Source organism: Spermophilus citellus (assembly GCF_964194105.1).
Source record: "Spermophilus citellus genome assembly, chromosome: 16".
Lineage (NCBI taxonomy): Eukaryota > Metazoa > Chordata > Mammalia > Rodentia > Sciuridae > Spermophilus > Spermophilus citellus.
The window spans coordinates 75,168,647-75,240,735 of NC_138196.1; the positions used below are offsets into that span (position 1 = coordinate 75,168,647).

At 42.7% G+C, this 72,089-nt stretch overlaps 1 protein-coding gene across 9 annotated transcripts; it reads right to left on the reverse strand.

The window, feature by feature from the left end:
- Nucleotides 1-1,581: 1,581 nt before the first annotated feature.
- On the reverse strand, nt 1,582-27,476 carry ENTPD4 (ectonucleoside triphosphate diphosphohydrolase 4). Of its 9 annotated transcripts, none has more exons than XM_081269900.1 (14): nt 27,339-27,476; nt 21,693-21,765; nt 20,848-20,941; nt 19,321-19,413; nt 18,286-18,491; nt 15,408-15,558; nt 14,544-14,647; nt 12,904-12,963; nt 12,472-12,626; nt 10,775-10,941; nt 7,058-7,382; nt 5,085-5,170; nt 3,917-4,078; nt 1,582-2,584 (listed from the first exon to the last, which is right to left on the reverse strand). In XM_081269900.1, exons 3-14 carry the CDS (start codon nt 20,853-20,855, stop codon nt 2,356-2,358), a joined length of 1,746 nt encoding a protein of 581 aa, XP_081126026.1. In that variant the 5' UTR covers nt 20,856-20,941; nt 21,693-21,765; nt 27,339-27,476; the 3' UTR covers nt 1,582-2,355. The 9 variants fall into 9 exon arrangements, with proteins under 9 accessions (XP_081126026.1, XP_081126020.1, XP_081126022.1 ...); XM_081269894.1 differs by having other exon boundaries at nt 19,321-19,518; XM_081269896.1 differs by lacking the exon at nt 27,339-27,476 and adding an exon at nt 27,103-27,332 and having other exon boundaries at nt 19,321-19,518.
- Between the last annotated feature and the right edge of the window lie 44,613 nt (nt 27,477-72,089).

Sequence of the window (72,089 nt, forward strand, 5' to 3'; positions counted from 1 at the left end):
CAAAAATCATTCTTAGCTCTAGGGTCTTTTGGATTGGCAAGTTTGCCCAGCTGCTCCAAGGAGCTGTGAGAGAAGCGTGCATGCTTATCAGGTACAAGGTAGTGTGGAATGCGGAACCCTAATCTGGGGACTTCTTTTGGAGAATGAGGTAGGTTCTTGCAACGGGATCTTTTGAGCAGGCTAACATCAGAGCTCCTTTGTGTGTCTACTCTGCCCCCCAAATGCAGAGCTGGACTAAATTGACTTCCTCATTTAAAAGAGTGTTTGTTTGCTTATTTATTCATTTATCGATCCTGGATTGAACCCAGGAGACAGTCCAGCATTTTTGTTTGTTTGTTTGTTTGTTTTTTTCTGTAAGACAGTATAGAAAACAGTTGCCCAGCCTTGCCTCACACTTGGAATCCTCCTGCCTCAGCCTCCTAAATTGCTGGAATTACAGGCTTCAAGAGTGTTTATTTAAGCGAGTAAGTTTTAATGAAGGACTATTTAAATCTATTCCTGGGCTAGCTTCTCTTTGTCTTGATTTAAAGGTAAAACCACAAACTCTAAGCATTCATAGATTTTATTCTACAGGGAGGGCCCTGCTGTTCCAACTAGCTGGCAATAGAGAAGCTAAACTGTAACTGCACTTACTTTTCCTCAATGACACCACCAGGGTCCACAAGGCTCTGAACTCAAGGTGAGGCACAGCTCAGTGTGCTCCTGGGGTATGGATGGCAGCTCAACTGCACTGGATTTAAGTGGCTGGCGGCCAGCACTTCAGATGCTATAACATCTGCCTTCTCTAACTCTCCACCAATAACTTTCTTCTTTGCTAGAATATTCACTTTGAAGAGAATTAAAACATTCACATTTCTTTTACAAATCAGTAATCTTTTAAGTCATCAATAGACACTATGTCTTATAATTAGTAATCAATCAAGATAAATTTCAACTCCTTTTTCTAGCTTAAACAGGGATTCAGAATTTGAATTGTTTTTCTAATCAATGATTTTCTAATAAATAGCTAATGGGTTCTCAGAATACCAACTGCTGCCATCTACATTAATTTAACCGTTTTAGGGTCCAGAAATGTACAAACACGTACTCTCACAAAAGAACTTCTTAAAAAAACTGAGAATTTCTAAACTAAGAATAGGTGAAAGGCATATGCCAATCCAGTTGTCCTTTTTAGGTTTTTGCTTAAAGTGTCAAATTTGCTTTCTTCAAAATGTAAATTTACTTCTTGTGTTAAATTCACAGTTTTCCTTGGCCCGGATTTACTGGGGCATGCCAGCCACAGTTGCAGCTCTAAGCAGCCCTTAACATGGGGTCACGTCTAGTCTCTAAACCTGAACCAGGAAAATGAACTTTAAAAAACAAAAAAAACTTTTGCATTTAAAAAAAATTTCTTAGTAAGTAAAACTGCTAAGACAACTTTTAACAGGGGGCGGGAGGGTAGGGAGCGGGAGGGGGACGTTATACTAACTTGAAATTGGAAAAAACTGCATAACAAGCACAAATGAACTTCTAAGAAATGCTGAAGCACCTAGAAGTACACGCCTGCTCAGTTCTCATGAAGTTTAATTAAAATGAGGGAAATTTTATGAATTCCCCAATTCTTTCAAAAACAAAGTGTTCTAAGGATGCTGAAAGATGGGATAACGCATGCAGTTACCTGCAGGAAAGGAAACAGCAAGGAGCACTTCCTAGATCAAATGATGCAAAGCAGCCTGTGCAGGGTACATGTCCCTCTCTCTGGGTCCTCAGCATTTTTCACACGCTCTGGTCAACAGTTCACATCTTTCACTATCAGTTTTTAAAATAGTTTCCTCCTGGTGCTTTTTTTTAAAAAATCTATTTTGGACATACTGATTTTGAATTTTTAAATCTGCAAAGAAAACACACAGGGGCAGACCTGCACAATGAATAAAAAATAAATATCACCCTCTTTAGGTTGGAGCTTTCAAAAAAGACAGAGGGTTATAATTTGCCTTCTGGGTTCCGTACAAGTGTCAATCTTCAGTCCTATCTCCACTGACAGAAAGCATCTTTCCTACCTGCCTCCAAAATCAAAGTGCATTTGTTGAAAATTTACCATATCTTAAAGAAAAACCCACAAATCTCATTAATTTTTGGCAGACACCTTATGCAGCAAAAATCAGGTGAGTTTCCCTTTTTTCTACTCCTCAGTTAAAGCTGTATTCAAAACGGCTAAAGGCAGTACTTTCTAGACAGCAGGGCCGACATACAATGGATTTTGTTTAAAAGAACAAAAAGGGAAAGGAAAAATAAAACCATCTGAGAACACAGAGGAGAAACCCTGAGGCAAAAATGGCTTTTCCTATAAAAGTCTTGCCACAGCTGTGCCTGCGTTCACAGGGTGCCGGCCACCTTCTGGGAGGGCAGGCCTTCCTCCATCCAGAGTGCTGCGGCTGAGCTGTGGCGGGGTGAGCGTCGGTGGATGCGTCGCAGCCTTAGCAGGTAGAGGAGGATGGACAGCAGGACCACCAGGAAGCAGCCAGAGAACAGGTAGTGGTTGTAGACAAAGGAAACGCCCCGCCAGTGCGCATGACTGGCCCGGAAAACATCCTGCTGGATATCTCTGCCCAATGGAGGAAACACAACAGAAACAGGGTAAGAGGGGCTGGGTGGAAACCAGGCCTGCAGGAACTCAGCCGCAGGGCCTGGCATGGGCCGGACCCTAGACACAGCTGAGAGCTGGCCACTGACGCTCAGTTTCCCCACCTCTGAGATGGAGGAGAGTAAGGCTGCACTAGGGTACTTGGAAGTCTGTGGTAACACGTGAAGGAATGCTCTGAGTCCCTACCAATTACCAGCATTATAAACTGGGTAGCAAAAATCAGAACTATGAGGGTTTCACTAACACAAGGAAGTCAACACAATGTGAAACCACACAGTAACCCTACTCTAAACAATTTTTGCAGTTGATTCAACTAAAAGTACGATTAGAAGATGCTCAATTAAATGGGATAAAGAGTTGATATCTCATTTATAGGTTAACCAGAGGTTTTGGCTCTGGTACAAGGGATTGAACTGTGCATCTTAGGCAAGCACTCTGCCACAGACCACATGCCCAGGAAACAGGGTCCTTAACATGGGGTCGCATCTAGTCTCTAAACCTGAACCAGGAAACTAAAAAAAAAAAAAACAAAAACTTGTGCATTTAAAAAAAATTTCTTAGTTGTCAATGGACTTCATTTTATTTATTTATTTATGGTGCTGAGAATCAAACCCAGTGCCTCACATATACTAGGCAAGTGCTCTACCACTGAGCTAAAACTCCAGCCCCCAAAATGTACATCTTTATTTCAGCAATCTCAGACTGAAGTTTAATATTTAATATTTTCCTTTAATCATGAATGTAGACAACAAATTATTGTAATATTAGCAGTACCTATGATTTGGTTACTGATGAAATACCTCATTATTGTAATTGATGCCTCAAAGTACCATGGATGCTCAAAATTACACTGAAATTATAGAAATAACTAGTTCTAGGGCCAGATCTTGACATTTAATGTGCTAATAAAGAACACATACCACTTTATGACAAGTGTGTTTTCTGTAATCGTTGGATAAATGCATTTCGATGTAATAGTCTCCTGTACAACCCTCTGAATCCCTGGATCAACCCTTCTGTAGAGGTTAGAGGACAGCTGAGAATAATCAAACACGGGCAACAGCACAAAGTGCTGTGTATTGTGGGGTGAACAGGGTGGGAAGGGAGCAAAGCCTTGTGAGGAGGGGAGGAGACCAAAGTGAAGTGTCAAAGACTCTTAGTTCTGCCCTGGGCAGCTCTGAGAGCAACACACTGACATCCACAAAACACAGGTGCCACGGGCCCTGAACTGGAGAGAAGCATCTTTTGTGGTCCTCCTTACCAAGGGTCCTCCTTACCAAACCTGTTGCCTACCTCAATGGTAAGAAGCGGGTCCTGTAAAGGATGGCCCCCAGGGTCCATTGCACTTCCTTGTCATACACCTGCAAGGCCGTCTTCAGGTTTTTATAGCCAACAGGAAACGAGAAGCCCTCGTGGAACACCTCAAACATCCAGGCTGATTTGAAGCACTGATACCTACAAACACCAGGCACAGGAGTCAGAGCCACTCACATGTCAGAATGGGCCCAGCACAGAGATGAACGTGCTTTAGCAGGCAAGCCCTCTGAGCGGCCAAATCAGCTGCATATTTCCAGCCGATTACCTGGCTCTTGCCCGCTCCCCACAACACGAATAAGTTCACCTGCCAAAATTGATTAGCTTGTGAAGTTTGGTTTTGGTATAACTGAATCCATGAACATGACAAATTTTTCCCATTAGGGATTCCAATATTTACTGAAAAAACATTAAGTTCTAACTCTTTGGACCTCAGCTTATTTCAAAACGAGAAGGTGGAAGACACGAATGGCGTGAATATACTTTACATACAACCAGAGATATGAAACATAACTGTGCTCTATATGTGTAATATGAATGCATTCTGCTGTCATATATAACAAATTAGAATTAAAAAAAAAAACAAAAAAATGAGAAGGCGGGAAGGTCCTTCTCTGCTCTGATATTCTGTGATCCTAAATGTCTACTAGCAGTTTATTTTTTGCAAAGCACTGTGCTACGCATGTAATAAGATGTAATGGTAAATGAGGCACAATCGCTCCATTTGAGTGGCTTATAATGAAAGGGAAGTTTAAAAAGGCAACAAACAACAACAAACCAAAGCAGAATAGGATCCATGCTTTAGAGGGGTATGATGAGTGTCGTGGAGACTCAAGAGCGGTGGAGTCAGGGTGAGTGGACAGAGGAAGCCTGGAAAGGGACAGCATCTGACATAACTCTAACAAACAGGGGGATTTCAAAATTGCCCCCCCCCCAATATACATATATATATATGTGTGTGTGTGTGTGTGTGTATGAATGTATGCTATGTCTGATATGTCCAGGAACAAATGTTTGTCCCATATGGAAGAGTCAAGGGTAGATGAAAAAGGCATAGTGATTGCAGAGAATAAGGATGTATACTGGGCCAACACTGAACTACTACTGGTCCTTAAAAGCACCTGCAGCTTGACTGTCTACTACTTACTTAAGCCGATGGAGGTCAGCATGCGAGGCATAGAGTCCACGGTCAAAGCGATCCCTCAAGATTGACCACTTTGTTGCACAATAGTCCTAAAAGCAATTTCACCCAAAATAAATCATCAGGAAAGACTTATTAAAACATTTTGAATTTAAAAACAACATCAAACTCATCTGCATAACAAGCAGACCTTCCAACCAAGAAACATGGCATCAGTGCAGTGAGGGCCAGATACGCAGCGTGCTGGCTGGTTAGCAATGCCACAGTCATTCTACCCCATCACTCTGCCTGGAATCCCTAGAGAAGCCCGCCACCTACGGGAAGCCACCTGTGAAACACATGAGGACCCTCTCTCACATGGGAGCCAGGGGCGGATAGGCCCCGCACTGGGAATCTTCTGTGGCTCTTACACAATGGGTTGCCCAATGCATGTGGCCTTTCCGTCTGTTCTGCTAGAAAGGTCCCTCTCGGTAGTATGGAGATGGCGTATCCTGCTAGGAACTGAACAGGCCACCTTAATCCTATTTTGGTGATGAACATTCTATGGAAGGCCTTTGATGTTTCCCGATATAAATAAAGCAGGCGTGGGCTCCATTTTTGCCAGAAGCTGGATTCCTCTGATCAGCTTGCCTGCCCTGCCTCTGCTTTTGAAATTACTTTCTGTGTTCTGTGGGTTTTTCAGGCTATTTTATTTCTCTTGGCTTTTATTTCTCAGCCAGCCCATTCCACCAAGGGGAACCCTGTTTCCCCCTGCACAGGATGTAGGAAACAAGCTCCTTCAAACTATCTAGTTTCCCTCCATGCCTGTCACAGACAAATGCTTCAACAAAGAGAAGGGTCATTCCTGCCTATCACATACCCAGAGTTCCGTGTCTGAGGCAGGCTCAGTGGAAGGTACTGAGGAGATGACAGTGACTGCAAAAGCAAAGAGGGACTTGGTTTTCCCAAAGTTACCCAGAATGAAATGAATCACTAATGTTTACTGAGCAGCATGTGCTGCTTCTGAATGAAAGACCTGAGCCCTCCACATGGCTTCTCTTCTGGCCTCTATTTATAGCACAATGAAGCTGAGAACAGGGTGGTGGGACAAGCAGCAAGAGAGAATGCACTCAGCCTGGGGCAAGAGGGTCATGAAGAAATGCCAGGAACCAAGCCTATGAGAGGGGGAAAGCCCAGCAACAAAAAACAAACAAGAGATAAGTCCATACTCCTACACTGGGAATGAACGGCCCATTGGTTATATCATCAACCATGGTGGCACAACAGGGACAGATGGGGAGAAACGGTGGGTTTGTCTGGAGTTGTGAAATCTAGTAGGCAACAGCGCACAAGTCAGGATTGCAGACTCTTCTTGAGGTGCACCAGAAAACCATCCACGAACTAGGTCAGTGGGCCATGAGTAGAAGTCTAGGGTCACCAAGGCTCAAAGGGGTGTGAAGGGGAAACTTCTGAAAGAGCCTGAGGAAACAATGTCAGAAAGGAAGGGAGTGCGAAAAGACAGGAGTGTTCTGGTGGCTAAAGGCATGGGAAGACCGGCAGGAGGACTGTCAGATGTGACAAAGAAGAAAAATAACAGTACATTGGAAGTTCCCAATGACCAGTGCAGTTACTGAAGTGCAGGGTAGAAGTCAGTTCTGGTGGATTATTTGCTGCCGCTTCTTCTTTTTTTAATATTTATTTTTTAGTTGTAGTTGGACACATACCTTTATTTATTTATTTTTATGTGGTGCTGAGGATCAAACCCAGGGCCTTATACATGCTAGGCGAGCGCTCTACTGCTGAGCCAGCCCCAGCCCGATTCTTTACTTCTTCTGTGACTATTTTCATCTCCCCAACCCATGGGAACAGGATTCCCTAATGCTGGACCACAACCTCCCATACTCCAGCTTCCCTTCTAAGGGTGAGGGAGACGTGAGCTGTTCCTGTCCACTCTGGTCTCTCAAAAGCATGCAGAGCACAGGGTTTCTTGGAAGGTTTACCTTTGCAGCTTTAGTGAATTTAGCAGCATTGTAGTCTCCCCCCATCCGTAACACATCTTCAGTGCAATAATAGAATTCAGAAAAGCCATAGAATTCACTGTTCTGGAAGTGAATAGGGGGCTGGTAGACCCCATTGAGGGAAGTCTGCGTCTCATTGGTTTTGTTCATGAAAGGCTGGAGCATCTCCCGACACAGGTCAAAGTCCCCTGTTCCCCGCAGGTACATCGTCTGCCCATTTTGCTGGATTTCGTCTTTAATGTCAAGGGGTAAGCAGGGGTCCAGATATGGAGCATCAGGAGTCAGACCATTCTGTTTACCCAGAAGCCTATGGCACAAAGAGCAATTCTATCATGAGACCTATGCTGTACCACATTTTGGAGAAGTGGTTGCAAAGCAGTGTTTATCCAAACACACTCTGTGGGACACAGGTCCTGTAAGACTGTGTGTATGCAAACAACAAAGGGTTCTAAGATAATTAAGCTAGGAAAACTGGCACCCAACCTCCTTTTGGAGACTCACAGTGCAGAGTCACATGCAGCAGACACAACCAAGTCCAGATAAAAAAACTTGTCTGATTACCTGACATTTTCGATTCTCTGCAACACAGCCTGATGCTACTGGCCACAGAGTGCCCAGTGACCATGTTGTTCCCTATCCCCATTTTGTCAACAGTGCTTTTATTTTAACTATATAAAGCTGAGAGGTAACTGTGAAAAGAACTAATTGGTTCTGGAAAATCAACTAAATACTTTAGAACAATATGAAAGGTAGAAGTTGTTAGAAAACTTTTTAAACCCTAGTGGGAAAGATAGAAAATAATTAGAAAAAAGTAGTAAATTCTAGGATTGCTTCACGAATGTTATTAAGTCTGGATATTCTTTAAAGAAAGCCAAAATGATATCTCAATGAGGGTGAATTAGAAGACAGCTTAATTCAGAAAAAAGATCAGCTGATAATTAAGTGAAAAAAAAAGTTTAAGATTTGATCTATTTTTATGGTATTCTGTTTCAATTTTTTTTTTTTTTTGGTACCAGGGATTGAACACAGTGGCGCTTAACCACTAAGCCACATCCCCAGCCCTATGTTGTATTTTATTTAGAGACAGGCTCTCACTGAATTGATTAGTGCCTTGCTTTTGCTGAGGCTGGCTTTGGACTCACAATCCTCCTGCCTTAGCCTCCTGAGCTGCTGGGATTACAGGTGTGCACCACCACACCAGGCCCTGTTTCAACTGATTTTTAAAAATTATTTTTATCAATTATTGGTCCCAACTGTAGCAGGTAGCAGGGATTCTGCTGTGCCCCATGCTCTGGGGGAAAGTTGACCTATTTATTGAAATGCACCAGGCTTGCCACTTCCTGTGAGATTTCTGGGAACTCGTGCCTTCAAGCAAATGAGGGATAGAAAAAAGCTCAAAAAACAGAAGTGATGTTGGTATTGGGCACCATGAACTCATGTGAGTGTGACAGGTATTCAGCTGTTAGAAGTTAGATATTCCAGAACTCAATATTCACCACTGACAGTCAACTAACAAGTATATTTCTCAGATCAGGACTACTCATGATGTGCTTGATTGCAATCAAAAAAGACTTTTGCCATGAAAATATTTACCTAATTAAAGAAAAATCAAAATTGATCACCATCTGTTATAGTGGTATGGCCCTCAAGGTTCTTGTGCAGATGGTCACGCTATTATAACAGCATTGTTTAGTGGAGGGGCCTTTGGGAAGGTGACTGGATCACGAGGGCTCTGACCTCTTCGGTGTATTGCTCTACTCATGGATTAATAATCTGATGGCATTACTGGGAGACAGTGAAAACCACAGAGGGTGGGACCTAATTGGAGGAAGTAGGTCATTGGGAACATGCCCTGGAATGATGTATCTTGTCCCCAGCCCCTTCCTCTTGTTCTCCCTGCTTCCTTGCTGCCAAGAGGTGAACAGCTCTGCTCCATACCTCTCCACCATGATGTTCTGCCTCTTCACAGGCCCACAGCAAGGGAGACAGCCGACCATAGATGGAAATCTCTGAGTGTATGAGCCCAAATAAATCTTTCTTACCCGAAGTTGTTTTTCTCAAGTATTTTGTCACAATGACAAAAGGCTAACTACAATACCATCATAAATGGCAAAGAGTATGCTTCAAGGCTCAAGTCTTCACACATGAAACACTTGTAATTATTATTAAAAACCCAAGATAGTCAAATGTATACCTCATGTTACTATTTTAGTTGTCCCACATCTAAAATAACTGTTCATTAAACAACAACAAAAAATTTTAAACTGGTAATAAAGCCAAGGAAACCCTAACCTTTTAAGAAGCTGCTCAATAAATCTGCAAAAATGATTTCAATATTCTTAAAATATAAATATTTTATAAATTATATCACAAAGATGACTGTACCTAAATATGCTGGATACCCATTTAAAAAAAAAACAAAAAAACCATAAGACTTCCAATGCTATAATTAACAGAATTCAGTTAGCTTTTAAGAAGCTGCTCAATAAATCTGCAAAAATGATTTTGATATAATTTATAGAATATTTATATTTTAAGAATATCACAAAGATGACTATACCTAAATATGCTGGATACCCATTTAAAAAAAAACATGGGACTTCTAATGCTATAATTAACAGAATTCAGTTAGCTTTGAAGAAGCTGCTCAATAAATCTGCAAAAATAATTTCAATATAATTTATAAAATATTTATATTTTAAGAATATCACAAAGATGATTGTACCTAAATATGCTGGATACCCATTAAAAAAAACAAACCATGGGACTTCCAATGCTATAAATAACAGAATTCAGTTAGCTTTGGAAATAAACACAGGACATGGTTTTTATTGCTTTTCCTATTTAAATACTTGAGTTTCTGGCAAGTGTGTCTAGCTCCAGCTTGGTATTTATTGAAGTTCAGGCCTTCACATATTTATTAAGATCAAATTGGTCAAGAAAGTATACTAGTGCTTAGCCCTGTGAATTTGAAAAATTTCCCCTTAAAATTGTTTCATCAAAATAAGCAAAGAAAAACAAGGCACAGTATCAATAGGGTATCTAATATAACCCTAAATGTAATTTTTTTAATTCATTCAATTAACTTCTGTTATTATGGATGAATCTCAAATACATAATTGTATATACTTAAACTTACAAAATAAGTTAAACCAACAGAGTATGCCTTGTTTCATATCTTTTAAATATCAGAATCTTACATAAACTCATTTTTTTAAGTGTCATTGCTAAATATTTCTGTCTTGAGTAACTCCTTTCACTATGGCTCTCATCTACTGGACAGTTGCCCAGGTTGGTATGTATAGGTTCCAGAACTCATAAGTACCAGCCTTCTCAAGGTCAGGAGTGGACAGTAGCTGCAAGCCTCCAGGACAGCACCAGTGCTGTCATCAGGAGCGGCACTCCCCAGGGCTCAACACTATTGTACAGCCTCATGGTGAAACCTCCATAAGTGAGGTGCAGGTCTTTAGAGGGAGAGACAGTACACACATGTACCTCCTTGGAGGCTGGTAGGCCAGAGGGCTGGTGGCAGGACCATGACACCCTTTCTCATTCCTTCTCCCAGCTCACTGGGAGCTGATACAAAGCTACCAGGACTGACACACTTTGCTGATGGAACTCTCCCTGCTTGGCCTGGACCTGTTTTTGATGTAAGACCCAGGTGTACAAGTAACTACCGAGTAGTGGGAGGTGCTTTACCTGTTCTTTTGAACTGTGTTAGCAAATATTCTGTCTTCATATCTCTGTCGAGCAGCATTACCACCAAAACCAAGAAATGTGGCCACATAGACACGATATACATGCTCAGTATGGTGAACGTCACATCCCAAGTTAAACTCAGCTAACAAGTTTTTAGCTACTTCCTCCTGCAGACACAGGATAATGAACTTTAATATTTTAAAGCAATTTTAACTTCTCTTAAAAAGAGGATCTAAGTAGAGTCTTGAAAGGATCTAAGAGTAGCAAACTTCTGCTTCAACATTTCCCAATGATCCTCGTAAGCATCCTTCATAATTCAAAATGATGATTCTGACTTAGGAAATTTTAGGTGTTTTGTACACTTATGGTATTGTTATAACTCTCTAAAAAGGAAGTTAGAGATACAGTTCATACTCTGACCTAGTAAATCTATGGAAATAAATATAAAAACAAAAAAGGCTATACACAGAGATGGCCTTTACAATTCTATGAGACAAAAAAAAAACTGGAAGTTGTCTTAATATACAATCTCAAGGGAAGCTTAAGTTAATTACAGTAATCAATAACAGAGGAACATGCTATACATTGCTAAACAAGAGACACAAAATTATATAAACAGTACTGTTAGGGCAAATGTATTTTTAAAAACTATAAATAGGAAAAAAAGAAATTTACCAAAATACTAATAATGATTTTTTAAATGATGAGTTCATAGAATTTTCATTTCTAATTTTCACCAAACTTCCTTTATAGTATTTGTTGCTTTATATTGTGGGGACATGATTTTTTTATGGAACATAATGATTTCTAAAGACACATTTGGAATGGGAAGTAGGAAACAAAGACACCAAAAACACTGATTAAGCACATACTTGGTGCTGGGAAGTGTATTACACATTCTGTGCATTATTTTAACTTTACATTAACCCCATCCTATAGGGGCTTTTATCACATTAAGAGAAGAACAAACTGGCTCAAAGAAGCAGTGTGACTTTCACAAGGTCACACAACTGGTGAGGAACAGGAAGATGACACCAGGAGGCCTGTCTGCCCACCCCACTTCTGGGGGATAGAGCAGGACACCAGGCTTTGGTGCTACTTCCCAGCTGGACCCACACCGAGCGATAGAGACACATAGTAATTCAGGAAAACACATGGAAGCGGCCCTGGTGTTCCTTGTACACAGCTGCCTGGCCTGCGGAAGACCACAGGCCGTGACGGAGAATACTCAAGGGTGTGGAGAAAAGACAAGCAAACCTCCAATTCAGAGATGTGGGGTAGTGGATAACAACCTCGATTCTTTCCAGAAAAGTTCAAAGTTGATTGAGCCATTAAAAAGAAAGAATCTTCCCCAATTATGACTTAAAAAATCAGAAGCTACTGTATTAAGTTTTAAATACCTTGAGAAAAGAAGAGACTGAAGTGAAAACATAAAACAAAAACTCAAGCATGCTAGTGACATATACCAAAGAAAAGTCTAAGTTCAGAAAACAAACCAGCTGGTTTCAAGGCACAAACGCTAGCGGCTGGCTGAGGCCCGCCTCCTTCCTGCAGCCTCTTTCCTCCTGGGATGAGAAGGTGGGCCCACAGCAAGCACAGTAAAGATGTGTTCAGACTCAGGAAACAAAACAAAAATGGATGGAGACATGTTAAATGAAAACCAAACCAAACAGAAGGCAATTTGTACAGATAGTAACCTGCTGTGAGGAGGCAAAGCTTACAGTTTCGGGGACTTCGTATGCTATCTGGGTCGACACGCCTCCCATGTCGAGAATGCCCGCTGTTCTTTTCCGGATGATGGCCTGGCTGTTCTCACTACCAGGAATGCTCACCTCCACAAGTGCCTCATCATCTAGAAAGAACAGGAAATGTCCACCGGAGCAGAACGAACCCAGAACACTGTGATCTTGTGGGGCATCGCCTGTGTTCTTGGAAGATTTCAAGTGCTCAGGCAAATCCAGGGTAGCCTCCCAGTGGTAGGCGAGCTTAGTCAACTGAGTTGGACGGAGCCTTCTGGCTCTGCCCCCACACACAGCACCGTCTTGAGACTTAGCTCCTCTTAAGCCTTTGGATTACACAGAAAACCTTAATTTCCAGTTAGACTCATTCATTGGAAACATGACACTTACCTTCTTCAATATGCTCAAATCGTCCAAGGACAAAATTAATGCCAATCCATGCATACACACCTACAGACATTTCACAAAATAAAAATAGGCAAAATTAAGCTTTTAAACACTTTGTATAACCCTTATCAGCACAGCCTGCACAAATATCTCATTTATTTTAATCCTCAACAACTTGTAAAAATATCACCTAACACATTTCTTTTATCTTTTCTTAGTGATTTTTCAAGGACTTTCAATTTTAATATTTATAATTTTATGTCATTTACATAAGTTGAAAATATAATTTCTCAGGTCCAAGTTTTCCTTTGAAATTAATGGTTTGTTTAAAAATACTGGAGCTTTCACTTGTTATAAAAATTTTACTTTTGGGGCCTGGGGTTGTGGCTCAGTGGTAGAGCGCTCCCCTAGCATGCATGAGGCATTGGGTTTGGTCCTCTGTACCACATGAATGTAAAATAAGATATTGTGTCCACCTAAAACTAAAAAAATAAAATATTAAAAAATTTTACTTTTGTAGGAAGCTCAATCTATAAATTCAAAGGTCTCAAAAATTTGAGTTATCTTTTACTTCGACTCTCGCGTTCACTTAGTTGCCAAGTCTGATTCTATTTTTGTGACATTTCCTACATACAATTTTTGTCCTTTTTTCACTCTCACCTTGATTTGTGTCATTACAGAGAGAGGAGGTGACAATCCATGAACTCAATCATCCTGCCTCCACCTTGCATGGCAACCCCTCTATCCTCTGCTGTTGGGCTGACACACAGAACGAAGCCCAGACTCAGGGCTCAAACTAAACCATGCTTACTTAAATAGCTGTCCAGGGCCACCCTTTCCAACAACAACTAACTCAGATCATTTCTTCTGCTTGGAATGTACTCCCTACCCCTTCTGCAGAGCCCTACCCTCCTACTGCTCTGGCATGTTCAATTTAGAAATACCCGTTGAATAGTTCTGAGGTCAATTACTCCCTGATGGTCCTGGCTGGAAAAAGAAAAAATACCTCTTGACTCATGTGATACTTTTTATCTTCCTTTTGGCACTTAAAATAACCTCCTAGTTCTGTGTACCTCACTTATCTATACCAGCTCAATGACAGCTCCCCAAATTCTGTATTTTCTATAGTGCTTTTCACATAAGTAGTATTTGTTGAAATGACAGATGATTCTGAAATAAATACTGACTTTTGAGTCTTCATTTCTAGCAAGCTATTTCCCAAATATCACTGACTTGTCATTTCATTCTAAAGTAGAATAATTTCTTTCAAAATAGAACTATCATTTTCTCAGTGTATCAAGTCAAGAACTTCCCCTTGCTAACACGTAAGTGAGAAGATTCCAAAAGCTCAACAATCACTATAATTCAGAAAGCCACATAAGTCAGGTAAGGAATACAAATTTTCCCTATCACAGTGAGTTCTAAGTATGTTCCTTAAATGTGGTAAAGACAAACTGGCTTAATGCTTTAGTAATAAAGAACAGGCATATAAGAAGCTAATTTAGTCATTTAAGAATATTTCAGGTCTGTGATTTCCCAAATTTGAAGATATTGCAAAATTTAATAAAGTATATACATGGGAAAATGGGGAGAATTGAAAGAAAAAGCATCCCAGGTTGTAAGCTGAAAGCCAATATACAAACCTTCTTGTTTCCCTGAAATGACTTCAGCATGAGAGTCAGAAAAGAGGAAGTCAAAGTGCACTGGGATGTCGGTCAGGAGGTCCTCCAGAATGGCTTTCTGCTGGCTGTAAGGCAACCCCAAATTTATACATCAAAACAGTATAACCTCAGTTTTTATATTTTGGAAAAAACAAACCAAAAAAATAAAAAGTCCTATGGCTTTGATATATCCTACACAACAGTGAATTTTAAAACCAAAGCAATTAATTGAAAAGATTATTTGGGCTGGGGATATAGCTCAGTTGATGGAGTACTTGCCTTGCATGCACAAGGTCCTGGGTTCAATCCCCAGCACCAGAAAAAAAAAAAAAGATTATTTATTGTAGAAATGACTTTTCAAAATGAACAAGTTGCATGGATTATGTGATTCCTACAGTGAAAAATAACTGCAACTGCGGGGCATGGTGGTTGCACACTGGTAATCCCGGCAGCTCAGGAGGCTGAGGCAAGAGGATCACAAGTTCAAAGCCAGCTTAGCAACAGTGAGACACTAAGCAGCTCAGTGATACCCTGTCTCTAAATAAAATACAAAATAGGGCTGGGGATATGGCGCAGTGGTTGAGTGCCCCTGAGTTGAATCCCTCCTCCCGCCACCAAAAAAAGAAAAATAACTGCAACCATTCCTTAAATAATAGATTTTTTAAATGATGTCATTCTAAAATGATAACTGTTTAATTTATTGTCATAAATAAGTAAACTAAAAGCTATTTGGTGGGTCCTGGGACGAGTCTGGATTTGAAGAAAGATGACGAATGTCTTGCTTTTGATGGTGATGGGGCGGCAGTGGAGGAGTGGGGGCTGCCTGGTCCTCTGGTGCAGGCTCACCTTTCTGGAAGGACTCTCATCCCAGCAGTGCAGAGAATGTAGAGTGGGGTCTCTTTGTGCTTTTCCCTTGGCACATGCTCTGCAGCAAACTTCAAAAGCGGTGAAATGTAATCGCTGACTTTCTCTGGAGAGGTAGCGAACTCTGAGATGCCTTGGGAAACAGGACACTCCAGTTAGCGGTGAGCATCTTAGTAAGACAAGCTTCAGTGCGGCGAAGGTGGAGAAGGTCAAGCTACATCTACACTCTCCCGGGGGGCCCTACCCCTTTCTTCCTGGCTGCCATGGCAATATCCATTCAGCCCTATTCCCTCTTCTCCATTGTCAACGAGCACAGACCTGACTGAGCATGTACTAAGTGGCCCAGGCAAGAGCTCATCCCCTTTCCTCAGGCAAGCTTGCCACTCCCAGGGCTGCTAGCACCATCAATGTGCCACGGTCTCCAAATCTTGTCCCCAGTCCTGAGAGCTCTTTCCCATCCTTCTGGTCAGTATGAACAAACTGTGCACTGCCCGTCACGGCTGCTCATCCTCTCAGCCACCCAAAGGCAACACATCCAATCCAAACTCAAATTCCACTGTGAACATGCTTGTGCCACTGTGTCCCCCCTCAGAACTCAAGCCAGGATCTTGGAGAAAATCCTTCTCCAGCCCCCAGCCAGCACAATGGTTTTCATAGACACCTCCCCTCAATTCCTCTCGTTTTACTTCACTTCTCCTGGTCTCTTTTGACACTACTACCCCCTGTGGTCTGGTGCAACACACTCCAGTCTCCACCGTCCCCCAATATTCCCTGCTGGAGGGATGCTTCCTCCTGGTTTCAAAGCCTCTGTGGTTCCATTTCCTCCACACAGCTCAACTCTAGAGAAGCACACCACCCCTAGAATGCTCACCCATCCTCACCTCTGCTCAAGTTCCTTCCCTTTGCCTTCAGCTACACTGAGTTAACGGTTCTGTAACATGCCACACTCTGGCCTTAGGCCTCTGCATTTCAGCCAGAAGAGCCTTCCCTCTCCCTGCCCTCTCACCCGGCTAACTCCTGCTTGTCCACTCAGCTCCTTTCTCCTCAGAAGTCTTGCCCACAGAACCCCAACAGAGAAAGCTCTCATAATATCTCCAGTTCACCAGTACTGCCAGTCATACACTCACTGCACCATATAGAAATTACCTACTTACTTGCCTGTCCCATTACAACTGTAAGTTTCTCAAAGTCACACGTCTGGTTCAAATTTATATTCTCAGCACCTAATGCAGAGCCTGGTAATATTCAAAATGAGGGAGACTTTTGAAGTCCAAAGATTGCTTATTTCACAGACTAAGAAACTGTGGAGTAAGAAAGATGAAGTGACTTATCAAAGGCATCAGGAGAAAATGGACTAACAGACAAGTTTTTTGACTGTACATGGAATACTACTTCAATGGACACCAAGCCCCAAACTAGCTAGGATCTATTAAGAACATTTCTAGAATCTTGCCGAATCCTTACTGTATCTGGGAGTCCATGCTTCAAGATGAGAAGTGCTCTAGAAAGGCATTCTGATTTACACCTGCAGTACTTTGCACAGAGTGAGAGAGAACCACAGTAAGCTTTATTTAAATAAGAGTCCAGGGTATATCCTGGGATGATGCAGCTGTCCCTTTATTTAGAAAAGCATGAAAGTTTTTATCTTATTCCACAAGAAGTGATGAATCACTAATGGGACCTGGTATACAAAGCTAGATAAAACGTACAGTACTTTACCCAGTTCCACGTTTTAGTCTTCTGCTGAATTTTTTATTTGATCAATATTACTTTAGCCCTGAAAATGTTTCTAGATTAGAAACAGGTACAAATTTAAGGGGAAGGAAAATAGAAAACTAAAATCTGAGTCATTCACCAAGTTATAAGGAAAATTAATCTTCACTCACAGAAATATACTGATATTACTTATATTTCTGGAATGGTGATAAGAAGCTATGGTTATTATTTATCAATGTTCTTTTTTTAAGTTTTCTACTTGATATGTAATAAACCTTCATTTTATGGGGTATAGTGTAATCATTTGATATGTATACATATGTGTAATGATCAAATCAGGGTAATTAGTATTTCCATCTTAAACATTTATCATTTCTTTCTGTTTCTCTAATATTTTAAAGATAAGTTCCTTGGATAGTTTGGATTTAATATTTTGCCATTTAATACATTGATAAGATGAAATAAAAGCCACTGTATCTCTTAAGATCTACAGTCCACCACTTAAAATCTATGTTATTAACCACCACTGTAGAAAAGTTCACCCCCAGGCGCTCCTGATTATTTCATTCTGAATGCTCCTGACAGAAGGCCGCTGCCCATGGAAATGGTGCAATGAAGAAAACAGTGAGAACCACTGATTCAAATTACCTGATGGGAAGCCAGGCCTTAAGTTTTACAAATTGCTTAGAAACAAAAGTATCTTTAGAAACTGCCCATAATTATGTTAGCTCTTTTATGTTCTAGTCATTAGAAGTGTTTGGATAATAGTTTTTAAATCACAAGTACATGCAGTATATTGTCTCACGAGTTATCTGAAATGGCCTTGTCATTAAGATGGCGGACTATGGCTACCAAACAGGGAAAACAGTCCTGCAGTGAATGCCAACCAGCAAGTATGAGGGTGGCCATGGCGAGTGAGGCACTAGGGAGTCGCCACAGGGCACAGAAGGACATGGTTTTGGGTGTTTTATCAAGGTGTTAGCCACATGTACAAACTAGAAAGGAAAGAGGAGAGTGAGCAAGGAGAGCTGTCGGGTGCTGGTGTGAGCGCAGAAGTAGGCCGAGGACAGGGTGGAAAGAAGGGGAGGATATGGAAGGCACCAGAGAAAGCAGGAGCTAAACCAGGTGGTTCTCATTCACATACCTGGTTTTATTTTCATCACCACAGGCTTTCGGTTTTTATCCCGCATCTGTCTGATGTCCAGCAGATCTCGAGGATTGCCGTTGTGCCGTGGCCAGCAATACACAAATATCCGAGACCCGCTGCTACCACAGTCCACCACGATTCCATAGTTCACATTGGGATTACTGGTGTCTGTAGCTTCAATGTCTGTAACTCGTGCCAAGTACCTTATGAGGAAGATGCACATGCTCTTAGACAGAATGTCATCCTACACCTACGTAACAGAGAAAATGTAGCACCCAAGCACCACGCCTGATTTCTAAGCTGTGCGGTTTCCGGTGGCATTCTCAGCATGGACAGCCGATGAGCCAAAAGAAGACAAAACAAGTGGTTCTGAAAAATATCTATACCAGGGCTGTGCTCTTTACTCCTCTACAGAAGCTCATACAGGTTCCAAAAAGCAAATCATTCCCAACCTACAAATGCTAATTCAGAAATCGGCTTAAGACATCATAGAGGAGAAGCTTTTGTTTAAGTAACTACTTCTCTTATAATATCAGTTGGGTGGTCAGTGGGCAGCCACTCTCAAACATTTCAATTTTTCATGCCATGTGGCAGTCAGTACAGAATCCAGGTCCTATAGCCACATTTCCCTTACATTTCAACCTAACTCAAATGCCTTGAAGCCTTAAAATGGCATGTTACAGTTAGAATGCTTGTGTCTTCGCCCAAATTCATTTGTTGAAAACTAATCACCAATGTGATACTACCCTCTGGGAGGTGATGAAATCATAAAGGAGGAGACCCCAGAGAATGCACTCTACTTTCATCTTGTAGGGACAAAGCAAGAAGGTGCCATCTACGAACTGGGAATCAGGCCCTCAACATCAAGGCTGCTGGCACCTTATCTTGTATATCTTATCCTCTAGAACTATGAAAAATAAATTTAAATTTCTGTTGTTTATGAGGTCTACATTATTCTGTTACAGTAGCCTGAACAAGGTCAGCCAGAAGGTATGGCATCCCTTCTAGAAAAAAGATGTTTTCATCTCTTACCTTTGAAGTTTCTTGTCTCTGGATAGCCGCCCATACTTATTTCGGATTATGATGACAGAAAAGTATAAAAGTGAGACAGAAGCAGCCAGGATGCTAAGGACAATAATTTGGCGTAAATTGGTATTCAGAATTCGAGGACAACCTACTGGAGAGATGCTAAAATGCCATGAAGCAGGAAAAAGGCAGGAGATGCCGATCCTGAAATTCCAAAAAACAGATTTTAAAGCAATATGCTTCAAAGAGGCCTCCCCTCCCCTGCACTGATCCTAAGGGTAGATGTCCAGCTGGAGCTCCTCCTACTTGCCTGCCTGTTGGTGTCTGTATACCAGCACATTCCATGTTGCTGTCTTACTACAGACATGTTATTAAAAAATGATATACATGAGAATTAGGCCCAGATGGTAAACGACACTGGGTGTACTGTCCCCGTCTTCTTGAGAGTATTGTGTAGATTTTAATTCTACCCTGCTCTGTTCCCCCCAAAAAACAAACTTAAGTGTTCAATCAGATAAATATATAAATTGATAATGAAGTCAGTTTAAAAATTATGAAGCCAAAGGAAAATGAGGGAATTGAAATGCCTGTCGTGAGCATGCTGTCAGCTAAGCCTGCAAATGTGAGCAGACCAATCCAGGAGACTCTCCATGATGTGTAAGTAGCTGAGGGAAGTAAGATTTCCCTCACAGGGAATTCCAAGGCAAATTTCTCCCAGAGACCTAATGACAAACAGATTCTTTAACACCTCCTCATAACAAAGTCAATAAAGGTGTTGTGACCTGTTTTTAGAAAGATTCCTTTGAAACATTTTAGTAAATAGGAAACATTTTAGTTTATGTGAGGAAGGAGAGGCTCATTCTAGAACTACTATTAGGCTTTTTGTAAAAACTCTCAATACCTGTAGGATAAATTTTATTAGTTTATATTTAATTTCTACACTGTTCACTTTGAGAGTACTTATGGATTCAACTTCCTCACTGAGGGGGAGGCAGCATGCCAACTCAATGCCTTTTCCATTTGTAGTTTCTTGACTCCACAGGGATCTGGCCACTCCATGGCAACTACCTTCCTACAGTATCACTTTCCTTCACCTACTGGGCCCTGAAAGAATAAAGGTGTCAAACTCTGAACCTCTCTTGGGATTTATATTTCTTTCTCTCTCTTGTTTTTTTCATTTAAAAAAAAATAATAATTAATTTATTTATTTTTCCTAGTGGTAGTTGGACACAATATCTTTATTTATTTTTATGCGGTGCTGAGGATGGAACCCAGGGTCTTGCACATGCTAGGCGAGAGCTCTACCACTGAACCACAGCCTCAGCCCTCTTTTTAAAAATAGTTTCTTTTTAATTGTGGATGAACACAATACTTTTTTTATTATTTATTTTTATGTGGTGCTGAGGACCAAACCCAGTGGCTCACATATGCTAGGCAAGTGCTCTACCACTGAGCTACAGCCCCAACCCTCTCCCTCTTGTTTTTTTGGCACCCAAATCTCAGTTTCAAGACGGCCATTAGCCCATCACTCACCTCCCCATGCTGAAAGGCCAGCTCCAAGGCAATGCTGTGGAGTTGGTGCTGCTCTCACAGACAGTGCTGAGGTCCTCGTCTAGTTAGCGCCCTTCTGTTTCAGAAATGAGAAAGACAGTGCCATCAAAGGAAACGTCTATGCTGTCAAGGGCACACTTCAGTCCAGCCACACAGATTCTGATATGTGATCCTTGTGCTGAAAGGGTTGCAAGTATTTATTTTGAGCAACATACTTCTAATTTCATGCTGTCAGGGATGCAGGACTTAATCAAGAGATGATTACAGTCTGGCACTTGGTAGTACTAAGGATCTCTGGAACCCCCCAAATATTGGGTTATCAAATAGGTCTTAAGACCTATTTAATGACATTTAAATGTCTTGTTGTGCTGAATGTCAGGGAGAATCTGAGGAGGTAGGAGGTATGCAGAATGATTAAGTAAATGGGAATTGGAAATAACCATTCACTTGATAGATATCTATCACACTTCCCTTTTATACAAAGTGCCACACAGACGCTCTTCCCAAGTTGGTCCTTTGACCCTTTCACCATTTTTGCTCCTCCTCCAGCTCCCACACCACACAGCACAGAGAAGCCAGTGGCATCTAGCCAGGGCCTCCTATCAGGCTGCTAAAGCTAGGGGATATTTCCAAGACTTTCTGGGGCACTGGTTTTCCCCTTCTGGCCTCCTAAGACTTCAGTCTTCTCTAGTGGGCTTTGAAGCTCCTGAATACTCCTTCGGGAGGGTGCTCTGCCACTCCTGTTTGCTTTGGCATGCCCTAGGTTCTGTCCACTCCCTTCTAACTTAATCACTGTTCCTGATCAGCCTCAATGCGGCTGCATTCACCTGATCACGTAAAGCTTCCTCCACCAGCTCTTCTGAGCTGCGATATAGATCTTCAACACCAAGACATCTCCATCTGAATGTGGCACAGACAGTGAAGCATTTCTGTAACTGAACTTCTAAACTGCCATCCCCATCCTCTCTCCTCTCCACCTGCTCCTCCCCTGCACAGCTGATCACAACTACCCCAACCTGCTCAAATCAGAAAACAGAGTTGTGACCCCGCCTCCACTTCATCTTCCAGACCCAATTTCTTATAGATTCCTTCCATTTCTTTAACTTCAGCCTTTCTAAAACCTGTTCCTTTTCTTTGTCACTTTCAACAAGGATAGATTCTTGTTTCATGTGCTGTCTCACTCACAGACTTGCCAATGTTTCCCCCCTACCCTCAGGCACAGATTCTTCCTCTGCAGCTGATAACCCACTCACTGCTCCATTCAGGACCCTGATAATATTATTCCTGTACTCAAAATCCTTTAGTGGCTCCCACCCTCTTAAAGTCAAAGGCTTTACTCTGACCTCCAAAGTCCTCCAGGCTCTGGCCCCTGCTCTACTGGCCCCCTTTCACTGCATTTCAGACACACTGTTTCCCTGATGGGCTTCAAAATGTCAGATACTCTCTGCTCTCTGACCTTGCTGCTCCCTCTTCTTGGAATTTTATGGCTCTAAGGCTCACTTTCTAACCCCCTTCAGGTCTTTACTCAAATGTCATCGTCTCAGGAAGCAATAATGACAAACATCCCCCTCCACCCAGCTCCCTTCCATGATTTGTCTCCTTAACATTTACTTCATTAAGTATCTACATAAATGCTTATTAGTGCCAGTCCCTGCTCCAAATGTTTTGCAAATATTGAGTCCTCCTAACTTAGCAGCATAGTAGGTAGGTACCCAATTGTGAAGTTTTAAAGACAAGGAAGAAAGGCTCAGTACCTTGCCTAAGGTCAGTGAGTAAAATGTGGAGCTGGGATTCAAGTGTGAGGCCCATACTCTTCTCTGTGCGTGTGCTTTCTCCTGTTCGCATGTTTTCCCCTCCAGAATGAGTGCTTTTTAAAAGGGTAGGGGGTTGGGACAGATTTAGGCCTGCTTAGTGGCCATGTTGCCACCATCACAGACTCTGGGAAAGGGCTGGCAAGATGCCAAGTTTTAGAGTTCTGGGACCCAACAGGGTCAAAAACTTCTACACCAGCATGATCTTTCCAAACTTGACAGCTATTAGAGGAACTCCCCACTCCAATTCTTCTCTTTCACTGGGGGAAAAAGGTCCTAACTCCTTAGAATGTAAAAAATGCTCCTCAAGACCTAGTCCTGAGAGGCTCAATATGGCAGCCACCTGTCATTTGTGGCTATTTAAAGTAACTAAAATAAAATAAAAAATTAAGTTCCTTACTTGCAATAGCTTCATTTCAAGAACTCAACTGTCACATGCAAAATCTGCATTAGCCAATGCAGATGTTGAACTCTGACACAATCATAGAAAGTACTCTGCACAGCACTGAGCAAGTCCAGTCTCTCCTAGTCACAAGGTCTCAAACCATCAATGAAGGAGAATGTCTACAATAAGACTTTTGGACTTCTGTATGTTTTAATAAAAATCCCTTCCAATACACATGGCTTGGGAAAAAACTGTAACACTCATAACAAAAATGAAATATGCTTCACTTATAAAACATTCTTATAAATAAGAGAAACAATGGAACAGAAAATGGGTAACTGGATATTAACAAGATAAGAAATACAAATGGTTAAAAAAATCTAACTTCATCAGCATTCAGGAAACAGACTTGACAGCTATCAGATTGGCAGAGATTTAAGTCTGATCAGACTTTGGTAAGAGGGTGATGTGGACATCAAGTACTGATGGTGAGACTCTAAATAGGTACTAACCTTCTGGGGGCATTTGAGTAACTTAAGTGAACGTTTCAAAGTGCTCACCCTCAGGCTGGGATTGTGGTTCAGTGGTAGAGCACTTGCCTAATATGTGTGAGGCCCTGGGTTCAATCCTCAGCACCACATAAAGATAAAGAAACAAAATAAAAGTATTGTGTCCATCTATAATTACAAAAAAAAATTTTTTAAAGTGCTTACCCTCTGCTCTACCTCCCATCCTTCCAGAACTTCTAGGAAATTATAGGGTTAACTAATTAAAATATGTACAGGATGTTCATCATAGTAGTAATGTATAAGAGCAAATCACCATTACTAATGTCAATTATTGAGGTTGGTAAAATTAATTGCATATTTATGCAATTGAGTACAATGTGATGATTCAAGGTGATGATCTAGCTTTATATGTATTGAAACAGGAAGATGCCACCATACATTAAATGAAAACATTCCATCATGCATAAGGGAAAAACAGAAGGAAATATATAAAAATGTTAATAGTGTTTGCTTATTTCTGAACAGTAGGATCATGTGTCATTATTTTCTGTTATTTGTCTATGTTTTTCAAAGGGCATATATTAATTTTATCATCAGAACAAATAACTAACTTCTAACAAGCTACCTTTGACTGATGATATTGCCAGTTTCCAGCATCAAATCCCCTTTGGCTATATGCAGAAAGCCTATTTTTAAAACTCAAGACAGAGTAATTCCAATGTGAACAGTTTCAAGAATCAGTGATAGAATGTGATAGCTGAACTAAGAACAAGAGAAAATAAAATTTTAGTAACACACTGTTAAAGGCAAATGGGTCCTAAGGGAAGAAAGGCCTTTAATGAGTCAATGATCAAGACTAGAAAGGTGATAGGAGAACAAACCAACTCCAGGAGCAATGAACCCAGGTCCAAGTTTCAGGAAGTTTGCAGATTGGTACAGAAATACTAATACTCAGGAAATTATCAAGAGAACTTGCAGTGGGAATTCAGAGAAGAGCAAAGGAAGGATACTGCCAACAGAAGGATACTGCCAACTGAAAGGACTCCTAGAGGCAGAAGACAGCCTTTGGTTGGGGTGAGAATGGAGAATAACCTTCAAAGATGCACCCTAAAAATGATGAAAGTTATCTTAGAACTTTTTTTTTTTAGGATATGTGAGGGTTTTGACAAGAATACATGGTATTATTTTAAGTTTAGAAATGTGTGTTTAAAGACAGAGAAAAAGGACAGTTCATAATTTGCTGAAGTGATTACTCTTAGTTAGGACAAAAGTATGGCTGATTGTTTGCTAGCAGTCAACAATATTAATTTGATATTAAAATGTAAATTCCAGTAATCCTTTCAGTTAAGAATCTTGGCACCAGAGCTTAAGAAGGCAAATTCTCAGTAATACTGCAATGTTTTTAAGAGGCCTAACATGCATTAGATCATCACCAGAGAGACACCCAAAGCCTGGTTATTTCAGTTGGTGGGTCCTCCTTAGCTCATCATCCTTTAGCAGTGTGAAGCTCATTTGGTCATGGGTCAATGTCTCTGTCAGTCTCTCTGTGACAGTCAAGACCAACAACACAAAAAACTGCAAAGTCTTCTCTGGTGATAGATGCAGGATGCAGTGAAATAGGCACTATGGAACTCCTGAAACCAGTACAAACAAAGTCACCAACAGGTAACAACTAGGAGAGGCAGGCCTTCCTGAATTAGAAGTGGCAGATGACAGGTTTCAAAAAAAGAATCATTTGAATATCAAAGGATCCCAGGAGGATCCTGAATAATTGCAAATATTTGAACAAAGTTTCTAAAAAACAGCTGTCTTTTTTTTTTTTTTTTAAGCTGCAAAAAAGTGAAGGTGTCAGTTGGCACTGTGATTTCACTAGGGTAAAAGATACACCTAAACAACTCTGATCATTCTGTTTTAAGAAAGCATGGTGGTGCCTTTATGATGTGTATTTTGTTCAATTGCATTGGTCTGTAGTCTCTCAAATATGATTTTTCCTTAAGGTCTACATTCCAAACTTATTGAAGCCCTGGCACCATAAATTCAATTAGTCCAGGTCTGTGGTCACAATTTTTTGATGCAAACAATACCACCTTCCAAATTATCCAGGTGTAAGAGAGATAACACCACTGCCAGGGTTACCTGGCTCTCAGCTTTAATTTTCTTCTATTGTGCCAACATTCTATTCATCGAGTCCTGACAGTTCTTCCTCAGACATCCCACACATCAGGGATGACAGAGCAGACATGACTATCTAAAGACTATCTTGAAGGGTCACTTCTGCTTTCATTGTGAACATCACTTTGTGTAAACACCTCTTTATAAAACTCTGCTTTCAAAATATGGCAGTCTAAGAACTTTATGTAATCCTGTGGATCAACATAAACTTCTCTGTGAGGAACCCAAGTCCCTCTATCCATCAACTGTTCCCATCTTATCTCACCAACCTGTTCTGTCCTCAGTCCAGATAACATCTCTATGCTCTGATGAGGTGGTCTCTCCCACACAGGCTGTTCTCATGCCTCCTGTGGCCTTTAATAATGCCACTTCCTCTAACATTCTGCTCTCAATATTACATTTTTTTCAAGGCCCAATGGGCAGTAATTTTCTTTGTCAAGATTTGTTTTACTTCCTAATGTTTTACCAACTCTGAGTCTTCTCTTTCTTCATGTATAGTCTATTTTAAATAAGCATCCTCAATAAATATGTACAGAATATAAATTCTTAAGTTAACTCATTTTTGTCTCTTCTTCCTAGGCTATATTCTCAAAGGGTAGACATCATACATTTCCTGTTAGGGTCAGAAGAATGTAAGTCATTGATTCAATATATAACAAATACAGGTGACAAATAAACGTCAAGGTAGAGCAATAAACTACTTATACAAATTAGTGCTACTTTTTATAATTCTGTAAAAGTGTTAAACAGAATTAAACCGAATACAAACAGAAACATGGAATATCAAAAAGCACAGAGAACGTAATCCTTTTAGGCTTTCTCCAAGGTTAGACAATTAGGTATTTTCATCTTATAAAGCAGAACATAAAACTGCGATGTAAACTTAAGCTGGGATTTGAGTCTCGTAATTCAGGATTCTTCAGTAACCTCTAGTTTACCTCCAGCTTGCAAAATTCCTGAATTTATAATCCATCTCTTTCGTTTCCTAGGGATAAGCATTCTCTGAAAATGCTCTGCACCTGTGTTCAACTCACTGGGATCTGAGGACCCCTTCATGTCCTGGGGCATACTCTAGAGAACGTGACAACGTGTCCACGCATTACTTGAGAAGCACTGCTGTGCATCATTACTTTATCACCCAATTAGCTCTATTATGCCAAGGAGAGATCTAACATGAAACTTACTAAAAGTAGAGAAGAGCAAAAATGATGGAGTACATGTAAATGTCATGATTTTGTGCCTTCTGCCTGGGCAGGTTCTGCTCACACTACCAGCCAGGGAGGGAAAACCCTGCGTGATCGCCGTGGAGGCGCGACACGAATGCGGGTTCGTGACACCGGGGCTGGGGGCGAGCACCTACCACTCGGGGTCGCAGCGCTGCCGGGGAGAACCCGGATGTGGCCGCGCGACCCGGGCAGGAGGAGTGGGGGCCGCGCGCTGGGAGGGCTCCGGAGAGAGTCCTCCGAAGTCCCGGGACGCGGGCTGCTCTGGGCCCGCTCGCCGCCCCGCCGACCCCAGCGCTCCAACCGTCCTCGCCTACACCCGTGGCTTCGGCCGCTCGCCCTCCCCTCGTCCGCGCCGGGAAGACGGCCTCACCTGCTCGGCAGGCCGGGGCTCCCGGGACGGGGGTCCGCGAGCGAGCAGCATCACGGCCGGCGGGCGAGGCGGCAGCACAGATCCGCTTCCTGGAGGCTCCGCTCCGTTCCCGGAGCCTCGCAGCGCGCGGCCCCGCCCCCACTCACGTCGGCGTCTAGTCACGGCGCGTGCCCGAAGTACGCACGGCGGCGGCGGGAGCGTGCGCGCCGGGAGGGGGCGGAGCCAGTGGTGGGCACCGAATCCTGAGGTACGCCGAGGGGTTCGCTCCGCTTCCCTCCGCTGCTCCGAGGTTAATACTCAAACCCGGGGCGCCGAGGCGGAGGCGCCCGAGGTTCCCGCCGCCTCTAGCCTTTGTGGTTGTCAGCGAGCCACGCTGTTTTGACGAGACCGCAGTTTATCTTTTCTTGGTGCTCTAAGGATTGTGGAAAATAACACTGGAAAACCTAAGAACTAGGCATTGGGCTGGGGAGGTAGCGCGATGGCAGAGGGCTTGCCTAGCAAGTGTGAGGCCCCGGGTTCAGTCCACCGCACCAGCACCGCAAGGAAAACAGGAGCTAAGCATTGCTGCTCGGTTCTGTACAGTGTTTCAGGTTTGTGAGTTTCACAGATAGGAAATCAAAGCCTATACTTTTGTAATTCTCTTCAGGACGCCAATTTGCATGTGTTAGAGCCTATTCTAAGGGAGCCGTCTGTCCCATTCCCACTCCCACACCCCAACATATGCAGTAGTTATAAGAAGAAATAATAAGATGGAAGAGCACAGTTAGTTCAAGGTCCCTAAGGAGCTCAGTGATAAACTGCCTTGAAGTTACAGAGCTTTGTACTTGACCTTAGGAAGAGACCTTGACAGTCAAGAGTTAAAAATAAGAAGTGACTGGCCACTTGAAGATGTTTTTTAAAGGAAAATCTATGCTATGGTTTAGATATGAAGTGATCCCCCAAAACTCGTGTGAGTCAATGTAAGAAAGATTGGAGGTTGTTGATTGGGTTATGAACGCTTCAATTTAGCCACTGCATTAATCCATGGGGCTTAACTGCGTGGGAATTGTAAGCAGGTAAGGTATGGCTGGAGAAGGAGGGTCATTGGGCATGCCTTTGGGGTATGTGTTTTATCCCTGGTGAGTGGAACATTCTTTCTGCTTCCTTGCTGCCTTGAGTTCCTTCTCCTCTCCTTTTCATCTTGATGTTCTGCCACACCTTGGGCACAGAGCAATGGCATTGGCTGTCTATGGACTGAGAGCTCTGAAACTGTGAGCCCCAAATAGACTTTTCTTCCTCTAATTGTTCTTTCCAGGTCTTTTGGTCACAGCAGCAAAAAAAAAAAAAAAAAAAAAAAAAAAAAAATTGACTAAAACAATCTACTGCATTCCGTTTATCAAGTAAAACATACTTGGACAGGACTGGTAATTTAAGGTGGACTCTTTGGTCAAGCACCTAGTGTCACCTGCTCCTCCTAGTAATATTGCACCTCTCAATAGAGCTTCTGTTCATGCAGGTAGGCTAGCAGTGACGGGAGCCTTGTGTTTTAGAATTAAATAACAGTTGTCCTTGGGTATCAATGAGGGATTGGTTCCAAGCCTTCCTCAGTTTATCAAAATTCATGAGATGCCCAACTCCTAATATAAAATAGTCTAATTTTTTAATATTTATTTTTTTAGTTGTAGTTGGAAACAATACCTTTTATTTTATTTATTTATTTTCATGTGGTGCTGAGGATTGAACCCAGGGCCTTGCACATGCATGTTGCAAGAGCTCTACCGCTGAGCCACAACCTCAGCCCTAAAATAGTGTAATGTTTATTTGCATATAATCTGCACATATCCTCCCTTGAAATCATCTGGATTACTTATAAAACCTAATAGAATGTAAATGCTGTGTAAGTAGTTGTTATACTTTATAATGTAGGGAATTTTGTTATAATGTAGGGAATAATGACACACTCTATATATTCAGTACAGATACCATTTTTTAATATTTATTTTTTAGTTGTAGTCGGACACAATACCTTTCTTTTTATTTATTTATATGTGGTGCTGAGGATCGAACCCAGGGCCTTGCACTTGCTAGGCCAGCACTCTACCGCTGAGGCACAACCCCATCCCAGATACCATTTTTTAAATATATTTTCTCTCTGGGGTTGGTTGAATCCACAGGAGGGGAACCCAGGGATATGAAGGGCTAAATGTACTGACTTTCAAAATATTGATCCACATTAGAATCTTGAAGCCACAGAAGGTTAGAACCAAAAGGGAACTATTTAGTCTCAGCTCTTCCTTTTACAATAAAGGAACCTAGAACTTAGAGAAATTGGAATGACAATGCAAGGTCTCTGGGAGGCAGAACGAGTAACAGGTTTAATATTTCTGATTCCAGCTTCAGTGCTTTTTCTTTCTTTTCTTCCCTCCTCCCCCTCCTCCCCCTCCTCCCCCTCCTCCCCCTCCTCCTCCTCCTCCTCCTCCTCCTCTTTTTCTTCGGCAATCTGATGGTATTTAAAACAACAACAACAACATTAGTTACAATAAAAAACATTCTGTGACATAACCCAGGTCCAGGACTGAGAAGCTGGAGTAAGGCCACTGGTGGCCACATGTGTGTTTCCTGGTAGTTCATATGTAATAATTATCTGCTGGGTTTCTGTTCATGACTAAAAGGCTCGGGGGTCACTCCACGTAAACTAGGCTGTCTGGGCTGTGCAAAATAACCACACACGAGACACAAATACCTTTTTCTTTGGGGTTGCTGTGATGGTTCTTCTGACCTTAAAGGTCTACAGGAAGAGAGAGAGAGCGCGCGCGCATACACACACACACACACACACACACACGCGCGCGCGCGCGCGCGCCCTGACCCCTTTTATTGAGGAGAAGCTATTCAAATGAGACAAGGGGTCAGGTTTCAGAGGGCTGAGTCTATCTTCATGATGTCCACTGTCAGCAGGTTGACTGACACCTGGGTAGGCCACACCCAAGGGCACAGTAAGAGAAGGGGACACACACAAGGCACTTCCATGGAACACACCATCTTAAACAGGGCAAGGGGTTATATTACAAAGGAACAGTCCATGGGACTGTAGCAAGACACGCCTGGGCAGGAAGACACAGTCACTTGAACCCTAAAAGAGCAGGGCAGTCTAGCAGCATGGGTGCCTGATGCCACATCGCCAAGCACGGGAGTTAACTCAATCATGTGCGAGGTTGGTCTCCCACAATTATCTGTCAAAAACTAAAATATATAGGAAAAGATGAAAACATTTAACATGGTGTATTAATTTCCTAGAGCTGCCATAACTAATTACCCTAAACTGGGTAGCTTAAAGCAACAGAAATGTGTAGTCTTCCAGCTAGAGAAACTGGAAGTCTGAAACCAAGGTGTCAGCAGGCTTGTGCTCTCTCTAAAGACTCCAGGAGAATATCCTTTGCCTCTTTGTAGCTTTTGGGGGTTGCCTTTGATAGACCCAACCTGATCTTTTATTAACATTGGGAGCCATCTTGCCACAAAGCCATGAAAAGATAATTTTGGCTTTACTATAAATTACTGCAAATTCTGAACCAGCTTGGAATGCCTGCCCGTGCCTTGAAATCACCCATGCCTGGCTCTCTGACCAGATAGCAGCCCTCTCTGAAACTTTAGTGACACCTCACAAATCTTGGCCTTCCCTGGCCAGACAACGACCCTCTCTGAGGCTCTAATGGTCCTCATAAATTCTGATGTTGGGGCCAGCAAAAAAAATGTAAACTACCATTAGTGTGATGCTTGTCAGAGTTCTGTTATCTGTAACCCCCCTTTGTGTAACTTTCTGGGCTATAAAGCTGGGCAGCAAGAAAGCTGCAGGGCTGTCTTGTTCCCGCCATTTTGGGAGGGAGAAGCAGCTCAGCTGGTCGAAATAATAAGCTTGCTTTAATTTGATTTTAATTGGAGTCAGTGGTCTTTTCTTGCGTCCTGGTCTAACACCTTTTCTGGCCTTCCTCAGGTTTGTAGATATGTCACTTCAATTTCAGCTTTTGTTGTCACATGTTGTTATTCTTGTGTGTCTATGTTCAAATTGCCCTCTTCCTATAAAAATACAAGTCAAATTGCATTTAGACCTCACTCCAATCCAGTACAACCTCATCTTGCCTTGAGTACATCTGCAGAGACCCTGTTTTCAAGTAAGGTTCACTCCCAGGTTCTGGATGGACATGACCTTTGAGGGAACACTAATTAGCCTAATACTTGGTCTGGGATGTCAGGGAAGTCTTCTTTGAGAAAGTGATCTTTGCAGTCACATCTTTAGGATGAATGGGAATTTACTATAACAAGGATGAAGTCTGGCTATAAGAAGAAGTGGCCTTGCAAGCAATGGAAATAGCAAAAAGGCTCTCAAGAGGCTTATTCTCACTCATGAATAAGAGAAATGAAACCCCAAGATAACAAGAAGTAACACTGAGTACTTTCCTTTGGCCAAGCACTGTTCTAAGAGCATTACAAAACATTTTAAACAGAATGATAATGAAAATACAATGCATCACAAATTTGTGCTAAATTCAGCTAAAGAAGTATCTATCAAGAAACTCATAGCTTTAAAAGCTTAATTCAGTAAAGGAAAAAACATTTGAGATAAATTACTTAAGTTTCCATGTTAAGAAGTTATAATAAGAGAAGCAAGAAGATCAAACTGAATAGAGAGAAGAAAACAAAAAATGTTAGACATTAGCAAAACCACAAGTGGTTTCTTTGAAAATATTAATCAAATTGATTAACTCCTAGTAAGATTGATCATGAAAAAAGAAAGTAAACAGCTAATACCAAGCACCAAAGAGGACATAGCCACATGTGTATAGAAATTGAAACAATAATAAGAAAACATTATGAAAAAATTGTTGAGAGCCACGATTTAGTCGGAATGACGCCTGGCATTTTGCTTGAGGGAATGGTTGAAAGGTGACCCTGCTCAGGGAATAGGGCGGCTCTGGGATTAGGGCGGATCCTGCTGCCTACTTTGGAGTTCCTGTTGAGTTCTCAGGGGAGCCCAGGTGGAGGGAGTGTATTCTTGGGAAGTGTGTGTAGAGTGCCTGTGAGAGTTCGGGAATAAAGAGTTGCTGTTTGAACCTACAAGGCTTTGTGGCGGCTCAGTTATTTGTGCCCAGCCAGACTGTGGCAAAAAATTATTCTAATCTCATTAATTTAGAAGAAATGGAAAAAAATCCTGATAAATACAACTCCCCAAAACTGGCACAAGAAGAAATATCATCTGAATATTAGATCATCTCTAATTATTAAAGATGTTGAACACTTTTTCATACATTTGTTGATCGCTTGTGAGAATATTATGCTAAGGGAAATAAGCCAATTCCATATATCTTTAAGGTCCACAAAAGCAAATTCCAGAATCAAATGATTTCATTAGTAAATTGTATCAATAATTTAAAGAAGAAATAATACTAATCTTAGAGAATGCTTTTGAAGAAACAGAAGAGGAGGAGGGAGCACTTCTTAACTCATAATAGAATATCAGAATAAACCTAGAGCCAAGAAATTAAAAGGAAAGAAAATCATACAGCAATATCCCTTCTGAACACAGATGCAAAAATTCTACCAAAATATTAGCAAATCAAAACCAGCAATATCTGAAGAAGAGAACAATAGCACAGCCAAGCAGGATTTTTTCAAAGAATGAAAGATTGGTTCAACCTTTGAGAACCAATCAATCAATTGATATAGTTTACTACAAATACAAAAAGGGAACATTTATATGTTTTGTATGATTTCAGTTGACATAAAAGCATTGACAAAAATCAACACTTATACATGATTTAAAAAATATTTTTGCCAACAAAATTGAATAAATAAAAGGAATGATCTTCCTTGGTTTGGGAGAGTATCTATATAAATGAACCATAGCCAACATGGTTGTAAGATCAAATTACCTCTGATATGTCTGGCATTTTTAAAGTATTAAATAAAATATTGAAAAAGGATGTGACACCTGGAATTGCAGAAACCATTTTGCAACCAAGAGGCGATAGTCATGCAGATAAGAAGCAAACACTAAATATGAGGGAATTGAAAGACAGAGTTGCTTGGGTTCATCATGACATCATTAGGCCATTGAACCAGTTGCTGCATCTACTTCCTGATTCCTTGTAATGAGAGAAAAATAAATCCTTTATTTGTTTAAGATGCTTTTGCCTGATTATTCTATTATTTGCTGAAAGTCTTTTTAAAAAGTTTGTCTTCTGGTTGAGTGACTTGCTCAGAGTCATGGGACTGAATGGGAGGCAGTATGATTTGATGAGAACCAAACTAGGAGGCAGGAAACCTGAATCCTGGTCCCTGCTGTGCTACCAATTCACTGTCGAGCTAGCTCAGAAAACTTACTTCATCTATTTACCTGTAAATGCCATGATTTTATATTCTCTCTCTCTCTCTCTCTCTCTCTCTCTCTCTCTCTCTCTGTCTCTCTCTCTCTCTCTTTGTTTTAGGTGGACACAATATCTTTGTTTTACACTTATGTGGTGTGGAGGATGGAATGCAGTGCCTCGTGCATGCTAGGTGAGCGCTTTACCACTGAGGCACAACCCCAGCCCCGATTTTATTCTCTTTTAATACTGAGTAATATTCCATTGTGTATCTATACCACAGTTTCTGTATCCATTCATCTATCGATGGGCATCAGTCCCACAGTTTAGCTATTGTGAATTCAGTATGCTGAATACTGATACACATGCTGATTTATGTATGTATGCTGATTTTAAGTCCTTTGGGTATAGACTGAGGAGTGGGATAGTTGGATCAAATGGTGGTTCCATTCCAAGTTTTCTGAGGAATCTTCACACCACTTTCCAAAGTGGGTTGCACCAATTTGCAGACCCACGAGCAGTATGAGTGTACCTTTTTCCCCACATCCTTTCCAAAACTTATTATTGCTTATATTCTTGATAACTGCCATTCTGACTGGAGTGAGATGAAATCTTAAAGTAGTTTTGATTTGCATTTCTTTAATTAGTAAAGATGTTGAACACTTTTTCATATATTTGTTGATCGCTTGTGAGACTATCATGCTAAGCAAAGTAAGCCAATCCCAAAATACTAAAGGTCAAATGTTTTCTCTGATTAGTGGATGCTGAACTATGATGGGGTGGGGGTAGGAGGGACAAGGGAAGAATGGAAGAACTTTGGATTGGGCAAAGGGGAGGGTGGGGAGAGGTTATGAGGGTAGGAAAGATGGTGGAATGAGATGGACATCATTACTAGGTACATGTATGATTGCACAAAAGGTATATCTCTACACCTTGTACAACCAGAGAATTGAAATTTTGCACTCCATTATTATATGATGAATTGAAATGCATGCTGCTGTAATATACAACTAAATAGAATAATAAGTAAACAAATAAAGAAAGAAAGAAAGAAAGAAAAATTACCTCAGTGGTTCTCACTGGCCATATATCAATTCTCAAAAGGGGCTAGGGTGGAAGGAGGTTGCTAGGTGACCTGAAGATCCTTTCCAAGCCTAAAATTCATGATTTCTAAGCAGCAAGAGAAGACTAAAAACAGAATCTTCTCTTTCTCTCTCATTTTCCCCTCCCTGCTGAGGTCAGGATATGACCTTCCTCATATTCATGTGTTAAAGCCTAATGGCCAGTGTGACAGTGTGACAGAGGCTGGTCTTTGGAAAGTGATGAAGTCATGAGGGCAGAGCCCTCCTGAGGGATTAGGGTCCTTGTCAAAGGGCTGAGGGAGTGGTTTCACTCTACTCTGCTCTTCTGCAGTGTGAGAATGCAGTGTTCTGTGTCCTTTTTGTCCCTCTGTCCCTTCTGCCATGTGAGGACACCTAGTGGCATCCTCTATGAGGAACAAGCCTTTACCAGACCCCAAAGCTGCTGGCACCTCCATCCTGGACTTCTCAGCTTTCAAAGCTGTGAGAAATCAATTTCTGCTCTTTAGACATTGCCTAGTCTGTGGTGTTTTGTTACAGCAGCAGAACTGGATTAGAACACTCTCCTTCCCCTCCTCCTCCTAGGGAAATCAAACATGAGGCAGAAGAGTTCTTCCTTCTTTTTGTGAACTGCAGATTTCTTTAAACCAGTGCCTGCAGGACCCTTGACAAATAGATTAGGGCAGATGAATAATCCAGTATTTAAAACCCAGTTGCAATTTCTTCTTAATTATCTTTTTGGAAAACACTCCAGTATGAATTTCTTGGAATTCTGCTGGCTTTACTCTTCAAATATTATCACCTGTCACTCCAGGTAGGCTAAATTGTCTAACCTGTTCAGCTTAGCAGCGTGTGGCATCATGGGGAGGGAACTGGGAGATGCTGGACGGCTCAGAAACAAAGGAACCATGGGGACCTTTGAATGATGAGATCCGTGCCCATCCCCAGGGCTTTCCAGCACATTCACGCACGGGCTAGTTTGGAGTGGCTTGGCTAATAATTCTATATATTTATACAGCATCTGGCTGCAAGAAGAGTATAGCCCTTTATAGACATGACCTCATTTATGAGCCTAGCATTCCTAAGGTAGGGACAGGGCCAAGAGCATTCTTATTTTATGGACTTCTGTTGTGGAGAGAGAGCACTTGAGAACTATAAGGAGAAAGTGGCTTGCTCAGAGCCACATCAGAATTCAAGGTTTCTTCCCACCTTTTCTTATTGAAGCACAGAGAGCAAGCATTATCTGGAAATAGTCCAGTGGGACATGGGACATTAAACACATGTGCAAGTGGTAGCGGGGGTGGTTGCTTCAGTTGCTCCAGACTCATCTGTGGTAAGAGTAGCTCATAGTCCCAAAGCAACACACCATCTCCCATGCAGTCCAATGGGGATGGAAATATGATGCTAGCCTGGTTAAGCAGGGTAATTTCACTCTCTTATCAGTATAATTGGTCCCTGAGTCAAGGTCATTCTGATCAGATGGAAACCATATGAAATGTGTGTTTGTGTGTGTATGTGTTTTGGTATTGAGGATTGCATCCCAGGATGCTTTACTACTGATCTACACCCAGAGCTCTTTTTATTTTTATTTTGAGACAGGATCTCACTAAATTGCTGAGTATCTCGTTAAGTTGCTGAGGCTGGCCTCAAACTTGCAAGCCTCCTGGCTCAACGTCCTGAGTCGCTTTGATTATAAACATGTGCTAACATACCTGGCCAACATTTTGGTTTCCATAGATTTTAGCTTCATTTTAAAAACCATCCAGACTTAGGCAGGAAGTAGTGGGCTCTTTTTTGGACCTCCTAAACCTCAACTCCTGCACATTCCCACATGGCTCCAGATAAACTCCTTCCTCCCAGTCCCCTTCATTAGTTCCTCCTCATCTTTATGTTGAGGTACAAGTTCCTGAGCAAATCGGCTCTGGAAATCAGTGGGTGTTGGAATGTCATTGACAGGGTGGCCTCACGCTCACCTTCTCAGCATGATACCCCAAGGCCATGACTATGTCACATTCATCTTCTAAGCCTCGTGTTCTAATACTTTCTGGTCTGGGAAGTGCTTCCTGTGTTCCAACGTGCTTAGCTACCTGCTTGCTCCCCTGTTGTGCCTAAGATAGTCCCATGCCTCTGTGTCTTTCCACATGTCTCCTTTGGAATCACTTTCCACTCTTGACTTCCTGGAAAATGCCCACTTATCCTTTGAATTGCCCCCACCCCCAGAAGCTGTGCTGCCTTCGTGCTCCCTAAACTCCCAGGTGGAAGTCTCTCTCTTCATCTTTGGCAGCATCATTGTTCTGAAGGACCACAGTAGGTCTCTGCGATTCCTCTGTGTATTCTAAGCCCAGAGCAACCATGAGTTCCATTCAACAAGTGTGTTTTGTGTGTCCATGTGTTGTCCCTCCAATTCCCTGTGGAGCTAAGAAGGCCCTGGCTTCCTTGTCTTCCACAGGCAGGAGTAGATTTACCCTCCTCCCACTGGTGAGCTTCCACTTTTGTCCTGTCTGCAAACTCCTTTCTGTTTGAAATCCATGCTGTGTTTTTAGAGTAGATGCTCGATAATGTCTACTTGAACCGAGCTGAATTGGATTTCATCTTGTTTGAGTCCGCCTGGCTGCTCCATCTGTGGAAGTCTTGGGAATTCATATTTTGTTACAATGTACTTGCTATCATTCCTAGATCTGAGTAAGAGTTATTAGCATCCACTTATCTCCACACCCTCTCCCACAGCATTCAAGCTCTTTGAAGACAGAGACTGTGTCTTCAGTTCTGTATCTTCTACAGGGCTTAGCACAAAGGCTGGCACAGAGGAGGTACTCAAAACTGTCTGCTAAGTGACTGGTGAGTGAATGAAGGAATGAATAAATCATGCTACTTTCCTTCTTGATTGGAAGGATTCTGTGATCAAGAATCACCAAGGAGCTTGGTGGAGGAGGTCACTCCTTGGCATACCACCTGTTATAGTTGGGATGTTGAAAGTTCCTTAAAGCTCCATGTGTTAAAGGCTGGTCCTCAGCTTGATACTATGGGGAGGTGGTGGAACCTCTGAGCTGGGGCATAGCAGAGGGTCCTTGGGTCACTGGGGGTGTGGACTTGAAGGGAATCATTGAACTGGGCACCTTTTCTTTTCTTTTGTTTCCTGGCCACAAGGTGAGCAATTTCCTTGGCTACAAGTTCCCTCCTGTTGCCATCTGGCACCCTCACCAGAGATCTAAAAACAATGGGCCTGTCCAGTCGGTTTTAGAATGAAACCTCTAAAACTCTGAGTCAGAATAAAACGTTTTTCTTTGTAAGGCAGTTATCTCTGGTATTTTGTTATTAATGATGGAAAGCTAACATGTCACCACTCAAAGTCACTGAAAATCAGAGACAGAGAAGAGACAGGAATTAGGGACAGAGCCAGAAATAAGCTTTGTCCTTCCTCACAATATTCTGACCACATGTGCTATGTGCCAAGCAGGAAATTCCGTGGAGCATTTGGACTGGGGCAGGGCACACTTGTACTCCGATGCTGCATATTCTCATCATTTCCATTGGAACTAGGGAGGGGGGTCCAATGCGACTTCTCCATTTGACACCTTTCTCCGTGATGTCTTTTCTAATTCCCATCTAAAATCATAAGCTGTTCCCACTCTGCCTTACAACTCTCTATGTTATACAGCTCTCTAGGTTGTAGAAATCCTATCTCTTCATCACCATCTGACAACTATATATGTCACTTATTTAATAGTTTTCTGTTTGTCTCTATCAGTCAGGAGACAGAAGCATCTAGGTTATTTGAAGAGGGACAATTTAATGTGAAAATTTGTTAACTAGTGGAAGTAAAGGTACTTCCTTATTCAGAGAAGGAGGAGAGTTTTTATTAAGGGGTCCAGAAGGAGAAGGAGCAGGAAAGCAGCTAACTCAGAGAGAAGGAGAGGGGACCTGAAGGAACTGGGGAGTGGGACAACACCCCCAACAACACCCCCAGCCCCTCCTGCCTGACCCAGGCTGAGACTCACACCTCCCCTAAGAGGGTGTCACTCGCCAGTGTACATTGAAACAACTGGTTCCCTGTGCAAAAATTATTCAGAATTTCAAGACAGTAACAACAGGGTATAAATTCAAACGTGTGGCTTTTCTAAGTGCCAGCCTGTCTATCAGTGACCTTGCAGGTCCAGCATCCTGGTCCCACAGTCTACAATTTCTGCCCATGCGACATCTTGGCTCCCCGCTCCAGCTCTCATTTCAACCCTGTGTTCCAGTCCTTCTCTCCTCCCTCACTTCACCCTATCAAGCTCCTGCATCAGAATCTGGAAGGCCCTTTGGACCTCAGATTGCTGGCCCACCCCCGAGTCCCTGATTCTTTGCTTCCAGCAAGTTTCCACATGAGATGACACCGCTAGTCTGGTGTCCTACTTTGATAATCCCTGCTCTGGGATTCTGTTCTGTTCTCCTCTGTTGCTGGCCTCAAACAAACTCCTCAATGTCTTCCTGGCTTTCCAGGTAGGCTCTCTTTATAGGGTCTTCTCTCCCTAAATCTCTGATCACAAGACAAGTGGAAGATTCCAGTCACCTGGCCCAGGAGAGGCTCCATAGCTGCAGAGTTTAGAAGCTTCACAGAGGGAAATCGAGGTCCATATGTGGCTTGTCCCACACAGACAGAGGCATACCCATGAGCAGTGCAGCACATCTGCTTTCACAGTTAACCTCTGGGTGACTGGAGAGACAAGTAGAGACAGGGGTTGCTGTCCATCAGGGCGTGCTCGGTCCAGGGAAAGTTTCCCAAACACACAGAGGATGTCAGTTCAGGCTCAAAAGTGGTCTCCCACAGCTGACCCTGTCTGGAAGTGACCTGGGTGTACATCTGGCTTCCTGCCCCCTGCTGAAGAAGAGGCCCGTCTTGTGACCTGTAAGGCTACTGTTTATTGTGTTTCTAAACAAAACATTGAGGCCTCCTTCCTTCCTGGATGAATCTGCTGCCACCCTGCTCTGCCGCATGACTTGGGGCAAGAGGTTTTTCTTCCTGCTCTGTCCCTCAATAATTATTATAACTGAAAAGCTAATATAAGAAGGGTAAGTAGAATATTTCCCCTAAAAAAACAACTAGCTTTGTTTGTTGGCACCTGCCACCCGAAAGCATCACTTTGCATGTTTATGATTATGATATACCTCAGCTCATAAGGGCAGGGAGTGTCTCTATTTTGGTACCTTTTAATTACTTGGTGCTTGGTACAACATCTGATAGGTAGCATGAAGTCAGTAAATGATTATTGAGGGTGTATATTATTTTATAATATACTATATTCATTCTGAATCATAACATTTCTTTATATTCCATGGTATAACTAACAGTATTTTTTTTCCTTTGTTGTTTTGGTTGCTTTTATTATTATAGATAATATTTTTTCATGCATATTTTATTTAGCTCCTTTAGATTCAGTTTGGTAGAATAAATTCCCAAGAACAGAATTACTATGGAAAGGAGGTATGGACAACTTCAGGGTTCAATGTGTTCCCTAAGGAACTAATACTTCTCAACAGAGACAATCTGATGTGTGCCTTCTCTAAAGAACAGACTTATGCATCTGTCTCTGGAGTTTGTTCAGGTTAAACATGAGTGACACAGAGGCCACCTCCAAATGCACAAAACTCTTTGAAGAGCCTGAAGACATTCTTTGGAGGCCAGGAGACTAGTGACCAGTCCCAGTAGGTGACACTGAGTATGTTTTTTGGAGTCTAAGCACAAAATAGATTATTAATGGAAATGTTGCCTCTTCTTCCTGCTCCTGAAAGAAAATTCCAAGACATGGCTTTCATAAGAATGCAAAGTCCAAGTGGTGACAGAGTTCTGGGCAGTTCTTAAATGGGAACTTGTGATCTCAAAGCCTAAGGAAGACTTCTTACATATTATTAGACCTGCTATTAGCCTTTATTACTTCTATAACAAACCACCACAAATTTTATGGCTTTATACAAAGCAAATTCATTTTCTTACACTTCTGCTGACATGGCTCTACACAGTCTCATTTACCACAGAACTGCTTTCTTTTCTGGAGGCTCCAGGGGGAATTGGCTTCCATTTCCTAACTTCCAGAGGCCATCCACATTCCTTGGTTTGTGCATGGTCCCCTTCCTCCATCTTCAAAGCCAGCTATGTCAAATCTCTCTCTGATCAAAGCCTGGAAAGTTTCCCTGGAGGATTAATGGGATTACATGCCTCCCCCCAAAATAATCCAATATAATCTTCCCATCTCAAAGTCTTTGACTTTAATCACATCTGCAATCTCTCTTTCCCTGTGTAAGATAACAGGTAGTGAGAAGGGTTAGTTTCCCTACCATAGACCTAAAATGGAAATGTGCTTTTTAATTAAAAAATACAAACACATAAGACTATTTATTAATTTCTATAATGAGTGACTAAATTAGGTGAGCCACATATAAAAATCAGTCCAAAATTCTCCCTATTATTTGAGGTTTTGCTTTCTGTGGTCGACTGTAGTCTGAAATTATTAAATGGAAAATTCCAGAAACAATAAGTTTTAAATTGCACATTGCTCTGAGTAGTGTGATAAAATCTTATCTCATCCTACTCTGTCTCACCCAGGATGTGAATTATTTTGTTGTCCAGAGTATCCATGCTGTGTATGCTACTCACCTGTTAGTCACTTAGAGGCCATCTTGGTTATTAGATTGCTTGTGGTGGTACTGCAGTGTTTGTGTCCAAGTAACCCTTATATCACTTAACAATGAACCCAAAGTGCAAAAGCAGTGATACTGGCAATCTTACTACAGTATATTCTTATAATTGTTCTATTATTGCTAATCCCTTACTGTGTCTAATTTATAAATTAAACTTTCTGATAGGTATGTGTGTTTAGGAGAATCCATAGAGTATTGGGTTGGTATCATCTGTGGGTTCAGATTTCCACTGGGGTTTCTTACAATGTGTCCCCTGAGAAGGGGAGACTATTGCACACCCTCAGAAAACTCTATCACCCAGTAATGTTCATAGAAGTTCTCAGGGATACCATGTAGGCTCTCCACTGCCTTTGACTCTGTGGACTGACCTGCACCTGGGGACAATCAAAAGTGCCTGTCTTCCTTTTTGGGTTCAAACTCTGCATAGCTGCCTACCACAGCTGGAAGGTGGGGCCAGGGCGGAGGTGTGACATGCTGTAACACCAGGCAGAGAGGAAAGAAGAGCTGGAGGGAGACCCTCAAGATGGCCCTGGACCTCATGAAGATGCTGAAGATGCCCATGTTTCCCAGAACCCATTTGCAGAGCCTCCTTTTACAAGGACAGCATTTTCTACCTTGGTGGTCCTGCCCCATGTACTTCCCCAGGCTGCTGAATATTGTCTGCCTTTATCTTTTATTTTAGGAAAAGTTCCCCTGGAGAGGCCTTACTAACAGATGAAGGGGTGTGTGTGTGTGTGTGTGTGTGTGTGTGTGTGTGTGTGTTGAAGTTGCAAGGCTCAATTCACTAAGATTTAAAAACATTTTTTTTCCTCTTTCATTTGTGATTAGCATCAATGGAAATGCAAAGGAGAATTAGGAGAGCAATTTAAATCACTCTCCTGAAAGCCTGGAAGGTGAGGGAGTGGGCTGAAAGGGGCCTCTGAGCTCAGGGGTATAGATGTGATGGCAACACTAGCAGGAGATAAATTCTCCTGGGGATGCTATCATGGTTTCTGGGACGAGGCTCAGAACCCACTACAGGGGACTAGATCCTGTTGACTCCGGCTCCTTTTCCAGCCTTTTAATGAGGTTTCAGAAGCGCCACTAGAGGGCTCCCGAGCTCGTGGCTCTCCTCGCTGCACTAAGAGGCAGGCCAGCTGGGGTCCAGAGCAGCCCCAGGGTCTGGTCCTAGCAAAACACAGCCACTTTGACTCTGGTGTGGCTTCATTCCACTGTGGGATCCACCTGCACTAAACCAGGAAGTTTTTGCTTTTTGCTGTGTTCTCTGGATCCAATAACAGGGAAAATATGGTCCTTTTGTTCCTGGAGACTTCCCCCAAAGAGAGTATATCTTCTCCAGTGAAAACCCATGTGTTCTGGGATTGTGTTTACTTATTTGCTTATAGGAAAAAGGGAGGCAGGTTAATATGGGTTTGAGTTTTGGCTCTTATTTTCTGGTCAAAGCCCTCTCTGCCTAAGTTTTCTTGTTTATAACAGGAAACTTGTAATTCCTGAATGATGAGGTTGTCCATTGTAAAATGATATCATGATCTAATGTGTAGCAGAGTTTCTGGCACTTAGTAAGTAACTCATAACTCACTTTTACTCTGGAGGGGTCAGAACTCTGTTTACTTATCTGTGTATCCTCCTGCCTATCATGATGACTGGTACAACTGTCCTCATATGTGTTTTGAATAAACAAACTAGCTCACAAGTGGAGCTTGTGGACTCCAATTTTAACCAGCAATTTCCTATTACAAAAATACTAAGTTCATGGAAGATTCAGAAGGTTATTTTATAAAACAAACTGCCCTTGGGTTCTAATAATCTGGAGGAGATGAGATTAATTAAAACACGGTTAAGAGTGAACACAGAAGCTAGTGCAAGAAAAGCCCTGAAGATGTATGATACCGACTCTTTACACTCAAAGCACAGCTCCATGTTTTAAATTCCGACCTTCAGGGTGTGAGTTTACATCCAGGCTTTTGTAGATAATGGAAATTGGGGAAGGAGAGGACCAACTTTGCGGCAGAGACACTGGGTCTGGAAGGCAGTCTTGGGCACCTTGTGGGTATCAGAATATCAGGCTCAGGGTGCAGGTGGGTGGGTGCCTGGAGACAGAAAGAGGGAGCCAGAAAAGGGAAACAGAGGACACTGAAGATGTTGTTTAGCTACTGCACCACTTGGCAGATGATTTCTTTCTTCTTCAGGACAGAATAAAGGCAGATAATTTAAATCTAGAGTCTAAAATTGTTTGGGCTGAATCCATGCCCAATATAGGAGTCTTTATAGAACATCTTAGGAGAGGTATCCAATCACTGCCTAAACACTTTCAGGGACAGGGAACTCACTACCTAGGAAAAGGCCCACTTCTTCGTTAGAGAGCCCTGTAAGTGAAATTATTAACCCCCAAATTGCCTCTGGTTTCCACTCATGGGTGCTTGTTCTTACATGGAGAAATGCAGACTGTTTCATCACTTTTTCTTCAAATCGCCAACACCTGTTCTCACCTCTTAACTTTTTCTACCCGATCTTCCCTCTTACCTTCAACCTATGTCAGAGGACTCCTCGCCTCTTTTTAACCACCGAGGTCGGTTCTGGAACCCAAGGAGTTTGGGGCTGTCTTGGGAGGCAGCTTCCCTGCTACACTGCGACACGGCGCTAGATGGCGCTCTGACCAAGAGTCTATAGGGTGCTCCTTGGGCTAAAAAGACAACGGCCCCTTCCCCCAAGAAGCTGGCAATGCCAGGTCCCATCATGCCACATCGCTCTGTTTTCCTCAGTGGCCGCAATGAGTACAAACCCAGTCCTTGGGGTGACTCAACCTCACTCTGCCCCTCATCTGGTCCTGCTCTGTGTACCTGCTGAGGACACCCGGTTATTCTGCCTGTCCTGTACCCTGCCCTCCTCCTGAGGACAGCAAAGCAGTTTTCCTTTGAGGGACCCCTTCTCTCCCTCCTTGCCCACATGTGGTTCTTGTGGGTTCTACCCTCCAAGGGTGATCATTTAGAGACCTATCCACAATGACCACAGTGGCTGGTTCAGGCTGGTTCAGGCTGGCAGACACTGAGGACCACATCCGCCTGGGGCTGCTGGGCACTGTCTGCGCTGAGTGGGGTGAGGCTGCTGAGAACAGAGGTCGGTGGAGCAGAGGCCAAGGAGAGCTCTGGGGACCATACCCCATCAGGACTGAAGACCGCAGAGCCCTGGACTTCCGGTTACACGAGCAAGCGGAGTCTTTCTTTTGCTTAGTCTAGTTTGGGTTGAATTTCTGACATTTGGACCTGAGAGGTCCTAATATAGCCCCCAGTGTGACCCGACCTCACTTAGCGAGAGATCAGCGCACTTTCTCCATTCTCAAGCTCTTGCCTGGATACCCCGTGCACCTCCCTCCATGGGGTGAAATCTGGCTCTCCCTGAGGGCCCCAGCTCCCCACAGCCTTCTCAGAAGACTCTCTTCTAATTCTCCAACTCACTGTGGTGGGTCCTCGGCATGAATATAGAGGCTTCTTAGCATTCGCTCTAGTGTTGTGTATAACAGTGGAAAACTGGGCAAGAAATCCCCAAAACAACCAATAAGAGAGACATAACGATCTACACACAGTGGGATGTTTTGGAGTAATTACAAATTGTGTTTAAAAAGAATTCTTAAAGGTGTGGAAAAAATAAGTTAAAATAAGCAAGAAATTCAAATTTTACATACTAAACATATGTATTCCATATCTGTGGATTCAATCAAACCTTGAATGGAAAATGTTTAGGGGGAAAAATCGCATCTGTAATGAACATGTGGACTTTTTCTTATCATTATTCCTTAAATAATACAGTATAACAACTGTTTACATAGTTTTACCTCATATTACATATTATACGAAGTATAGTTGTATGATTTGAGTACACAGGAAAATGTTCCTAGATTATATTTTATAGAAGGGACTTGAGTATCTGTAGATTTGGGGATCTGCAGGGAAGAAAGAGTGTCCTGGAACCAAATTCCCTGGAAACCAAGGGATGATTTTATATGAAAGGGTCAAAATGGTTATTGTGGGGGTAGGATTATTAATCATTTTTTCCATTCTTTGTATTGTCTCTGTTTTAACATTTTTTTACAATGAAAATGAATTACAAATAATGTGGGAAGGAAACTGGAAAATATTTTGAGATGTCTGAAATGGTATTAAAAATTATTTGCCTTATAAATATTTATACCCTTTATAGGAATTCCATCTTGGGGATTGACTCTAAGGAAATACTTGAAGTCACAGAATGCTGTAATACAAAGATGTTCATGTGACATCATTTATAATAATATGAAATTGGAAACATTTTTAAAATATAGGACTTATTAAAGAACACATCACCTAGTTAAAATCAAAGGGAGACTTTTAAAAATGAGTATATAAAAGCTTTTACAATAAAGAAAGCTTGTGAAGTGTTATTAGGCGAGAATAATATTATACTCTGACTGCAACTATGTTATTTTAAACACATAAAAAATAATACATGAAAAATCTGGAATGCAGAAGGGTTGTTCCAAGTGGTGAGACTTAGGGCAATTGTAAAATGTTCTTTTTACTTTTCTATCCTTTCAAATATACTCATTTATTATTTATTTAAAAAACAAGAAAAATGTACAATTAATTGAAAACGCAAACTAGTTGCTCTCTGTGAGGGAGATAATGAGTTGAGCTTATCTCTCTCTGGAAAGCCCCCTGGAGTTGGGTGGAGACAGAACTGATAAGCTGCTGTGCTTATTCAAGAGCCACAGGGCTCCACCCTAGGAGCAGGGGGCTCCCCCACCCCATGCCACCCTCCTCAGATAGAACACACTGCTTCCCAGGCAGATGCAGCCTGGACCCTGAAAGCCCAGCTCTGGATGTGGGTCACCCCCAGGTCTGCCTGAGATCCCAGAGAGACAGAAGGGTACTTGGACCCATTCTATCTGCCCCAGGCTGTCCCCACCCAACATCAAGTTCAAGTCTTTGCCACCTTCTCATATCCCTCCCCTTGGGTGCTTTGGTCAGTGCCACTTTGATAGTGATGATGGATGATAATGTCAGGCCAGTAGTATTCCATAGATTACTGCAGTGAATCTTCCCACACAGGTGTGAGACAGGCACGGTTATTCTCTTTTTACAGAGGAGGAAGCTCAGACGTGAAGATCAAGTAATTTCCTCAGGATTACAGTGCTAATGAATGGCTGATCCAGTTGATCCTCCCCAATCCCTTAACCACTGTGTTGAGCTAGGTTGAATATTCAGCCTGTCCTCTGAACTATGATACTGTCCCCTTCGCCTGCATGTACCAGCCTATTTAATCTGTCTGCAGCTTTCTTTTCTTATATCACTCTCCATCCCTCTTTTCCAGTATTCTGAGATCTAGGGCAGCAGTATCAGTAGTGTGTGTGTGTGTGTGTGTGTGTGTGTAATCTGTATCACAGACACCCACACATCTGTAACACAGACACACACCAGAGATGCTCCTCACCCCACTGGATGGCATTTAAGTGATGGAAATGAAGGCACAGAGATTAAGGTCAGTAAGATTCCAGAGCACATCCAAAATATAAACCCCTCAAGGGTTCCATATATTTGTCATTGTGTCAATGGTGGGGCAGAGTATGTCCCATAGTCCTGGTATCAGCACCGTGTACAATGCCCAGAACATCCTGAGAACTCAGTAACTAAGATTTTCTGAATAAATGAGTCAAAAAAAGAACAAAGGAACATTTTATGGCATCAGAATTCTATAGTTTGTGTCATCGTCTGTAAAATTGATGGCATTATATCTTCTCTCACTAGACCAAGAGCTCCTTAAGCCAGGAGTAGATGGCATTCATTGTCCAATCTCTAGCACCTGGGACATTGCCCGGCGGGTAGGATGTGCTCAGTCAAGGTCAACTGGCTGCAGTGAATTCCCCTGAACTCCTCATAGGGTCAGACAGTGGGAGAAACAAGGTCTAGACATTTCTTCAAGTCCTGGAAGAAAGACTGTAAACATTTCTTAGAGAAGAACATTTTGCTGGTAAGTTGTTGGAATGGGTTGTATGATCTGCTGCCTGATTGTAGAGTCCCATGTGCCAAGTGCATGCCTGAGAGCTGAGAGCTTTCCCTGTCCTAGGGTGTCCCAGGTCAGCCATCAGGGAGCCACAGAGCAGAGGAATCCAGGAGTCTCCTCCTCTCCCTCAGTCCTCTGAGTTAGGCTTCAAGATGATACACCGTCAGACCCAGACCCCGGCCCAGCTTCTTTGAGGGCATCAGAACTAGCAGCTGCCTCCCTGCCACGGAGCCCGGAGCCCTTCAATTGCTTCACACTCCAGTCTTCAGTTAAGAAAAACCCAGAAGGTAAAAGGTCTGACTAGAGGTTTCCTTCTCGGTCCCCACAGAATCTCCTGGGAAACTCGCCCCCTTCCCACTTGCCCAGGGATCTCTCACTCTGCTGGATCCTCTCCCGTTCCGGTCCCCACAGAATCTCCTGGGAAACTCGCCCCCTTCCCACTTGCCCAGGGATCTCTCACTCTGCTGGATCCTCTCCCGTTCCGGCTCCTTTTCCCTCTTGGCCTGCTCATGCTCCCTGCTGTCCTTCCTGGTCTTCTTCTCTTCCTCGCCCACTGCAGTGTCCACCCAGAGTCTGTGTCGGCCACTTTCCTCCTGCGTTCTCTTCCCTCTGGCCTCAGCACACACCCGTGTCTTCTGCCACCCTCACCAGCAGAGTCACTGTCTTATTGTGCTCCTGGCTCAGGATCCTGAAACTAAGGTCATCCAGGTGGGAAGAGAGCACAGGATTTACCATTGAGATTTCACCTTCCTGCCTCCTAAGCACCAATTGCCACTGGCCTGCTCTGATCCGAGGGAGAGGTTGATTTCTATCCACTGGGAGGATTCCTGGTGGTCACTAAGCACGTGCCTGCTGTTAATTAGGAAAGACTGCCCTGGACAGAGGCTGCAGGGCACGGCTACCCCTGAAAGGCAGCATGGGGCACCAGCATGCAAGTCACCACTGAGAACTTCCCTGACAACTTCAAAACTCCCCAAAGGAAACTGCAAGGAGAGACAGTGGCCATGACAGCGTCCTCCTGGTGGACAGCATTTACAGTTCACCAAGCACCTGTACTACAGGACTCTTACTTGAACCTCACCATGATCAAAGAAAACAAGCAAGATTGACGTTCTCATTTCATAGATGAGGACACCTGGAAAAAAATCCCGCCTATCCAAGGCAGGGTATCACTGGAAGTCACGGCCAAACCTTCTGCACTCCAGAGCCACATTACTTCCTCTCACCAGTTTCCCTCCTTATTCTCACTGCTTCATTATCAGTTCACACTTTTGCAAGGGCAAACAGAGGTTCAGGAGAGCAGAGATAATTCACAGCGTTGACACCTGGCAGAGGACCTGCTTCAGGAACTGGAAGAACTACCTGCCAAACTGTACCTGTCAGCCAGGGCCACACTGCCAGAAAACATTTTCTGAGATGACCTAGACATTAATTCCTCGGTTGTTGCCTGAGGTGAGATTTCCTCAAAGTACCTTGCAAGCCACCTCTCTGCCTGCTATTATTTTCTTCCAGGGGTGACAGGGGCATCTCCCCCACAGCTGTGTCAACATTCCTCAGCTTGGAGGCCCACGCAGGTTCCACCCTGCAGAGTGGCCCACCCTGCTGTTGGCACAGCCCTTCTTATCTCCAAGGCCCAGCTTGGTGTGCCTCCAGGTCTCCTGAGCATCTTCCTGGAGTTTGTAGCAAGCCACAGGCTCAGTGCTCTGGAGGAACCAGCTGCAGGGCAGTGTGAACTCGTGGGATGGGGAGGTACCAGGGAGGTCACTCCTACAGGCACACAGGTGAAGCCAGGTCAGCTCGACCCAGACTACCGCCTCTGAGTTTTCTAGAATGGTAACCAGCTGCGAGGGATAAGTGTGGAAGCCAGGAGAGCCTGTGTTGCCTCGGTGATGGGGCGGGGCTTTCAGGCTGGTCGAGGGTGTGCAAGCCTCAGGCCTTCAGCACTGGTTCTGTGCCCTCTCCACCAGAGCTCCCAGAGCTTACTGTTGCTTTTGGCCTCCAAGGTGGCAGCAATGCCAAGTATTTTGTGCTTCACTACCACCTTATCCTTATGTTTTCATTGTTTCTTCTATTGTTTCATCTTAAAATTGAAAAAAAATGAGTTTTAGAAACAAAAATAAATAATTTTTTTCTAAGGTTACCCAGCTGGTAAGTGGCTGCCTGGAGCCCCCACCCTCCCACACCTGACCATCTGGGCTTGCTTCAAAGCCTGGATTATTCTTGATGTCTTCCCTCTAACTAAAATCCCCCAGTCCTGTGTTTCTTCCATTATCGCTCTCAATTAGCAAGTGTCCACAGAAACTGTGGACCTGGGCACCTACAGGGACACAAATGAAGGCCAAGACATAGCCCTAACCATTTCACTTGACTTCTCTGGGCCTGAGTTTTCTTATCTGCAACATGAGGAGGTTGTCCTAGGTGGCACATAGAACTCAGTCCCTCTTGTCAGTGATCCACTGAGCCTATACCTCTTAATGGGGAAACCAAGGCCCAGGGAGGTGAACTGTCACAGAGTAGCTGGAATGAAATCAGAAAATAAAACCAAACGGAGACTTGACCCTTAGAAGAAAATGGTTTTGTTATGAAGAACAGGACTCCACACCTGAGAAGGAGCCTGGTGGGGTCCTGGGAGGCAGGAGGAGACAGGCCCATTTTAATCCTTTAGTTTTTGACCCAGCCCTGAGTGTGGCACTCCGATGTCGGTTTTGCCTTGATTATTGGATGCCCATAGGGAGTAAGCTGCTTGCTTTAGGTCTTTCTGCTTCCTGAGTATGCAGGGTTCCTAAAACAGTAATGCTGCAAATGACTCATTTCTAAACCAGTTTCCTTCGAAATGAGAAACGGTATTTGAATTCTGAGTAGTGACTAAAACAAGACCCCTAGAGATTCCAGGTTGGAGGATCAACCTACCCTCGCAGACTGCAGTCCTCGCAATGGCCAGGCTACAGACACACACAGCTCACTGGGTGTCTCAGAGAAGGGAGCGTTTGCATTGGATATGCAGATAAAAACAGGAGGAGAGGAGATCCAGGGATGCAATCGGATTATTATTATTATTATTATTATTATTATTATTATTATTACAAGATCTCTTTTTTAGCTGTATTGCTGTTTTTTTCCAGGCTGACACAGAAGGCAGGTTTTGACATTGGATGAAGTTGTTTTCCTTCCCACCCAGGTCTCAGGACTTTGGGGTATGATGCTGCCTTCAACATGCAGAGCACCATACCATTTACAGGACACCCCACAAACCCTGCCTCAGTTTGTACATGATTACTATTTGTAGGTAATTAGAGTGAGATGGAATACACTCCAAAACGTTATTTCCCGGATGGGAACACTGAAACTCAAGGAACCGACTTGGCCAGATCATCCAGCATGGTATTTGGTGATGGAGGCAAATTCACATGCTCCTCTTCATCGTCTCAGGTCCCCAAGCCCATACATTTCTTTTGTATTTCTTTTCTTTCCTCTTCCCTCACCTCTTTGATCTCTTTACATGCAAAATTGTTCTACATGCCAACGTCCACTCACTCTTCCCTCTAATGATCCGGTGGAGCAGAACTTAAACTCCAGCCTCCTCCTCCTCCATCCAGCACCTTAGTCAATACTGTGGCGTGTAATTATGGCCATCCATTCTGAAACTTATTTTTTGCACCTTCTCTAAAGAAAAAGAAATTCATAAAGGCACAGTGTGAATAAGATCACATAAGTATTGGAGGAGGCCAAATAATGTTGTCCTCCTCCCCGCCAATGATGTTCTTGTCCTAATCCCTAGTACCTGGAATGAAACGGTAAGGATGACTTGAAGATGTGGCTTAACTAAGGATCCCGGCAGGGGATTAACCTGGATGATGTGGGTGGGGCCTACAATAATCACAAGGGTCTTTAGAAGAGCAAGTGAGAAGGTAAAGGGGGAACCAGATGTGAGGAGGGAAGAGAGTAGATGGAGGGATGGAAGGCAGCACCGGGAGGCAGGTGGCCTCCAGAAGCTGGAAAAGGGGAGGCAACAGTGGTTCCTTGGAGCCCTGGAAGGAACATCAGGTGGACGCCTTGAATTTAGCCCTGAGAAGCTGATCTCAGACTCTGGCCTCCAGAACTCCAGTAAGAGAATCAATTGTGGTTTTCTTTTAAGCCACCAATTTGTGGCTTGAATTTAGGGAGCCATAGCAAACTAAGGCAAGTACTGTTTACCTACTTAAGGGAATGAACTACTTAAAGTGTTTAAAATGTAACCTTTGGTTTATAAATAATCTACAGTAATTCAGTGTAAGCAAAGGCCATGCCCTGATTGCTTAAGTTGGCTCCTCGATATTTGAATTAAAAATCATTTCAAGTTACTCATTAAAGACACATTTCTACTAGGACAGGTTTTGCAATACTAATTTTGTGTTGGAGATATGGAACTTGATTTATGCATTTGAAAATATGTTAGAAATCTCTACATAAGAATTTACAAATTCTCAATGTATCTATAAAGGAAGTATACTTTAATATAGTCTAATTTTATGAGCAAGGTAGAAAAATTAATAGATTAATTGGTATTGCCTTTGTGCTTACCTCCATTGTGCTGAAGACTGATTCAGTCACATATTTCTACCATGAATGAAGGTGTCTATGTAGAAATATTCACCTTTTGGCACATTAGTCATCCATCAACTTCATGTGCATAATGTAAATAGCTTATAATCCTAAATTTTATAACAAGGCCCACATATTAACTATTAGCTTTGGGTCTGGATTATATGAATAGAGAGAAAATTCATATTTTGTTTGTCATACTCTTCCAGTGGGAGTTAGTGTGTGGGATGTTAGAACTATTTCTTGGATGTACTTGTGCTTTTTGTATAATTGTTGTATCCAAAGATGATGTTTATTGCACAAATTATCTTGTTGAAATGACTACTCACTATACAAATTACTATTTGTAATGGTGACTGTTTGGATTGTGATCTTTTTGTTGATAAACATAGGTTTGAACAATATAATCCAAACATCTAATTGGCATAGGGTAAGGTGCGAGTCATGGTCCTGAGTATCTGTGACTCACCGGCTCTCCAAAGCAGCTATCAAACTGTTCACTGGAGTTCACTTAATGGTCAGGTTTCCAATAGAGCGTGGACAATCACTAGACACCTCTAATGGTGTTTGCGATTCTTTACCTGGTGGCAGGATTGTTGACGTTTGTTAAAGTCCCATAGAGGAGCTCATGAGTATTGGTGGCCACACCCTCTGGAATGACAACATATACAGAAAAGAAACACAAATGTAAATCCTGACCTTCATTTAATGACATTGACTTGGTGTTGAAAGAGCAGTAGGAGACATCAGTGGCAGGAGAGGGAGAAAATATGTGTCTTGATCTGGACATTTAAAAGAAAGGAACCTACAGTTGGTAAAGAGAATGTCCCCTGCAAATGAGAAGTAGAGCTATGGCATTAACCTGGAGGCTTCCAGAAACAGCTTGAGTGCTCTTAAAATTAATTTGGGGCCCAATAAGCATCTTCTCTCCTGTATACTGTTCTCAGTGTAGGACATCCATCAGCACCACCAGAGACATTTATAAAAGTCCCAGCTGCTGCCACTTGTAGGTCAATGTTAAGGCCCCTGAGGACACCCAGGCATGACACAGGGAGGCGGAGCTGCAGTTCCTGCAATCTTAGACAAAGGACCCCTGCAGCACATTCATCACCAGCCCTGGCTGGGGTGAACATTCAAAGTGCATTTTAGGGTTCATTTTTTATGTTCTGCTTGGGGGTGATGCTGCTCACACCCTGTATCACATCATTGAGTTCAGCATTGTTGCCTGACCGGCTCCCCATCACCCCTTCTAGATCTGGAGACCCTGAGACCAAGTTTTATTTTTCTGATGTTTCCTTCTGCACACATTGGTCCATGCCAGGCCCATGGGCTGCACTGTCAGCCTCAATCCGTCTCCAAAGCTAATAACTGCCAGTGGAAGCCTGTGCTGGGGTTTTCGAGGTCACCTGCAGAGGAAGACTTAGGCAGCTATCGAGTGAGAGTGAGTCATCTTCCCCACTAGCACCACTTCCACATTCTTGCCTTGAAGTCACTGCTGCAGACTCCCCTTCTCCAAAGACAGGGAAGTGACTTCCTCGAGACACGTGGGGAATCTCCGGATCTCCGAAGCTGTCAGACATTTTTTTCTTTTTAAAAAATTTTGTTCTAATGAGTTATACATGGCAATAAATGTATTTATGTACAACATACATAAATGGAGTATAACTTCTCATTCTTCTAGTTACACATGAATTTTTAATGGCAGTAGGCTACAGATACTTTTTTGGGCTCATTCTACCTAGGAAGGAAAAATCCCCAAAGCCCATTTTACTTTGAGGCCAGTGGACAGATCTGGGAATATCCTCCCGGGTGATGTGGGCCTGTGGAAGGGCTGGCTGTGAGTGACAGCTTCTCAGAGAAGAAGCTGCCCCTGCACCTAGGACCAGGTCTGCCTCCTTTCCCATATACAGGGACAGGGCCAGGGCTGCCCACTGTGTGACATTGCTGAGTTGGGAGTTATTTCTTAACCAAAGATCTGCAAGCAGCAAGTCTGACAATGGTAGCCATCTGCTGTGACAATCCAATCCAAACAGGCAGAAATGGGAGGGTCTACCAGAAATTCCCACTGTGGTTGGCGGCTGAGGTGTGGGGAGCTCCCCTTCGGGAGCTCTGCATGCACCCTTTTGGTCAGTCTCTTAGTAGCCGGGCACTGACCAGGGGAGGGGCTGTGTCTTAGATCATGCATCCCTGCGCAGTGGGGAAACACAGCCTCCAGCCTGTGACCTCACACCACAGCTTTAACCCTTTGAGCACCACCCCCCCGCCCTGGCCTTGCTCTCTGTCTCTTGGATTGCTCATTAGATCCAACTGCATCTCCCCTCCACCTCCACTTGTTTTGTTTTATTTTGTCCTAAGAACACTTGTCAGGGAAGCAGATTAGGAAGGCCCATGAGATTTGTCCGGTGTGGGCTGCTATCACTAGTGAATGCATCTGCCTCTGGGGCTCACTCCTCCCTAACAACTGGCTTCTGGAACCAGGAGATGGCTGTTGCACCACAATCTGAAGAGGCACAGTCTCCTCGAGGCACAGCTGAGGGCGAGTCTGCCACTTCTACAGGTTCTGGGAGCTTCCCCACCCTCTTGCCCAACACTCTCGGGGCCCTGTGGCCTGTTTCTTCTCTCCTCCTGTGCTGCTTTAACATTTTGCTCTTTCAATATCTTTTATGTAATTGAATCATGCTATATGTACAATTACTTCTGGTATTTTTAAACAGTAGCTTCTCCTTATTGTCCAAGTAATACATGTTCATTATATACCATTTAGAATATTCAAACACAAAGAAGAAAAAAATGGCTTCTTTTTGCTCCATTCAGAAATAGCAAATATTAGTATTTGATGCATATCTTTCTGCTCTTTGAAACAAGTGTATTATGCCAAAAGAAAAAAGAAAGCATACCACTGTAGTGCATACCTTACATCTTTCCTTCCTTCCTTCCTTCCTCCCTCTCTCCCTTCCTTCCTTTCTTCCTTTCTTCCTTTCTTTCATACTAGGGATGAATCCAGAGTTGCTTAACACTGAGCCACATCTCCAGCCCTTTTTATTTATTTATTTATTTTTTATCTCGAGGCGAGGCAGGGTCTCACTAAGTTGCTTAGGGCCTTGTTTAATTGCTGAGTCTGGATTTAAACTTGCGATCCTCCTGCCTGAGCCTCCTGAGCCTCTGGGATTACAGGTACATGCCACTGCGCCTGGTTAACTTCGCTTTTTCATGTGACTCAGCATGAACAATTTTTATATCAATAAATGTTCTTTGGCGTCATTGATGATGACAGCAACATATAGATGTGGTGTATCTGATTTATCCAATCTTGTGTCCTTCAACCTTTGGTTTGGTTCTAATTTCTCCCCATTATAAACAATGCCATTGTAGCCAAATCTTTTCATTCCTGATGTTCTACTTTAATATCTCTGAATCCCCTGGGACTGGCACCCTCATGGATTATAGCAAGATTGTGTCTGATACTGTGTATGAGAAGACTTCAGGAAGTACATCAATGTATATGGGAGAAATTATCATTGTTTGTTAGTCAATTCAGAGACTCAGTGACACTGGTAGAAATAGTGTTCGTGCTAAGCAAAGAAGAATAAAAACAAACACATCATACTTCCTGTGTGCCAGGAACTTTTCAAAGCACTTCATATCATTCTCCTTAAGAGACTATTTTTTTTACTTTAAGTCTTTTTTTTAATTTATATATAACAGCAGGATTCATCACAACTCTTATTACATATATAGAGCTCAATTTTTCATATCTGGTTGTATACATAGTATACTCACACCAATTCGTGTCCTCATACATGTACTTTGGATAATAATGATCATCATGTTCAACCATCATTAATTACCCCATGCCCCATCCCTTCCCCTCCAACCCCTCTGCCCTATCTAGAGTTCATCTATTCCTCCTATGCTCCCTCTCCCTATCCCACTATGAATCAGCCTCCTTATATCATAGAAAATATTTGGCATTTGGTTTTTGGGGATTGGCTAACTCCACTTAGCATTATCTTCTCTAACTCCATCCATTTACTTGCAAATGCCATGATTTTATTCTCTTTTAATACTGAGCAATATTCCATTGTGTATGTATGCCACATTTTTTTATTCATTTACCCATTGAAGGGCATCTAGGTTGGTTTCACAGTTTAGCTATTGTGAATTGTGCTGCTATAAATATTGCTGTGGCTGTGTCCCTGTAGTATGCTGTTTTTAAGTCCTTTGGGTATAGACCGAGGAGAGGGATAGCTGGGTCAAATGGTGATTCTATTCCTAATTTTCTAAGAAATCTCCATACTGCTTTCCATATTGGCTGTACCAATTTGCAATCCCACCAGCAATGTATGAGTGTACCTTTTTCCCCACATCCTTGCCAATACTTATTGTTGTTTGTCTTCATAATAGCTGCCATTCTGACTGGAGTGAGATGAAATTTTAGAGTGGTTTTGATTTGCATTTCTCTAATTGCTAGTGATCATTAACATTTTTTCATGTGTTTGTTGATTGATTGTATATCATCTTCTGAGAAGTGTCTTTTCAGGTCCTTGGCCAATTTATTGATTGGGTTATTTGTTTTTTTGGTGTCTAGTTTTTTGAGTTCTTTATATACCCTAGTGATTACTGCTCTATTTGATGTGTGAGGGGTAAAGATTTGCTCCCAAGATGTAGGCTCTCTATTTACCTTACAGATTATTTCTTTTACTGAGAAGGAACTTTTTAGTTTGAGTCCATCCCATTTATTGATTCTTGATTTTAATTCTTGTGCCACAGAAGTCTTATTAAGGAAGTTAGGGCCTAATCCTGCATGATGGAGATTAGGTCCTACTTTTACTTCTATTAGATGCAGGGTCTCTGGTTTAATTCCTAGGTCCTTGATCCACTTTGAGTTGAGTTTTGTGCATGGTGAGAGACAGGGGTTTAATTTCATTTTGTTGCATATGGATTTCCAGTTTTCCCAGCACCATTTGTTGAAGAGGCTATCTTTTCTCCAATGCATATTCTTGGCACCTTTGTCTAATATAATATAATTGTAATTATGTGGGTTTGTCTCTGTGTCCTCTATTCTGTACCATTGGTCTGCCAGTCTGTTTTGGTGCCAATACTATGCTGTTTTTGTAAGAGACTATTTTTGACAGTAGGTTTAGGTTAATGGCAAAATTGAGCAGAAGGGACAGAGAGTTCCCATAAACTTCCTACCCCACATGTGCACAGCCTCCCCCATAAGTACCCCCCTGCCAGAGCAGTGCATTTCTTAGAACAGATGAACCTACATGGACACAGCCTCACCCATAGTCCACAGTTCCCATTATATGTCACTCTTGGCATTGTGCATTCTGTGGGTTTGGACAGTGGGTAATGATAGCATCACACAGAGTAGTTTCGCTACCTTAAAATCTGCCTCTGCTCCATCTATTCATCCCTTATTCCCTTTAGCCTCTGGTAGCCACTGGTCTTTTTATTCTCTGTCTTGTCTCTTCCAGAATGTCATATAATTGGAGTAACATCTTGTAGACTTTTCAGATGGGCTTCTTCCTTTTAATGATGAGCACTGAAGTTTCCTCCATATCTTTTCGTAGCATAAGAGCTTATTTCTTTTTAGTGCTGAATATTATTTCATTGTGTGATTGTATCATGACTTCATATTATTTTGACACAGTTAACCCTTACAACCACCCAATGAGGCACACACTATTAATTAACTTTTAGATGAGGAAAGGGAGGCATGGCAGGGTCAACCACCCCTCTCAAGTGCAATAAAACTGTGCAGCTCAGATTCTATCCCATCCAGCTCCAGAGCAGCCGCTCTCCTAAGAGGCCAGTGCCCCTGGGAACAGGCTCCTGGGAATAGGGGAGGGGTGGGAATGAGCAAGAGTGTGAAGGCCCCTGGAATGGTAACCGAACAGGAGGCTGGCCAGGGTTCAGCAGCCTTGAGGCACAGCGTCAAGATCAGAGCACCTTGATAAAAGCATGCAGGTGGTTATTTAAAACAAGAGGCATTATCTTTCAGAGACACCCTGCAGTTGGGGGGATAAAATGACATGATATGTTTTGTTTGCTGCAAAATAATTCTTGCAGGGGGAGTAGCAATGAATGGATAGAGAACAAGTAGAACAAGATCAGCCCTGAGCTGACTTTGCCAAAGTTAGACGGTAGAGGCTCTCTCTTGTCTTGTATTTGCTTGAAAGTTTTCTCACTAAAATGTAAAAATAAAAAAGGAGGGGGTGAGTACATCTCAAGTCTTTGGAGATTTTATGAATGGCCTTTTTGTGGATATTCTAACCTAGAATATAAAGGTCTAGAATAGAACATAAAGACAAATCTAACTCTACAGCCACTTTCTCAAAAGCTTTGCTAGTTCCAATTAGCCTGGGGAAATAGTTGAGAGCCCAGCTCCTCCAATGGACTTGTGCAGGGGGACTTGGGTTTGGTCATTCATTCAAGAATGTTATTTTTGGTCTTGAGCCCGAGGACAAACTCTGAGGGAAACAGCGGAGTTTGAGGAGCTAAGATGTACACATGAAAAGTTAAAAGACTGTAAGGAAAGAGTGGCCCAGCTGGCCCAGACCCAGGGTGAGGGAGGAGGGAAAGGGAGGGGCTGCGTGTGGTTCCCCACTCTGCCCAGGCATAGGGGAGTTCCCGGGAGAGGAAGACTGAGAAGGTGCACAGAGGGGGCTCTTTTCCCAGTCACATGCTTTGCACCCAGGGGGTCTCAGGGCTTGGGGAACTGTGAGTGTCATGGGCAGGATGCAGGACACTGCCTCCCCAGTCCCATATATTTTTATGCCCATGGCCTTGTGCTCAGAGGCACCTTTTGCAAAGGGAGACCGGGGCTGAGCCAACTAGAGAGAAAGCACCTCTCCTCTGTGTCTTATTGGATGTTAAAAGTTAAGCTAAACCAGGCTGTTTTGTAATTTTGTCTGTGACTGAATTTGTCAGCAAGAATAGCAGTGTAAGAGGACATATGTAATTTATTGTAAAAATTTCCTTTTTCAATATTCCAAGAGAAAAATAGAAAATAAGTCCCCCCTCCCCAAAAGTGAGTGCACTGGGCCCATGACAAAGAGCTAGTTGAAGAAACTTCTAAGTGTTACAGAAGGTGCTAGCACTAAGGGTCACATGATCCTCTTACCAATGGAAGCTGAGTGAGGGGTCCACCCTTCCTCCCTCGTCCTGCTTCCTCCCTCCCTTTAAAGCCAGTATTTGGCTCCTGGCTTAACTCATTATAATGTATGCAGGATTTAGGATAATGGAAAACTGGGATGTGTTGCTGTGTGCACAGACTCCCTTCTGGGTTTCAGTCTGGGCTGACTTGTTCATTTCACTAATCTTTTTGGTCTGGAAGCAGCAAGAGAAAACTGCTCAGACAAGGCTATGGAGGCCCCCAGTTTCTTGGTCTGCCTTTGATGCTCTGGTAGACGCCAGGGCCATGGTTCTAGCTGTGGACTCACCACAGCCTCCCACACACATGGGAACAGCTGTCCTGGGTGCCCATGGAGAAGCGAGGGTGACGTGAGCAGGAACAAATCCTCCCAGAGTTAAACTATTTGTGCATTAGAGGGAAGCTGCTGGGAGGGACCTGGCTAAGGCTCTCTAGGACCCAGGGTACTAGACATGGAGTAACTGGGGTTCTGAGTATTTATTGCCATTTAGCCTGATCCAGGATGCACAGGACAGAGATGTAAGCAATTTAGCCCTGACTGCTCCTGTCAAACCCTGAGAAACAGGACACAAGACTGAGAAGGCACCACCATCATCATGATTTGTCTGCAGAGACTTAGACCTGGAACAAGGCCCTAACAACCACTCACTGACACAGCTCCAGGCTCTGCATTGATGGGCAGGCCCCCTCCTTCCCTGGCACGGAAACTTCTTCAGCACCCGCTGTTCTCCAATCTGGATTCTTCATTGCTATGTGGAAGGGGCACACCTTTCCCTATACTTGACTTTGAAGAACTCTCCCCTGTGGTTTCTAGATCAAAGCAAGCCAAGAGTCGATCATCTCCTGGCAAACTTCATTCTCTAGCTGGTGTGAACAGGCCCTAATCAATTTTGTCAACCACAGAGACAAATGGGAGCTAGAGCCTGAGTCTGTTATTCTAAAACAGAACCAGAACCCTAGATGCATCCATTTAAAACATGCAAAATAAGGAATGAGACCCTCTCACTTTACTAAACAGCCCAGATAGACTCTATAAAATAGGTTAATGTCTGGGTTTCACTGTTTTAAAGAAATATCAGCTGTTTTGCAAGATTTCTAGGGGAGAAGGCCCAGGCTACTGAGAAGTCTAGAAACTATGTCCTAAAAGGAATAGTTCAAGGAATCAGGAGCCATCAACTCATGAAAACTACAACAAAAGGGCAATACAAGAGTAACCTTCAAATCAGTGAAGGTCTAGCTTAGTTATAGAAGGCAGAACCAGGGCTGAAGGAGAAAAATACTGTAAGATAGATTTTGACAGTAATGTCAAGAGTTTTCTAACATTCAGACTTACAGCCATGTGCTGCATAGCATTTCTGTCAACAATGGACCACATAAATAATGATGATTCTTTAAGATTCCACAACCCTAGCAATTAGAGAAATGGAAATCAAAACTGCTCTAAGATTTCTTCTCACTCCATTCAGAATGGCAGCCATTAAGAACACAAAAACAATAAGTGTTGGTGAGGTTGTGGGGAAAAAGACACACTCATACATTGTTGGTGGGACTGTAAACTGGTGCAGCCAATATGGAAAGCAGTATGGAGATTCCTTGGAAAGCTGGGAATGGAACCACCATTTGACCCAGCTATCCCTCTCCTTAGTCTATACCCAAAGAACTTAAAAACAGCATACTACAGGGACATAGCCACATCAATATGTATAGCAGCAGGATTCACAATAGCTAAATTGTGGAGCTAACCTAGATGCCCTTTAGTAGATGAATGGATAAAGAAATATATATACACAATGGAATATTACTCAGCATAAAAGAGAATAAAACCATGGCATTTACAGGTAAATGGATGGAGTTGGAGAAGATAATGCTAAGTGAAGTTAGCCAATCCCAAAAACAAATGCTGGATGTTTCCTCTGATATAAGGAGACTCATTCATAGTGCAGTTGTGAAGGACAGCATGGGAAGATTATAAGAACTCTAGATAGGAGAAAGGAGTGGGAGGGAAGGGAGGGGGCATAGGGGTAGGAAAAACGGTGGAATGAGATGGACATCATTACCCTAAGTACATGTATGAAGACACAAATGGAGTGAATATACTTTGTATACAAAATTGTGATGTGAAAAATTGTGCTCTCTATGTGTAATATGAATTGTAATGCATTCTGCTCTCATATATAACAAATTAGAATAAAAAATAAATTAAAAAATATTCTACGACCCTGTGATTTCCCTGTGTATCTTGATTTGTGCAAATGCCCTCTCTGATGTTCACAAATCAAAATCACCTAAGGACACACTTCTTGGAAGGTAAATTCAAACACAGAAAGAATTAAGAAGATAGTGAGTCAATAATTCCTCAAGCAATGGCCACAGGAGACCAGACAGTCACTCCAGGCAAAGGCCACCGGGAACCCCTAAGGCAGGAGGAGATAAACACCAGGACTAGGCCACTCTGGATTCTCTGAGATGCAAGTTCTAGATGCCACAAATTAGCAAGGATATGTACTGAAACTTTTCAGTGTCTCCTTTAAAACATTTAGACTTTTTGTTTGTTTACAAAAGTGAAAAGTGAATTAAAATGGACATATGGGATCTGTGGATATTCTGTCTAGATTGCTTTCAGTATTTAGATTTCATATAGTTTTGTGTTCCTCTTAATTTCATATCCCACTGTCTTTCTTTTATCTCTCCCCCATGTCATCTCATCCCCATCATTCCTCTCTCTGCCTCCTTCCCCTTTCACTCCCAGGGTTGTCCTGTGACTTTGGGTGGGAGAGCTGGAACCTACTGGAGGAGTTTGGTGTCTGCCTGTTTGTGAGGTGGTTAGAGCAAAAATCTTGTGACATCTGAACCTAGACTGGTATGTGTTTCCATGCACTTTTTCTCTCTTCTCCAACCGTAGTTATCTGATCGAGTTTAGTTGACCATGTTTGGGTGTAAAAAAGAGAAATTAATGATGTGGGAAATGCTCATAATATGACAAGTAAAGACAAAGCAAGTAGAACTGCTAGAATGAATCTGAGATGATGCTGAAACAAAAACTAAAAAATATAAAAAGAAATAATAAAAAAGTAATGAAGACTTACCCTGATACTAGAGATGACACATGACATAATTATAATTATTAACGTGATGCTAGCCAAAGAATGTACATTAATTTAAAAAGAAGAAAGTACAGAAGCAGACTCAATTCAGCATATAAAGTCCCATTCAAAGTCAGCAAAAAAAAAAAAAAAGATGGCTTATCCATGAAATGGTGATTGTTCAGACAATAATAAATTTTAGAAATGAAACCATGGCAGTATGGGGAAAAAGTATGGGTGAACATTTATGTAACCTTTGGAGAAAAGAATTTCTTGAGAATCACCATCAAGGACAGAATCTAAATGAAATGAAAAGCATCGACACATTTTACTAAAAAATGTCTGCATCAGAAACACAATACAGGCAAGGCAAAACAAAAAGCAAAGTATTATCTATTCTCATGAACAAGAGTGGCCCAATACATACAAGAATGTGTTCAACAAAGAGCATCAATCCTGTGCGTTCCTGGTACTCAATAATACATACGAAGCTCTCATTGAGCAGGAGAAAAAGGGGATGATCTCAATAGGAAACAGAGCCAAGCACACAAATTATAGTAGATCAACCAAGGAGAAAGGCAATGTCCTAGTACCAGCAGTCCAGCTGTGGGATGAGATGCAGGTTTTGGTCCATCTAATGGGTGGGACAGTTCTGGTATAGTCACCATTTAATCTTGCCCTTTCCCCCACTCCTTTCTCCCTCCTCTCCTCTTTCTTTCTGCTGCATAATAAAGACCACATTTCAAATCAGTGGGGGAAAATACTCTTTAATACACAGCATCGATAGAATCAGCTATTTGTGGATAAAATAAATAAAACCAAGTCTCTGCTGTACATTACATTCCAGATGAATAAAAAAATCTAACCCTTCAACATAAAAAAATGTAAATGATCAGGAAAAGTTTAAGAAAATATCATTATGATCCCAGGCAAGGGGAGATCTTAAATAAATCATAGAAAGCAAAACTCACTCAGTAAAGGCTGAAAAATTTAAGTTAGTCAATGAATGTCATCTATGTTGACAACCAAAGACTATATAAGAAAATATCCCAAATAGTATTAAAGACAAGCTGAAGATTGGGAGAAATATTTGCAATGTATGCAACAAAAAAAATGAGTATAACAGATACATAAAAAAATACCCTTTAGAAAAATGAACTAAGGATATGAAGAGGTAATTCCCAAATGGGAAAATACATATGTCACAAACATACAAGAATATGTCAACAAGGAGAGGCAATCCTGTGGGTTCCTGGTACTCAATAATAATAATAATAAAAGAATGTGCTCAAATACATTTTTATCAGGCAAGTACCAAGGCAAGGAGGAGACACCATTTATACTCACTGTACTGGTCGTGTAGAAAGATCTGGGAGGTGAAAGGTGTTTGGATTGTGGAAAATGGCAGTTTTCATACTTTGGTTGCATACTTACAATGGTGACTGTGATTTGGGCCTACCTCTCCCTACAATATCCTCTTGTAGGAATTTAGAGTAGGGAAACATATATAAGATATTTATTGCTCCATTGTTTGTGGTGGAAAAATATTCTAACCATCCTGTGTCTACTCAAAGGGGAGAGGTCGAGTAAAATATGGCTCCTCTATATAATGGAATACCACTTAACACACAAAAGACATTATATATCATTATTTATTTATATGTAAAATTATATGCATTCTATACATATGTAATTCTGGCAGGAAACACCCCAACTCCCCAGAGTAAATGGTCACAGGATGAGAGGAGGGCTTGGGATTCTAGAAGTAAACAATAGGTATTTTGGGATCTCTCACTCAATTAAAAATGACTTGAAATATAAAAGATTGAAAGGATGCATGTCTACAGCTGTGTGGAAATGAAATTGTCAGTGATTTTTACTGTGTTCTTTTTTCTTACTAGCATTTCCTGCAATTTCCACAATGCCTGTCACATTTATAATAATAATTTTAAAAATAGGGTTTTTGAAGGAGTGCCAGAAGTTTCAAAGATTCTCAAAAAGTGAGTTTGAGGTGACCTTAACTATACTACTGCCCCACCCTACCGCTTAGGTTTACAGCACTGTGTTAGGGAAGGGTGGCAGGTTTTATTGCAATATTAGATAAGTCCCCAGTGTGTGGAATTGCAGGAAAAATGGTCCCAAGATTCATTTAGCCAGTGTTGATCAGGCCTGCTGGGTAAATGTTCCACTTTGCTCACCCCTGGTCTATTAACCAGCACACTCCAAAGATTCAGATTTATGGACTTATAATAAATATTTAACTGCAGCTCAGCATACTACTTTCCAGAAATGAATCTTCTCGGATGGTGGAGTGTTTGTCCTTTAATCTCTTATTTGTTTTTTACATTGCAATGCTTTCGAGTAGAAATATTTCTAGAATATTTTGTCTTCTTTCCCTCCTTCCTAACCAGAACGCAGAAGACCCACACTTTGCCATTTCTAAAGGCTGTGGTCAGTACCTGCCTACCTTACCTCCTTCCTTTTACTCCACCAGGGGTTTAAAAGTTAACTTTTGGAAATCGTTTGTGAAATAACCAGTAGGGAGGCTTGTACCAGAGGATGCCCGAATATAAAAAGAACAAGGCATCTATTTTTGGCTTTCACAACCTTTTTCTTTTATTGACTGCTTTGTGGTTTCTGGTGGTCTTTGAAGCTGTTCTGGGAGGTGGCGAAGGTAGTAAAGCATGGCTTTGCTTCTCTTACACGGTGGCCTCTCCAAGGCCAAAGGTTTTGCCATTGGCACAGAGCTCTGGCTACATGCGGAGCTGCCAACAGATGGAAAGTGTGAATATTCCTAACTGGAGGCAGGCAGGACCTGCTCTGAGACTGGTCAGTTTTTGGCAGGAGTTTCTCAACCATTAGTAGCCACAGTAAGTCAGTGTAGACGTCCAGCTGCCAGAGCTACCCAGGAAGGTTCACTCAGGGCCTGGGCGACAATCTCAGGTGTATTATTTGCAAAGCGGGAAGAAGGGAAGGGAGAGTGTAAAACTAAGCAGCGAAGTTCAGGAATAAGGACTTTTAAAATTTACATGTCACGGTCCTTCGCCCTTCTTCATACCCTAATAACCAGGCTGTCACTCAAGGGGGAGCTGATTCATGGCTGGTTCTGAGCCCCTGAGTCCAGAGGCCTCATTTGGTGCCATCAGGTAGCTGGGGTGGTGGTGACCAGATCAAATGAAAACACAAAAGACAAAAGTTCCAAATTCCTCTCAGGAGGGGTCTCACCCTAGAGCACAGGCCCTGTGCAGTTACTCCTATGATGAGCTTGTGCCAAAGAACTCCTAACAGAAGGCTAGAGAAGAGGTGAGTGGGGCTGCTCCTCCCTGGCAGATGATGGCTCTGGGAGCCGGGGTTTTGGCTGAAGCAGTGGTGGGGAAGGAGACTCTAGGACAAAGCAGGGCAGTCAGCAGGGATGGGCTTCCCGGGTCTGAGCTTTTCCATCTTTCTGCACCTCAATGTCCCCACAATAAATAGGGAGTGCTGCCCCTTTTCCTGCTTGAAGTCTAGCCTTACGATGGTGAAAATAAATAATGCCCCTGGAAGGACTTAGAGTTACCTGGGGGGGGGGGGCAGGGGTTGTGTTGGGTTAGCACAGCATTAACTCTCCTCAGAGGCCTAATCCCAAATGAGTAAATTGGCTCAACTGATCCTCTTTAGAGTGTAGCTCAATAGGAGACTGGAAACACCCACAGCTCTGTGACAGTGATGTGAATGTATCTCATTTCTGGAATATTGGTCCTGGAAAAGGCCTTAAGGGTCAATTCTCTTATTTTACAGACACAGAGATGGAGGTCCCAGAGAAATGGAGGCACCTGTCCAAGATCACACAGCTATAGCCAGTTCAGGCCTTCAGCTCGTAAGCCCAGTACCTCCTCCACAGACTTTCTCAAAATGGGGTCCTCTGATACTGTCTTTGAGAATCACTTGGCATGTGTTACAGGAGTGCAGGGGGATGGTGGTGATGGTATGGTGATGTCTAAAAGCAAATTCCTGGATCTTACCCCAGACCTAAAGAATCAGAATCTCTGGGAGTGGTACCAGGGGATCTATATATGTGCATCCAGTTTTATATAATAGGGGGATATATACCAGGGGGATCTATATATGTGCATCTCTTACTCGGTGGCCTCTCCAAGGCCAAAGGTTTTGCCATTGACACAGAGCTCTGGCAACCCTGCTTTATTTCAGTTCTAAATGATCTAGGCAGAGTAGCTGCCATGGATAACATGTCTCTAGAGAAATAACAAGAACAGATTCCACTCATTGCCACTGAGCAATGCCATGCCTGCAGTTAGCTACAGTGCCTGATGAGGAGCTAAATATCCTTAAGCTAGAGTTATAGGTTGACTGTCTGGACAATCAAAGCACATTCCAAAAACAAACTTCCCTTTGTTACCCCTTTTTAAGTTTTTCTTCCTCTGGTTCTAGGATGGGTGTGTTCCTGCAATGAGCCCCTCCTAGCTTATCCTACCATACCCACCACCTCTCTGACATCTTGCTTCATACACGAGTCTGGGGCTTGGGAGCAGATGGTTTCTGATAGGAGGTTGAACCCACCTTCCCCCTAATCAACCAGAAAGGACTCAGCAAGCCCATGGGAGATAAATGTGGACGACTCGCCCTGGAGAAGCCTCTTGGGTGGTTAACTCTATGACTTGTGAACGTATGGCAGACATGTTCCAAACTAGCTCAGCTGGGCTGGATACTTCTAGGCAGAATTAAGCTGAAAAAAAAAATATGTGGGTCCAGCTGGGTTCCTGTTACTTCACAATGGCTGTAGCCTTGGGAAGATTTGACTCTGGGGCTCCAGTACACCTGATATTCCCACCTGCCTCTCAGCATTTCCTCATCTGTCTGCAGATGGCCCGGCTGCAGTTCCCAATCCAGATAGCATTCAGCAAAGACAGAGCCAGACTTTAAGAAGGCCCATAGCAGAAACCACTCGCTCAAGACATCTCTTGTCTGGATAGACTACAGAAGTGTCCTTCAGCTCACATTTATTTTTGTTTTTAAAGGTAGTCTTTTGGCCTGAAAAGGGATCAGAAAGGCCTGCTATTTCAATTTCTCTGAATGTTATTGTTGAAAACAAAAGAGACACCAAAGCAGCAGTGGCCTATTGTCCCCGAAACTCAGGCCCAGGCCTATCACTTGGAAGATGATCAAACATCATTTATCAATGAAAAGGCCCCTCTGTAGGTATGGCCTTCAGGTGTGGCCCTTCTTGCTAGGTGACACCTGGGTGACTGGTTACACACAGTCCAGTTACTTCTGAATTCATAAACCTGCTTTGGTGGGTGTCCCAAGAGGACTTTGACTTTCCAGGGTCTGGTTTGTGTTTATCAAACTCACAAGATTCATATGTCAAACTAGAAGGTCAAGCCAGCCATAAATATACAGTGAGAAATAAATGACTGGGCTCCATAGCCAACTCCCATTCCTCTTCTGGAAGATGATCCTTGTGGAAACCAAAGGGTGACCCAGAGGCCATGTGGTGAGCTGGAACCAGGAAACAAGATGAATCTGCCATTTCATGGCATCAAGATAAGTAACAGGGTTTCATGCAACTGTCCAGCGAGAGGCCCCTAAGCTCCGGGGAGCTGTCAGAGGATGGACCGTCAAGGCCTTGCTGGGGCTGCCTCTTTTCCCATCTCTGCAGGAACAGGCACCGCAGAGCCTCCATCTGCAACTCTCCTTTTACTTCCACACGTCACAACCCTTTGTCTCTAACCTATTCTTCCCCCCTCTGGTTGAAGTAAGGCATTAGCAGTCAGATTTCACTGGCCTGGGCACCCCCCTGGGCCCTGCAGGTGCCTGCACTGTGTGCAGCCTTCGCAGTCAGCATGCAGGGGAAACTGGATTGATTACCCTATTGCAGACAGGGGCACTGTCCTGCAGTCCCCAAGGACCAAAAAGCAAATTCAAATCACACTTCCGGAAAGGAAGATCAGTTTAGGGATCCCTTTCTGCTGATCCCTGCCCTCCCGAAACTCTCTTCCACTGTGCAAGGTTGGAATAGCTCAGGGGGCATTGTTAGAACATCCCCACGTCAGCTTTGAAGGCCATGTCCCAAGAAAACCCCCGAGGGGAACATGCCGTGGGCACAGCTCCAGCCCATCCTTTTAGGAATCATTCCCTCTCCCTTGCTCTGTCACTGTCTGGCCTGGCTGAGGAGGCTCTGATTTGGAAACAGAACTTGGCCGCCTGTGAGATCCCATATGTGGCAGCAGAGAAAATATCAGCAGAAGTCAAGGGGAACACCAAACATGAGGATCCGAAGGGAGTGACAGCGCCCAGAATGGCATTTGGTGCTTACTAGGCTGAATTCCTGAAGACCTCATTTCACAAAGAAGGAAACTGAAGTCAGAGGGAGGATGGTTTGCTCTGAGCCTTGCAGGGAGCAGTGGCTGCTTGGGAGGGACTTGCAGGTGATGAGAGTCCCAGCTCTTTGGTTCCAATATCAAGTGATGGCAACTGGATAAGACAGGAGAGCAGGGGGAGAGGGAGGAAATAAGTGCAAATTATAGAAAACGAAACCAACCAGCACCGGCTTCCAAACTTGTCTGGATCCAGGCTACAACTCCCCCAGCTCCAGCTTCCTTCAGAACACCACTTTCTTTCGCTTTCGTGCTTTCTCAGGCTCCTTGAAAAAAAGTCTGTGGCATTGTTTAGTATTGTAGTCACTGGTTCCGTGTAGCTGTGGCAATGTGACAAGTCTGGACTGTGAATGTTGACGTTTAGGATGAAATACACAACTATTTCAAAGACAGGGATAAAGAATGCAAAACATCTCATCAATAATAACTTTGGATATATTGGGGCAAATAAAATACAGTATTATCCCTGCTTTATTTCACTTTTCTTTTTGCATCTTTAATGTGGCTACTAGAATGTTTGAAATGGCACATGTGACTTCAGTGCATTTATAGATCATATCAAATACAAAGCCCAGTGCTTATAAAATTAAAATGGGCATTGGTTTCATGAAAAAGCTGGTGCTGTCAAACCATCCTTTATAGCCACCTTCTAAATGAGAGAGCACGGAAGCTTTGACATGGGAAACCAAGAAGAAAATAACAAGGTACCATTCTTGTTAACTAGGAAATGTGACCCTAAAAGGTCAGGAATGGTATGACCAATGTTGGTCGGAGCTTTATGTCTCTCATGAGGCATCCTGGTCATAGTGATGTCCTTAGAAGCTGGATGTGTGCTTTCTGAGGACAGAGGATGCCCACATGCAGGGCATTTAATGCCCAGAGCAGAGGAAAAAGGAGTGGGATGCAGTGAGGAGTCACCAAGAAGCCCAGCCAGTGTGGGAAGACCTGGGTCCTACCTTGGCTGTACATGACCTTTGTAAGTTATGGAACCTTCTAGGTGTCCTCACTGGTGAAATTGCTCTCTCACTATCTGGCCTGGCTGAGGAGGCTGTGATTTGAAAACAGAACTTGGCAGCCTGTGAGATCCCATATGTGGCAGCAGAGAAAGCACAGGGTGCTCTCTGGAGTCCTGTCCTTCTTCCTTTAAGTTGGAGGCCTTGAGCAGACTCTCTAAGACCTGTGAGCTTTATCTGTAAAGGGGGGTGGTGGAGGTGCTGTCTGTGAATGGTGGACAGTCGGCGAGATTTCCCATGCTTGACAGCTACTGACACAGTGAGCGCTCAGTACGCGTGGAAAAGAGACAAATGAAAAGAACTACAAGGACCTTAAGGGTTATCCAGGCCAATTTCCACCTAAATTCCAAAATGTCCCACATTTTCCCCAGCCTCTTATTTGCTGCCAGTTGGGAGAAACTTCTTTTCTCAGAGGCAGCTCCTTGCTTGTTTGATAAATTTTCATTCAAATTTCTAACTTTTAAAATTAAAATTTTTATTGCAGTAAAATAACATAAAATGCATTATTTTAACCATTTAAGTGTATAATTCAGTGACACTAAGTACATTCACATTGTTGTGCAACCATCGTCAAAATTTCCCAAACATTTTCTCCAACCCAAATTAAAACTCTGTATCCACTAAATAATAACTCCCCTCTGCCCCTACTCCCAGTCCTTTTTGACCACAGTCCTTTCTCTCTGTATGAACTGGATGCCTTTAGGTACCTCATATAAGTGGAATTGTACAATATTTGTGTTTTATGATTGCCTTTATTCATTTAGCATAAAATCTACCCGGGTTCTTCTGTGTTGTAACATGTGTCAGAATCCCCCTCCCCTTTTAAATATTTTTTTTAAATTTTTTAGTTGCAGTTGGATAAATACCTTTATTTTTTATTTATTTATTTTTATGTGGTGCTGAGGAGCGAACCCAGGGCCTCACCTGTGCTAGGCAAGAGCTTTACCGCTGAGCCACAAACCCAGACCCTCTCCTCCTTTTTTTAAGGCTGGATGACACTCCATTAGATGGATATATCACACTTAGCTTATCCATTCATCTTTCGATGGAGCCTTGGGTTATGAATGTTTCTAACTATTAGTTCCCCTGCATAGTGAGCTGAAATCCACCTTCCTGTGACTACACCCACCCCTCAGCTCCGTACTCAGAGCTCCATAGCATCATCAGTCCAGTTCCCAGAGGAGTCACTAGGTTTGAAGAGAGCATTTAAATTGCCACACCACTCTTCAAAGGCTCAGAAGTTTCACTGACTATTTCATAATTTCCAGACCATTTGCCATGTGGTTTAGGTCTTTAGACTCGTTTCCGTTGACCAATCCCTTTTTGGAATGCAATCACACTAAACTGAGCTGACCTGAACCCTGCTCTGGGATTACAACCTCTCTTATCTTGACTTTGATAAAACAGTTTAACAATGCATTCCCTTTTTGGCTTCCATATTTCATTGATTCACTCACTGAACAATTTTTATTGGGTGCCTTCTGAAGGAGAGGCAATTCAGTGTAGGAGTTTGGAACCTGACTTCTGGACCCAGCTTCCTAGGTCACGGTATATGATTCGCCCTTTACTATGTATCAGGGTGCACATTTCTTGTTTCTTAGGGCCTCGGGTTCCTTACCTATAAAATAAGGAACATTACAGTATCTACCTCATGGGGTTGCTATGAGGACTGAATGAACCGATGCATGTAAAATGTAGGGAGAGTGTTTGGTAGTCAATAAATGTGTCATTTCTCTGACCTGGGCCCTTCCCCGGGTGCTAGGGGTGCAGCAGTCGGCCAGGCTGACCAGCTGCGGCCTGTGTGTGGTTTTCAGTCTAGTGAAATGGTCAGAAAGCAAACCACTGCTTGACAACAAGGATTTATTTGTGGGCAAATGTGTAATTAAAAGACATGTTTTCATGGAGAAATAAACCTCAGTTAATTGCACTACAGTGTGTATTTGTGATACGGGAGCACAAAAGTGCAGCGTCTCACTCACTCTAATTTATTCACTCATTCATTTATTAAAAATAAATCCTTCTTTTTTTTTTTAAAGAGAGAGTGAGAGAGGAGAGAGAGAGAGAGAGAGAGGATAAATCCTTCTTAATTTCCAACTATGTAAAGATTCTGGGACATATCAGTGAACAAAACAAAGATCTTATTCCTGAGAAACATATATTTTATTATGGGAGGGGGACTGGACAATAAACAGACATGCGTAATAGATAGCCAAATTCAATTATACATCAATAAAAGGGGCAACCATATTGTCTTTTGGGAGGTAATGTTTTGAAGGACAAGCCTGCTTGCTTCTCCTAGATGGGATATTCTGTGCTAATGAAGGGACTTAGGGATGACTCAAGGGCTTTTCCTTGAGCACCAGAAACAAACCTGCAAGGTCAGAATGGCTTCCCAGAGGAGTTGCATCTA

Coding starts and splice junctions, on each gene's coding strand:
- ENTPD4 (XM_081269893.1), bottom strand. Junction 5,171..7,057: donor AATTCACTAAAGCTGCAAAG/GTAAACCTTCCA, acceptor AATTGCTTTTAG/GACTATTGTGCAACAAAGTG. Junction 2,585..3,916: donor ACCCGCTTCTTACCATTGAG/GTAGGCAACAGG, acceptor TCCATTGGGCAG/AGATATCCAGCAGGATGTTT.